Source organism: Cupressus sempervirens, chromosome 2 (assembly GCF_028749045.1).
Source record: "Cupressus sempervirens isolate cs-2001-9-10 chromosome 2, ASM2874904v1, whole genome shotgun sequence".
NCBI lineage: Eukaryota > Viridiplantae > Streptophyta > Pinopsida > Cupressales > Cupressaceae > Cupressus > Cupressus sempervirens.
Genome location: NC_143119.1, coordinates 89,681,634 through 89,753,722, shown reverse-complemented (window position 1 = coordinate 89,753,722; position 72,089 = coordinate 89,681,634). Strand labels below are relative to the sequence as shown.

The 72,089-nt window shown below is 33.4% G+C and overlaps 1 protein-coding gene and 1 long non-coding RNA gene across 3 annotated transcripts; both read left to right on the top strand.

Annotated features, from left to right (window-relative positions):
- Positions 1–14,531: 14,531 nt before the first annotated feature.
- Positions 14,532–38,046, top strand: LOC149571169 (oxysterol-binding protein-related protein 4C-like). Its single transcript, XM_089812734.1, has 7 exons — positions 14,532–15,002; positions 15,133–15,318; positions 15,407–15,652; positions 15,786–15,882; positions 16,247–16,541; positions 16,620–16,722; positions 37,439–38,046. Exons 1-7 carry the CDS (start codon positions 14,847–14,849, stop codon positions 37,679–37,681), a joined length of 1,326 nt encoding a protein of 441 aa, XP_089668860.1. The 5' UTR covers positions 14,532–14,846; the 3' UTR covers positions 37,682–38,046.
- A 2,018-nt stretch (positions 38,047–40,064) lies between these two features.
- LOC149571168 (uncharacterized) lies at positions 40,065–62,502 on the top strand. 2 transcript variants are annotated; one of them, XR_016359771.1, is made up of 2 exons: positions 40,065–40,146; positions 62,132–62,502. It is a non-coding gene; the product is annotated as an uncharacterized LOC149571168 (long non-coding RNA). The 2 variants fall into 2 exon arrangements; XR_016359772.1 differs by lacking the exon at positions 40,065–40,146 and adding an exon at positions 56,435–56,560.
- The last annotated feature ends 9,587 nt before the right edge of the window (positions 62,503–72,089 follow it).

The following is a 72,089-nucleotide window of genomic DNA, read 5'->3' as shown; positions in this document are numbered from 1 at the left end:
ACTATCTTTGATGCCCAAGTGAGCTTAGTTATCACTGATTTCTCGATAAAGGCTTGATAATTTCTCATTACATTTAATAACTTTCACTTAATCACTCCCCAATGGTCACAACCTTTGAGAATTAGTTGGATTAGTTGGGAAGGGTCTTCAAATAGCCCTTTTAGGCAGGTAGAAGATAGAGAACATGTACTTTTGCAATTTAAAATCACTAAAATCTTCCATTTTCCTTATAATTTGTTGTAACATGTGAGTGTAAAAACTGGTATGAATTGGTAGAAGCAAATAATTATTTGATTTTGAATCTCAAATGTCTTAAGAGAAGAATGTAAGTGGTTTGAAGGATTGGAGTGATTAGCATATAAAGATATTCAACATTCTTCCTTGGGTGCACCAAAATCCTCATTTCATTGACAAGTTTTTGCAAGAATTCCCTAACTTGCATTTCCGCTATGGAAATATCATGCTACTTAGGAAAATGCAAGTTAGGAGGGTGCACTATAATACCCTAAAAGCATGGGAGATGGAGAGCAAGTTATCTAATTTTGCAACCCACCCCTAGGCCAAACATCTCTATGTGTCTAGTTTAGGACAACATGTATTGAAGTGGCAGAAGAAATTAGGGGATGGGTAAAACATTTCTAATAATGGAGTGTGATCCCAAATAGATCCTCTTAGTTTCTCAGTTGGTGGCTAAGTCTGATCAACAACCCAATCTATACTTCCTTCACAAACCCAATCAATTAGGCCTAACAATGTTGATTGCTACATTTTTGGTTTGGTGGTCATATGATCAATTGGGAATCTAAAACCTTGCAATAAGAAGCATCTTCCAAAAGGGTGTCTGGATATCAACTTTTTTTTTCTAGGTCTTTTGGAGTAATTTCAAACCAAGTTCTCATTTCCTCTTTGATACAACTAATTGGGGCTCCTAGGCCTAAAAACCAATTTTGTTATTTGAGGGTATTGGACATAAGTTAGGCTATTCTAACCCAACAAGTTGAGTTTTTTGAATGTGCAGGAACCTTTCAATTCCTGTTTGAACACATAGGTTCCCATTTCAAGCATATCCCTAATATTTAGTGGTTTTGTGCTTAGTGATCTAGTTTTGCTTTTCCGAGTAACTAATTCATGTTTGTGAGTAAGGTTTATACAAAGGTGTAGAGCCCTCTTTTGACTCCATTTTGGGGTATTTGAAGTAGTCTAGGGACAAACCATGTAATGGACACCCTAGAAATGCCCAAAAAGTAAACCAAAAGTTCATAACAATTCTAATGTTTTTACATAGATTTTGAAACCATCTAACATGAACAAGAAGGAATTTATGTAAACTAAAGATTGAACCACTGCTGAAATAATATTAATTCTCAAACTATAATGCCCCACCAAGGGATAAAAAGAATTAACCTAAAGTTTTACTAAGTTTGCCAAAAAAAAAATTTAAACAAGAAGAATGACATACACATCAAACATAAAGTATGTCATCAAACATAAAGTAGTGGAAGCAATAACATACAATCATCTATAAGCATACATAATAGGTTACATTTCTTAAGGATCCCATGACATTGAATCACATTTAAATTTAATTAAAACTAAGTCTAACAATGACCACATCAACATGAAAGAATAATTAGAAGTCCAAAGTCAATTTAAATAATATACATTTGTTCTAAATGCCACTTGGCAAATGAAATTTGGAATGCTCAATCATTCACTGTACATGTCACGGGGTATAAAAGGCTAAAAGAATATACATATGTAGAAATAGAAATACATCCTCCTCCTCAGATCCATGATACACGTACAATAAAATAAATGAAACCATCCACCATATATGATATTTCCATCCATCATAAAAGATATAAACATCCATCATAAAATATAACCATCCATCACGATGATACATAGATAGCATGAAAGGAGATGTAGACAAGGAATGTTGTAGCCATGGTGACTATAGATGGATCTCAATGGTAAGAGTAAAAAGCAATACTACCTAACCACGTAGAACCTAAATGGTCCACTCCCACCGTGCTGAAGAGATAGTCTCAAGTCCCAAACAAGATATCAAACCACATATCAAAAGTACTCTCTATGTCTAGGAAATCCTAAAAGTATTCTAACTCAAAGGTTCCAAGATAAGTCAACATCTAAACCTAGAGGCACACAAAGACACATAGGAAACCTACTATGTAAGCAAGCAAGTGTCATCGCACGAATCAGGCTAGAGTTACCCTAGCAGTCTCTCAGGACCCTACCCCCCTAGTGATCCCTATGTGGCCACTAGTATCCTCTCATACTGACAAGGCATACTATGGATGTAAGGTTGTAACCAAGCGTTCTCTCTACTCTCATCCTAGTCTGTACTAGCACTCGAGGCATGGGAAAGAACATACAAAGACTCTTATTAGGTTCATTTTATTCCCATTTAGTGTAGTATTTTCACTTATTAAACAACTTACAATGGGTTACCCCATGAACCACTTAGGGCCCTGACCCCCATTGCAAGCCACTTCCTGACATTACATATAGATAACCTACCCTAGGCTCATAAAAGTACAAATCAATAATCATATAAAAATCACCTCAATCTTATACAAGTGACTAGAAAGCATCAAGTGATAATTCATAACAACACATCAATTCTCTACGAGCAACTGGAAAGCATCCTAAAAAATACTGATCAAAGACTCATAATGGTTAAGTCAAATATATCACAACATGACATCACCAAGAACAAAGCAAATAGACACCTCAGTCCTATCAAAGCGACTAGAAAGCAATTAAAATATAACTCATTGAGGACTCAAAAATGGTTAAGTCAAGTAGGTCATACATTCACCTTAGCATCACACAAGAACACTAGAAAGCAATAACAGTCAATGCATCAAAACACCTCATAGAGCATACCACCACATTACCATGGTTGGGTTAAAAAGATCGAGATCAAAATATCATCATGACATCACAAACATAGAACCCCTGAGCCTCTTGTAAAACAACCTAAAACTAGTCAAAGCTAAGTCAAACCCTGAAACCAAATCATAAAATACGCATCACATACATAACACACCATGTAGCTTTCTTAATACATTACGTTTTGTAAACACAAAGGTTTAAATTTTACTATAGGTTTCAAGTTTTTATTTTTATTTCCAAATATTACAGTTAATGTTTTCGATCTCCATTAGGGTTTCAATTTCCAATTTCTCTAGTTACCAAATTCACTAAAGTTTTCTTGAGTTCACTAGAATCCCAGATGATTCAACTAATTCATATAAAGTTATTTAAACATAGTTTCATAGTTCAATTTGTTATCAAACAAACACAAGATTCGATGTTAAAAACTAAGGTTTCAGTTTTTATTTTCCCAAAGTATTATAATCACTAAGGTTTTTAATTTACTTTAGAATTATATTTAAATAATAAAGTAATGAATCAAATTTTCAAATAATTAAATTTCAAATTTTAACAATACTTATTAAAATTATTTATAATAATAATTATCAATTATTACCATAATAATTTTAAATTAATTAAACTTTGGAAAAAAATTTCCAAAAAGGAAACCTACTAAAAATAGAAACTCGCTAAAAATAGAAACTTTCCAAAATGGAAACCTACTAAAAATAGAGACTTTCTAAAAATAGAAACCTATTAAAAATAGAGATGTTGTAAAAATAGAAACTTGCTAAAAATAGAGACTTTCTAAAAATAGAAACCTACTAAAAATAGAGACTTTTAAAAAATAGAAACCTGCTAAAAATAAAAAATTTCTAAAAATTGAAACCTGCTAAAAATAGGGACTTTCTAAAAATAGAAACCTGTTAAAAATAGAGGCTTTCTAAAAATAGAAACCTGCTAAAAATAGAGACTTTTTAAAAATAGGAACCTGCTAAAAGATAAACTTTCCCAAAATAGCCCTGATATAGAAATTGAAACCAACTAGTCAAATTCTATAAATCAAAATTTGTTTTCTTTTTAAAACCCAAAACTCGATTTTACAATTCCATATACAAAACCTCAATTTAACAATAAGGGTTTCAATTTAACTCTTTCACAGATGTATTCAAGAACAAAGAACAATAAATCTTAACATGAGGGTTTTTTAGTTTCCAATTTGTATACAGATGTTTCCTTAGAATGATGAACAACCAAATCCACACACAAGGTTTTCAATCATTAAATTGCTTATAGAAGTTCTCGAAAATGAAGAACAATAACTATGCAAAACAAGGGTCTTAACCTAGAAGAATTCTAAAAATAAAAATAGAACAAACATAGAGAAGACAAGAATTCAAAGTACAGAAAACCACTGTACAAATAAACCATGAGATCCTACCTGGATTTGATGCTAAAACAACAATCACACGAAGCACACAAAAATAATCCCCTTTCTTTGAAAACTTCCTTCTTCGAAATTCCTCCTCCAAAACTTGTGTAATTTCATAATGAGTTTTATATCTCTGATAAAGAGTTCTCCCTTAATTTGAGGCTCTGATTGTGGAATCACACAATCTTTGATAAAGAGTTCTCCCTTAATTTGGGGCTCTAATTGTACAATCATGCAAGGGAACTAGCTGAACACTTACTGTTTATTACTTGTTATCTTTTACCTCTTCATGCACAAACTTTTAGATATTAAAATATCTTTATTAAATTAATTTTCTTTATCACTTCATTTAATTTATTATCTTTTAATTTCATGCATACACTTTATGCAATTTAATTAAAATAAACTTTATTAAATAATTGCTTACTCTCTCTTTAATTAATTTATTATATTTTAATTTCATGCATAAGCTTTATGCAATTTAATTAGAATAAACTTTATTAAATAATTGCTTACTCTCTCTTTAATTAATTTATTATATTTTAATTTCATGCATAAGCTTTATGCAATTTAATTAAAATAAACTTTATTAAATTATGTTTTCTCTCTCTTATTAAATCATGAGACGCTTAAATAATATATTTATTAATTCAACTAACAATATTATTTAGAGTTTATTTTAGAACTATAAATTTATCTTTTTCATACACATTTATTGAATTATAAAATAACTTTAATTTCACTTGACTTCTCTTTTTAATTAATTTATTAAATTTTAATCCCATGCACACTTTATGGAATCTTTAAACTTTTAATAAATTAATATCTTTTCCATGCTTTAATTTATTTTCAAAATGTTAATTGATAAAATATTTATTAACTTAAATAATAATAATATTTAGCATTTATTTAAAAATGAACTCTAAATATATTATTATAAATTAAATAAATATTATCACGTTCTAAAATTAAACTAATAACTTTTATCTTTACATTTAATTCTTTTTAATTAATTAATTTCTCAATTAATTAAATATAATTAAATATTAAAAATACCATAATAATTTTTCATTAAATTAAATCATTTAATTTGACTTAATTAATAGAAAAATTACCAAAGACTTATAAAACAAAATATGCAAACCCGTCATAGAAAAACACATACAAGATCAAATTAAAGGGTTATAATCACGAATTAACGTCATATGATATTTAGACTCAAGAATTTATCTCCCCTCTCTTACCATTGAGATAATGCGATAAGGTACGCTCATCCTAACGATTCAAGGAAGTCGATACTTGGTTCCTGCGATATGCATAAAATTCACGCATGTACAAACACAATATTCTAAGCTAAACAAACAATGGCAAGAAATGGTGCATCATGTAGATCCCGACTAGCAAGTGACTATGACTCCCTTCCTTAACCATATCAGAAATGCCATACATAAAGAAAATATACACATGCAGTATGGGATAAGTATCCATAAGAAAACACATATGATAATCCATCTAATTAATCAATAACTGAAAATACTATAATAATCATCATGCATACATGAAGTATAGAGTACCAAGTAGTCTTATCATATATCAACTAAATCTTAAACAATATCTGATAATGTCAAAACAATGCTACTAATCATCAAACATAAAACTGGCCTAAAAGAGTTCGGCAATAATAGCAAAAATGTAAACTACGGGCAGGCACTACATCCACCCCTCCTAGACTTAGGCTTACTCCTGGAAGCCTACAAAAAAGGTAACACTAAAGAACTCATTGTGCGAATCCCATTGGACCCTTTCCCCCCCCCACATAGGAGGATCTAACAACACTTAGAATACTCCAACAATAATATCCAAGATAACAAGATGCTTTATTAACTATAAACATACCACTATAAAACATATATAAAGGACACATGTTTTGAAAATAGTATAAGTTAAATTTTCAGTTTTGCCTATTTTTAGGTTTATGTATAATTTTAGTTTTGAAGTTTAAGTGTTCAAGTATGAAAATATACAACTACAAGTTTAAGTTATGTTTTAGTTCAACTAGTTCAAGTTTTAGTTTGAAATAGATATACATAATAGTTTTAAATTTCAATTTTTGTTCAACTAGTTAACAACTAGTGACGTTCCAATATATCCAGAGCTTCCAATGTAGAAACTCAAACTCTGACACCTGATGTAATGCCCTGCCAAGGGATCAAAAAGAATTAACCTAGAGTTTTACTAAGTTTGCCAAAAAAAAAATTTTTAAAACAAGAAGAATGACATACACATCAAACATAAAGTAACGGAAGCAATACCATACAATCATCTATAAGCATACATAACAGGTTACATTTCTTAAGGATCTCATGATGTTGAATCACATTTAAATTTAATTAAAACAAAGTCTAACAATTACCACATCCACATGAAAGAATAATTAAAAGTCCAAAGTCCATTTAAATAATATACATTTGTTCTGAATGTCGCTTGGCAAATGAAATTCAAAATGCTCAATCATCTACTTTACATGTTACAGGGTATGAAAGGCTAAAAGAATATACATATGTAGAAATAGAAATACATCCTCCTCCTCTGATCCATGATACAAGCACAGTAAAATAAATGAAACCATCCACCCTACATGATATATCCATCCATCATAAAAGATATAAAAATCCATCATAAAATATAACCATCCATCACGATGATACATATATAGAATGAAAGGAGATGCAAACAAGGAATGCAATAGACATGGTGACTATGGACGGATCTCAATGGTAAGAGTAAAAAGTGCTACCACTCAACCGTGTGGAACCTAAATGGACCACTCCCACCACACTAAGGAGATAGTCTCAAGTCCCAAACAAGATATCAAACCACATATCAAAAGTACTCTCTATGTCTAGAAAATCCTAAAAGTATTCTAACTCAAAGGTTGCAAGATAAGTCAACATCTAAACCCAGAGGCACAAAAAGACATGTAAGAAACCTACTATGTAAGCGAGCAAGTGTCATCACACGAATCACACTAGAGTTGCCCTAATAGCCTCTCAGGACCTCGGCCCCCTAGTGATCCCTATGCAACCACTAGTATCCTCTCGTACTGACAAGGCATACTATGGATGCAAGGTCACAACCAAGTGTTCTCTCTACTCCCACCCTAGTCTGTACTAGCACTCGAGGCATGGGCGAGAACATACAAAGATTCTAATTAGGTTCATTTTATTCTCATTTAGTGTAGTGTTTTTACTTATTAAACAACTTACAATGGGTTACCCTAGGAACCACTTAGGGCCCCGACCCCCATTACAAGCCACTTCTTGACATTACATATAGATAACCTACCCTAGGCTCATAAAAGCACAAATCAATAATCATATAAAAATCACCTCACCTCAATCCTATACAAGTAACTAGAAAGCATCAAGTGATAATTCATAACAACACATTAGTTCTCTACGAGCAACTGGAAAGCATCATCAAAAATACTGATCAAAGACTCATAATGGTTAAGTCAAACATGTCACAACATGACATCATCAAGAACAAAGCAAACAAACACCTCAGTCCTATCAAAGCAATTGGAAAACAATTCAAATATAACTAATCAAGGACTCAAAAATGGTTAAGTCGAGTAGGTCATACATTCACCTCAACATCACACAAGAACACTAGAAAGCAATAACAATCAATGTATCAAAACACCTCATAGAGCATACCATCACATTAGCATGGTTGGGTTAAAAAGATCAAGATCAAAACATCATCATGACATCACAAACATAAAACCCTTGAGCCTCTGGTAAAACAACCTAAAATTGGTCAAAGCTCAGTCAAACCCTGAAACCCAAATCATAAAATACACATCACATATAGAACACACCATGTAGCTTTCTTAATACATTATGTTTTGAAAACACAAAGGTTTAAATTTTACTATAGGTTTCAAATTTTCATTTTTATTTCCAAATATTACAATTAATGTTTTTGATCTCCATTAGGGTTTCAATTTCCAATTTCTCTAGTCACTAGATTCACTAAGGTTTTCTTGAGTTCACTAGAATCCCAGACAATTCAGCTAATTTATATAAAGTTATTTAAACATAGTTTCATAGTTCAATTTGTTATCAAACAAACACAAGATTTGATGTTCAAAACTAGGGTTTCAGTTTTCATTTTCCCAAAGTATTATAATCACCAAGGTTGTCAAATGCTAAAATTTTCTTAGCATTACAAATCATTTTCATATATTTGAACCATATAAACACATCCAAGTTTATAAAAGAAAACATTAATTTTCTCAATTAATTTCTTTTATTTTTAATATATTTTATAATTATATTTAAATAAATTTTCAAATAATTAAATTTCAAATTTTAACAATACTTATTAAAATTATTTATAATAATAATTATCAATTATTAACATAATAATTTTAAATTAATTAAACTTTGGAAAAAAATTTTCAAAAATGAAACCTACTAAAAATAGAAATCCGCTAAAAATAGAAACTTTCCAAAATGGAAACCTACTAAAAACAAAGACTTTCTAAAAATAGAAACCTACTAAAAATAGAGACATTCTAAAAATAGAAACTTTCTAAAAATAGAGACATTCTAAAAATAGAAACCTACTAAAAATAGAGACTTTCTAAAAATAGAAACATGTTAAAAATAGAGACTTTCTAAAAATAGAAACCTGCTAAAAATAGAGACTTTCTAAAAATAGAAACTTGCTAAAAATAGAGAGTTTTAAAAAATAGGAACCTGCTAAAAATAGGGACTTTTAAAAAATAGGAACCTGCTAAAAATAAAGACTTTCTAAAAATAGGAACCTGCTAAAAATAAAAACTTTCCCAAAATAGTCTTGATATAGAAATCTGAACCAACCAGTCAAATTCTATAAAATGAAATTTGTTTTCTTTTCAGTTACCAAAACCTAATTTTACAATTCCATATACAAAACCTCAATTTAACAATAAGGGTTTCAATTTAACTCTTTCACAGATGTATTCAAGAACAAAGAACAATAAATCTTAACACGAGGGTTTTTTAGTTTCCAATTTGTATACAGATGTTTCCTAAGAACGATGAACAACCAAATCCACACACAAGGTTTTCAATAATTAAATTGCTTACAGAAGTTCTAAAAAATGAAGAACAATAACTATGCAAAACAAGGATCTCAACCCAGAAGAATTCTAAAAACAAAAACATAACAGACACGGAGAAGACAAGAATTCAAAGTACAAAAAACCACTGTACAAATAAACCATGAGATCCTACCTGGATCTGATGCTAAAACAACAATCATACGAATCACGCAAAAATAATCTCCTTTCTCTGAAAACTTCCTTTTTTGAAATTCCTCTTCCTAAACCTATGTAATTGCATAATGAGCTTTAGATATCTGATAAAGAGTTCTCCCTTAATTTGGGGCTCTAATTGTGCAACCATGTGAGGGAACTTGCTGATCAATTACTATTTATTACTTATTATCTTTTACCTCTTCATGCACAAACTTTTAGATATTAAAATATCTTTATTAAATTAATTAGTTTTATCACTTTATTTAATTTATTATATTTTAATTTCATGAATACACTTTATGCAATTTAATTAAAATAAACTTTATTAAATTATGTTTTCTCTCTCTTATTAAATCATGAGACACTTAAATAATATAGTTATTAATTCAACTAACAATATTATTTAGAGTTTATTTTAGAACTATAACCTTATCTTTTTCATGCACGTTTATTGAATTATAAAATAACTTTATTTAATTTCACTTGACTTCTCTTTTTAATTAATTTATTAAATTTTAATCCCATGCACACTTTATGCAATCTTTAAACTTTTAATAAATTAATATATTTTCCATGCTTTAATTTATTTTTAAAATGTTAATTGATAAAATATTTATTAACTTAAATAATAATAATAATAATAATTAGCATTTATTTAAAAATGAACTCTAAATATATTATTATTAAATTAAATTAATATTATCTTGTTCTAAAACTAAACTGATAACTTTTATCTTTACATTTAATTCTTTTTATTTAATTAATTTCTCAATTAATTAAATATAATTAAATATTAAAAATATCATAATAATTTTTCATTAAATTAAATCATTTAATTTGACTTAATTAATAGAAAAATCACCAAAGACTTATAAAACAAAATATGAAAACGCATCATAGAAAAACACATACAAGATCAAACTAAAGGGTTATAATCATGAATTAACATCATACGACACATTTAGAAGGTAATCAACTCAGATACTTGTCCTAATTTTTTCTAGGACAAATGGCTTAAAGGTTTAGGATTTGGACTTAAGAATTTATCTCCCCTCTCTTACCATTGAGATAATGCGATATGGTACACTCATTCTGGCAATTGAGGGAAGTCGATACCCGTTACTTGCAATCTGCATAAAATTCACGCATGTACAAACACAATATTTTAAGCTAAATAGACAATAGGAGGAAGTGGTGCATCGTGTAGATCTAGACTAGTAAGTGACTATTACTCCCTTCCTTAACCATATCAGAAACACCATACATAAAGAAAACATACACACACACACCATACACATGCAATATGGGGTAAGTATCCATAAGAAAACACATATGATAATCCATCCAACTAATCAATAACTAAAAATACTGTAATAATCATCATGCATACATGAAGTATAGAGTAACAAGTAATCTCATCATATATCAACTGAATCTGAAACAATATCTGATAATCTCAAAACAATGCTACTAATCATCAAGCATAAAATTGGCCTAAAAGAGTTCGACAATAATAGCAAAAATGTAAACTAGGGGCATGCACTACACAAACTAATACAATCAAATACATATCAATGAATTCCAAAGGCTAAACCCAAAGGGAATGACGTCTAAAATGTCACAAGAGAGGATAGACTTCCTCTAATGCCAAGAACAAATCTATAACTCACAGTTTCAAGTTTTTATCAAATGCAATTCACAATTATCCGATGCTAAACAATGAAGCTCCCACCTCTATTTTATACTTTTCCTTCACACTTCTAGAAGGAAATAAAATATTAATTAATTGCACTCTCTAAAAACTCCTCCCTTGCAATACAATAATTAATTGTGCTTCTGGAAAATTAAATTACTAGAGGCTTCCCCTCAATAATTAATGCACTCTCTAGAAGCTTCTCCAATAACTAATTAAATTAATTAAATATAAAGTCACCTTTTAATTTTAATTTATTTAATTAATTTATAAGAAATTAATTTAATCAATTTCTTATTTCTCCACTTAGCCTTTGGAGAATGTAAAGGCTAAGAACTCCACTGGGCTGCTAAAAAGATGGGGACATTACAGTCCGCTCTCCTTGAAATTGCTCATCCTCAAGCAATCTAGCAACACAATGAACTCCAATCTCCACCTGGATCCCAAATGAATTCGTATGTGATATTATCCCTGTAGACATTAAACCAACTGTAAACCAACATCATCAAGACTAACCACATGTCCTGCAGCGTAGCTCCCAAAACTTGTGCTAATGATGTAGAAGTTAGAATGTCACTAGAAGGCAACTCTGAAGATCTATGAAATCTCTTCTTCCTTGTATCCACTCACAAAATATATATTGGACTGGAATCTTGATTATCACCAACATACATTGAAAAAGATGTAGTTACAGGAGAACCATATGCACTCAAGCTAACTCTATCAGCAATAGATGTAGTCACATCAAAATATATGGACATAGGAGCGAAACTTATTGCTACAACAAAAAATTGAACCGAATCTGTATTTGATGAAAACTCATAATCAACATGTGTGCCATCATTAGAACACACAACAAGAAGTGAATGCATATTGCTAAACTCCTCGTTGCATGCTTCGACTGACAAAGAAGTGGCTGCTGATATGATAATATCCTTGCATTCTCCTAATCCCACTATTGCTGCATCGTTATGTGGACTCCCAACTCTGCACATATGACTCAATACCAGATTGTGAATCAATAATACTAGAGCGTAAACCCACATCTACTAACTCTGTTGAAACACCCACATCACCAACATCATAGTTGGGTGGCTCTATACGTGCCTTGGTCCCATTATTATTGCCCCTATTGTTATTGTTTCCTCCATTGTTGGCATCACCTAGATTAATATTAATGCCCATCTGTCTAGCCATAAGCCATAATATCATATCCATTCACTTGTTTTGCTCTTGTTGCATACACTGCCCCTCCTCTAATGTACCCAATAACTGTCTGAACATCACATCTTGATCTGGACCGATATACATTTTGTCAAACACTTTTCCCTCTATCCAGCTATCCCAAATTCCCTAAGACCTCCATAGGATGGTAGGACTTATAGCTCTGATACCACTGTAATGGGCTCTGATACCACTGTAATGGACACCCTAGATATGTCCAAAAACTGAACCAACTGCTAATAAAGATTCTAATGTTTTTGCATAGATTTTGAAACCATATAACATGAACAAGAAGGGATTTATGCAAACTGAAGATTGAACCACTGCTGAAATAATATTAGTTTTCAAACTAATAAAATCAAATACATAACAATGAATTCCAAAGGCCAAACCCTAAGGGCCCGTTTGGCGAGTGGAATAGGAATACATATTCCAAAAATTTTGAATTCCTTGTTTGGATGCACCAAAACAGAATTGGAATATGAAGTAAAATAGGAATACGTATTCCAATTTTGGCCCAAAAAAGGGGTTTTGCAATTCTACCCAAATAGGTGTTATTGGAATATGTATTCCTATTCCATTTTTTTAATTTTAGAAAACATAAATTTTGGGGTCCACGAATTCCCATCAAATATTGGCTGAACCAAATGGAGAACAGAAATATGTAGCCCCATTTTCTATTCCAGAATACATATTCTAGAATAGGTATTCCTATTTCGCTCGTCAAACGGGCCCTAAGGGAATGACGTCTAGAATGTCACAAGAGAGGATAGATGTCCTCTAATGCCAATAACAAATCTATAACTAACACCTCCAAGCTTTTATCAAATGCAATTCACAATCATCCAATGCTAAATAATGAAGTTCCCACCTCTATTTATACTTTTCCTTCACACTTCTAGAAGGAAATAAAATATTAATTAATTGCACTCTCTAGAAACTCCTCCCTTGCAATACAATAATTAATTGTGCTTCTAGAAAATTAAATTACTAGAGGCTTCCCCCTCAATAATTAATGCACTCTCTAGAAGCTTCTCCAATAATTAATTAAATTAATTAAATATAAAGTCACCTTTAATTTTAATTTATTTAATGACTTTATAAGAAATTGATTTAATCAATTTCTTATTTCTCTACTTAGCCTTTGGAGAACGTAAAGACTAAGAACTCCACTGGGTTGCTAAAAAGATGGGGACATTACACACCACAACCTGGTTTCTTATATAAGGGAGAGCTTTGTATCAATTGGTCTCCTATTGTTGCTCCTATTTCTCGTGCTACTTTTGCTATTGGGCATCCTCCTACAACCAGTAACAAGTTTCCTTATCTGACACTTGCCATTTCACCTCTCAGGAAGAGGAAGAAGAAAAAGAAAAAAATGATGATAGATGATCACTTCCCGACCCACCTCCCAACCCAACTGATGTATGGGGTTCTGGTGATTGTCATGATCTACCTCCCTCAGTTGGCACCGCTTTTACAGTCTGAAGGCTAATATATATATATATATATATATATATATATATATATATATATATATATATATATATATATATATATATATATGATGATGATGATGATGATGATGATGATGATTAGTTATTTATTACGAACTTTAAAGAGATAAAGATCATTTTGCATAACATCACATCAATTGATGATCAATCATCAACAAATCAAAAAACAAATTTAAGATAATGACCAAAATAATGTAGTGTGAAATTTTAGATAGTTATAAAACCTTCTCCTCTATTGACTTAAAGTTTGTTAATGAGAACTCGTAGCAAACGATACAACATCCAAAGAAATATAAATATTATTATTAATTTTTAATGATACTAATCTTGTAAACATCATTAAAATCTTTTATTTCATATATTATTATTAATTTTTAATGATACTAATCTTGTAAACATCATTAAAATATTTTATTTCAGATATTACAAACTATGTTATTTTCTCCAATCCAAAGGAGAAGGGGTTTCTTGAACCGATCGAAAACCTTGCCGTGTAAGGAAAAGACGATTGCCGGCAACAAAAGCAAGCGTCATATTAAATTCATTAAAAACAAGGCACAGCTTGGATGAAAGCCAATTACAAGTGACAGGCGTCCAATTGCTCGACTATATTCCGTGCCACCGAACAAATATATACAAGGAAGTTTGGACGTTGGGTTTCCAGGAGGTTGGTCTACGCTAGTAAATATAAAAAACCCAGAAAATGTGTCGCTTTGCATGTAGAATCAACCGATTTCATGTTGGTCGGCATGTATTAAAATATTAGGTGTGATGATGTTATTTGAGTTCAAAATCTTCCACGTGGTGGAGGGCTCATGCTCTGAAACAATTCTTCATGTATTGTTTTGCGTATTCTGCCAGCGGTATTCTCTACATTTTGGTTGGTTTTTGCCCTACGGGACACACGAATCCATTATAGTATCAATGGTATTGTTTGGCTACTTTAGAATCTGACACAGGCAAAATTATTTATACCCATATTTACTTCATTTAGATTATCAAATTTCTCGGAAGATCAAGTAAAATGAAAAACTTCTTGTATTGGCATTTTGAACAGGGGGCAACAAGAATTGATAGCTCTACAGAAGCTTCTGCTGGTGTTTATGCAGTGCTCACAAGTCCATTGTCCCTTGATGGCGGTTGGAGATATGGGTTGGAAGGGCAGAAGCAGAAAAGCATTGTAAGCAGAGTTTTTGATCTATTCAAGTGTATCCGACCCGGCTCTGATCTAACCAAGTTCCAGGTATTGTGTAATTAGCTTATTGTGTATGAATACTTGGAGCACAGCTGGTAAATGTATATTCTTTGAATGTTGAGAATGGATGTTGCAGCTGCCACCGCAGTTCAATCTGCCCAAATCACAGCTCCAACTGTTTGGGGAGAGCGTGTACTGCTATTCTGAAGACTTGCTAGGCAAGTGTGCACGAGGAGAAACTGCCGTGGAAAGGTTCAATTATGTGGTTGCATGGAGTATCTCTACCACCAGGCCTGCAATCTTTGGGAAAGCTCCATACAATCCCATTCTTGGGGAAACTCACCATGTCTCCTCTGGGAACCTTAATGTGCTTCTTGAGCAGGTATGACCGAGTAATTATCTTTCCATGAACCCTATACTTTCTTCAGTGAAATAGATTATCATTTAAGATATCTGGGTGAAATGAGTAGACATACAATAGCTGATGAAATTCACAATGGTTATTTGAAAGGCAGGTATCACATCATCCACCTGTAAGTGCTTTGCATGCAACCAATGAATCCCACAACCTGGAATTGAATTGGTGGCAGTGTCCTCGACCTCGATTCTATGGTAAACAGACTTGAACAACTAGTACTTTAATATATGTTTTTCCCTTTCTCATTTGTTCTGTCAGGTGTTTTTGTTGGAAATATGTACCTTAAAGATCAAATAAATGCAAAGGCAAGTTCAGAAGACTGTAAAACCTTGATACCAAAAGACATATTTTCTCTCTATATTTAGAAAAATTTATAACCACACGAAGCAAGTATAAAGCTAAGTTCTCTATCACTTATCTTATGAATATTTGAACAACTTAGACAAGCACATCAGTATGCATCAAACCTGTTGGAATCATCTATTAACCAACGACTGTGTAGGTTACAGTTATAATTAAGTATTCTGTAGTTATTCCAAGTTCTATTAATGGGTACAGGAAGATCAGTTGAAGCCACAATCCATGGGAAAAGAGAACTGAAGCTGCTGGAATTGGGTGAAATCTACGAGATGAATTCTCCTAATCTACGTATAAACTTATTCCCCTTTCCAACCGTTGAATGGATTGGTAATGTAGAAATACAGTGCAAGCAATCTGGATTGAAGGCGAACTTATCTTACAAAGGTAAATCCTTTTTTGGTCTCAAGGGATCCAACACTAGAATCTCTGGAAGCATCGGCCGATGCTTCCCTGCTCAAGATGTACTTTATGAGCTACATGGAGATTGGGATGGGTAAGCCTATATATACTTAAATACAATTGAATAAATTTTCTACAATGAAGCATCATATAACAATGTTATTTATTGCAGAAGTGTCACGCTGAAAGACATTGCCACTGGAAAGATGAGTGTAATATACGATGCAAAGGAAGTCATTTCAAATTTGAAAACTCCCATCATTCATAACGAGGAGGTAATGTTTTGAATCCCATCATTGGTCTTTGTGAGTTCCCCTGACCTATTTTGCAATATGAAATGAGAAATGTATGCTTTCTTCGCATCTTAGGAACTGAGGAAGCTGCACATTAACATTTATATACTTTCATTCCAGATCTCTTCATTATTATAAGTAATCTCTGGTCCCTCAAAGCATCTTCCGGTAATATTAGCTAGGGTTGCCAGTATTTGAGAATTCATATTCTGCTGTTATGAATATTAGAGAGCTCTGTTCAGAACTCTCAGTGAAAATCGATTTAATACTTAACTCATAGACAAACAGCCATGGTAAATCAGAACACTTATTTTGAATACAGAAAAGTAAAAGAGCCTTTTGGCAGCTAACACAGCTAGTGCATCGAATATGATGTATGGGACTCCCTTGGGGAAATAGATTGATTTTTATCACTATCTCTCATAGATGTTTTAGTTTTTGTGCTCCTCAAGATTTTAAATTATAACAAAGATTGAAATAAAATATGCCTTGCCAATTTGCATGAACCTGGATCCTTAGCAATCAATCCACTTGCAATGATCTAATGCTTTAAGCATGCTTGCATGACATAAAGATACCAAGGCTTCCGATGGCTTTGGAATAGATTTGTGGCAAAATAGAGCAGCCCTGAAAGTGCAAATGTAGCATTCCATGATTGTAGGATACATTGTCTGTTCAATGAATCTGATTACACAGATGGTAAACATAATATTTGGCACACTATAATCTCTATTTGTCTTTGCATCTTTTACCCACTCACTGGTATCTAGCATAAGGAAAATTCAACAATCTTCTGTAAGGTAAGAACAATGTCATACCCTCCACACTTATCCTCCACACATAAGTGTCAAAGAGACTTTTCTTATTGGCGAGTCCTTCAAAAATAAGGTTGTGCAGAAAATCAGGACAGTGATATGATCCATAGGTCCTCTTACAGTTCCTTGGAAGTCCTAGCATTTCAAGATTGAAATTAGATAAATCCAGTTGAGTTGAAGCAGAAGAAAAGATACTATTACCAATAATAAGAATAGAATGGGGTTTGAAGAAAATGAGGTCATTGCCCATGTTTGTTGTCTTGAATTGCCCATGTTTGTTGTCTTGAATTATGGACCCCTAAATGGTAGCAATTAATCCATCATCATAATTCCTACCACAATCTGCTAAAACCACAAGAATATGAAGACAATATCCTTCTACTGAGAATTTTTTATTCGAATGCAATTCCACATGTTCAAAACTCAAGAGCTCCAAGGTCAAAAGTTTATAAAAACAATCTACTTGAGAGCTATTGAAACTCCCCAAGCCTGTTATTCTTGCTAACGCTGCTCCACTTTAAACAAGACTGCCCCAACAGTGGTAAAATCATGAAAGGGTGTGTTTCCAAAATAACCAATTAAGATCAACCTTTTATCTCTGGCATGCTCACTCCTTTCATATAGCTAATCTATTCCAACCAAAGTGAGCCTGGGCCACTTCCTAATGGTTGGTATCTTCAAGATCACAAGTGTTGCTGTGGTAAAATCTGGCTTTCCTAAAGTTATCAGATGCTTTTCTTGTTTACCGTTGAATCCACCACCACAAATAAGTGGGAACTGACACATAAATGTCATCTTCTGGGAAAAATTAATATTGGAAACAAATACGTCTTTTCTCTGATCCAAGTGAAATAGTTTATTTTTTGATGCTTGAAATGTTCTTGTCTATCCTTCCTTATTCCAAGTCAACCAATGCACAAATGCCATCTTTCTCATAATAGATAATACATGAGAAAATGGGATGACCTTTGGGCAGCTATGACTGATTGTAAGCTTGTCCAATAAACAGTCGAAGACTATACTATATACATCTAGGCCGCAGCAATATGTATCTTCATGATTAAATCATTTTCAGAAATGGGACGTGTGAAGCTCATAGAATTGAGCATCATATACCATCACCATTTATTATTTAAGTTCCAACTTGATATTGAATCAAGCTATAAAATAATTCTTTATGCCTGATTTTTTTCCCACTTTTATATTATTATTTATTTAGTGTTTTTTTGTGCTATTGCTTATTTGTTCTTGTTGTTGTGATTATTTTCCTTGTGGTACCCTTTGGTGTTTCTGCTGTGGGCTAGCTTTTTGTCTTTTTCTCAGCAGTCACTTCGACCCATTGTTTGCATTGGACATTAATAATTTTATCTCATCTTATCTAGTTATATAATGAAAAATTAGAATCTAAATTATTTTGATGTCCAGTAATTACCAACGCATTTCCATAGTGACATGGTATTTTAGTTCAGGGATCAGATTAAAAGCCAACACAAGCACTAAAAAAGGAGAAACTCCTTTAGAACTATTCTAGACCATAGAGGCTGTTTATCATCTCAAAGTCATGTTCTTAAAATGGAGAAAGGGATAAACAGATTCAAACATACATGGGAATTGACCAAGCCTTGATGGCTGTTAGTCCAGATGGGAGGTATACAAGTTTCTGACTCGGTTTCTATTCTGATGACATAAGCAGTCTTTAAAGCTAGAGCTGAAAACAAAAGAAAGAGGAAACAAATCCACAAAGACTAATGGACAGTTGTTACCTTAATCTATAAACTAGAATAGATATTCTGTACATTAGATGTCAACATAAAAATGTATAAAAGAAATGAAATGTTGTAAGCTTTCAAATCATCTAAAATGTAATGCATAACTGAGAGTAAACACCATGCATAATTATGAAGGCAAAGGATTTACCCTGGGGAAACCCATGTGTGAGACAAGTTTTCAGTAAGTGTAGGCTATAACTCACTTAAAATCTGCAACTTAAACAGAAAATACAGTCCTAGGCCACTTTAGAAAATGACTAGCCAGAATTTCAGGGGGGTTCAGTCCTTAAGAGCTCTTAATACAGCTGTCTCAAAAGTGAAATAAGCGTACAATGACAAACTATATACTTAAAGTAATAACTATAAAATCTTGTGGAGTGCTACCGATTCCCTACATAAGCTCATTTAAAATCTCACAGTTAATCTATATTTTCATTTACAGTAGCATAGTTATGCCTCACAAGCCTATAGAGAAGTTCAAAATTTGTGAGAAGTTACCCTTTTTTTTGTTTGAATAGCATGGAATATTGCTCTTGACGCAGACCAAAATGGCCTTTCTCAGACACAAGGTCATTTTAATAGTACGACTTTTAATAGTTATTGACCAAACTCTGGAAGGCATAACTTTTCGGCGCCAGCTATTCTCCAGACAGAATGCACCAAAAGTCAATTTTTTTTCCTTCAGATCTCCAAAAATACAGTGATTTTTTTTCTCAAATGTTTTGCTGTTTTCGATTACAAAACATACAGATTGTGAAGAATAAATGCTGAAAATTTTAGCAAAATCTGTTGTGTTTTCGATTTTTTCAATTTTGGTTAAAGGTGCATTTTGTTTGGAGGATAGCCGTGTCCTAACTTTTCCATGTGAGCTTGAAGTGGAACATCATTTTAAATTTAAATTGCATAGTTTGTCACAAGGAATCTGAACTGCTAACACAAATGTCCTCTAGTTGTGATCAGTCTGCTATAGAACCGAAAACAAAACAATTGGATCACACCTCCCTGATATGGAGGCGTTTGATACCCAAAAACATAGAAGGAATATCTCTTTTGGAAGATGACATGGCTCCCATCTCACCTTGCACCATTCCAACCGAGTTTAGAAAATCGTTGTCTTCAATAGTATGCATGATTTTCCAATGCCAAAGAGCTTGAACATGAAGGAACTTGATCAATGTTCCTTCTTTTTCTTGAAGGGAATAATCTTGGTGCTTCTACTCAATGTACTCCTTCCATGTAGATTCAAGGTCTCAAATGGTTTTTTTCTTCCCTTTGTATGCAAACCACACAAAGCTCTTGCCACCTTTGACTAAATGAGACTTGTTGGCCCTTTAGTAATAAACAAAATTTCTTTCAAAACATGTAGAGGATGTGAAACACAGATCCACTTCCATCCAAAGGAAGATCATCTAAAACCAATATTTCAACAAATTGGAATCAACAACAAATTTCAATCTACTTTGTCTACTTGTATGCAAATTAGCCTCTTCTTTGATATGACCCTCAGCATAAAACCTGGGGTTTGATAAGTAAGTAGACCAAGTTTTTTAATCAGCTATTATTCATATGATTGGCTTGTGAACAAAAAATAAAAGATGGATCAATCTCAGCATCATTAATTTGAATTTTGATATCAATCAATTCTTATTATACCAAGAAAGTTAAAAAACAAAACTAACCTTCTTTGTGGCGTGAGAAATTCAAATAACAGAAATCCATGTCAGAAGTACAATCAATCTCTTTATCCTTACTAATTACTATTCATTATTTGTAAGGATACAATATTTCATTCCCTTCTTACTTAACTTTCATCAAGATGAATCCATATAAACATCTTTTGCTACAATGGTCACAATAAAGTTGAGATTACTCGTTGGTATTTGTGGGGTTTTCCTTTTTTATCTTGGCTTCAGATCATTCTCTTTGGAGAGGATGAAGGGTTATCTACTTAATATAGTGAGCATGGGCAAATGTCTCTACCATGCCCCCCAGTTTGGACAATAACACAGGCCTTTGAAAATGGCTATCAAGTCTTTAAATGTACTTCATCAAGACCTCCTCATCTTGCACAGCTTTCTTCATTTGGAAAGCTTTCACAAAATTTACTAGTGCACTCTTATGTGTTTTGTGTCTATGGAAAGATAATATGACAAGATGTTTGTCAATTAACTTCTAAAATTGATACCATGTGACATGTGCTAATTGAAACTTGCTTTCTCAGAACCATAGAATCCAAGAGAGTTTCAAAACAAGTTGAAACATGCTTCACTGATCTCAACTTAGCAAAGGAGATCCTTTTCTTCCAAAGTAAGGGATTGCATGCTAAAGTACATTGTCAACTGTGCTAAACATTGGTCAAGTTTCTATGCAGCTACTTCTTTGAATTATAGAATTTGAATCTTAGCCTCTGCTTTGAATAGAGGTCCAATAAATTATTTGGAAGGCTTGTATCATCATGTGAAGACTATTTGGCTCCATTCAAGAGCGATTTGTCCTTGCCCTTGGCAGCTTCTCAAGAATACTTCTTCTCCACTAGAGTCTCCATTAAGCTCTTCCAGGTCTCCATTAACTAAGATGATGAGCATGGGAAAAATTCTCTGCTATATCCACCAGTTTGGACAGCAACATGGGCCTTTAAAGATGGCTATAAAGGCTTTAAATGTACATCGTCAAGATCTCATCTTGCACTTATTTTTCATTTGGACAATCCTACAAAATTCAGTAGTGTACTCTTACACATTTATAGCTATGTAACGTATGATAAATGTTTTACAATTAACTTTGTAAATTGATACCATGTGGTATGAAATAGGGAAGCTGACTTTCTGAAAACCATAAATATAAGAGACTTTCAAACCAAGTTAATATTTATTTATTCTAGAAAATGCAATAAAGGAAGTGCATTGTTCCCTTTTCTAAAATAAGATTTGATAATAAATAATAATTAAGAAAATTAAATTTTATAAATTATAATAATAAAATAGAATTACAAGTTAGTGAGTTTAATGAAAGAGAGGCATGTAGTGAAGAGTTCCGACTCCCTCAACATAATATATATAAAAGGGACAAGATTTCATTTGAAAGGGGACATGGATAGAACAAGGAAAATTGTAAAATGAAATATGGATTAATTGTGTTAGAATTGGAGAAGATTTCAGATGTAAACCTAAATTAGAAATAAGAGTAACAATTATGATTAGTGAAGGGATAGTTGAAAAATGGAAGATACACGACTCTTTGGAAGATATATTAAGAAGATGTAGAGTGCATATGGAGGGAGCAAGACTTTATATCAGACTTACATTTGCAGGTATGCAAATGAGAAAATAGAGGGAAGAAGAAGAGACAGCATAAGAATTAATTGATTAAGGGAAGAAGGAAGGAAAGGGAAGAAAATAAGTGACTTTTTAAAAGATGAAGGGTTGTGACTCTTTCAAATTTGCAGTGAATGTGAGAGGGTGTGATCATTTAAAATGACAACCATGTTGATGAGGTGTGACTCTTACAAAAGATATAAAGGGGAAGAGGGATCAAATGGAATGGAGGAAAAGGAGTAGATTAGTTCTAGAGCAGATTTAGAGCAGAAGCATAAGGAGGGATCTGAAATATGATTTGAGAAGGAAAGAAGAAAATAAGATATGTAGATCTAGAAGAAGAGGATATGCACAGATTTGAAAAGCAGTAAAGATAAATTTGAAAAATGAGAGATATGGGAAGGAGATACGATATGGAGATCTAGAAGAAGAGGATATGCAAATCTTAAATGGGATATGCATAGATTTGAAAAGTAGTAAAGACAGTTAAGATAAATGAGAGATAGGTGGAGATTTAAAAAAAGTGAAAAGGGTAGTAGTTGTCAAAGAAAGAGATAGGTGAAGATCAAAGAAAAAGTGAAAGGGGTGGCAGTTGTCAAACAGAGGCATCTTTTCATAACCAAAGGGTTTAGTCCTTTCATAAGGGCATTAACAAATGAAACAATGTGGTTCCCAATTCTCAAAGGAGATTTTTTTTTATGGAGGGTCTAGACCTGTGAGGCAACCCAACGAGGCACGGAGTCTGCAAGCTACCAACCAGCGAAGGCCACAACAAAGACGATTTAGGAACCTGATACGGGCTCACTCGTGCCTAAAACCTCTTCGGCTTAGAGCCAAGGATTGAGGGGCATCCATGCCATCAAAATCACCTAGGGCACGATCCCACCTCATCCCTTATGATGTCGGAGCCTTGCACTCAACAAGACTTGATCCCTGGTGAGCTCTTTGTGAGCCATTCAACTTCACCAGTAGACCAAGGGCCCATTAACAAAGGAGATATTCAAAAGAACTTCATTTGAGAAAGTGTGACATCCTGTCAATATTAGTACCATATAATATAAATATATAATAAATCAATAAAATAATAAAAATATAATTATAATTTATTATAATCATACTATAATATTGCATAATATATTATTGCTAAAATATGAGAATTAAATATGATATAATATTCAGATTAATAATTTATAAATAAATATATTATGCAAAAATAATAAAATTAATATGTATATATTTTATATTAGAATAGTTTATAAAGCTGCAAGTACATTGACTTAATTGAGGTTACTGTGCCCCAAAGATGTTTTTTCCCCTTTTAGAACCACCTATTTCACTAACTGTTTAAATATTGCAAAAATGGATCTTCTTGCTACTGCAATGTGTATATTTCAAAATGGAACATATCAACACTAGGACTGATTACTGCACTCAGTAATTACTGCAGACTAATTTCAGCCATCTGGTTTACCACCTTGTTCATTGTGGAATCTTCCATACATTCAGCATCACCAGGTTCCTGTTCACCATGTCGAGCTAATGGAAAGGCCTCCTGATCATCTTGCAGTCCAGTGTTCCTGTGAAGATTGTTTTCTTGCAAAAATGTATCCAGCCTTTCTTTTTCTTTTTTGTTCAACATATCAGAGTAGGTTTCAAAATACTGCACTGAGTATACATCTTCCTTGAACAACACCATGGCTCCCTCTCGGATCAAAGTCACGAATCTGTCTGTGAGGACCTCTAGCACTGTAGAGACTTGGGACATGATGTAGAAATGGGTGAAATAAGATTAAACCCAGTAAGTACCCTCTTATTGAGTTGGAAAATATCTTCATTTCTCCTCTTCCAAATAAACCATAGGATTTCCATGGTAAGAACAAACCAAAACCTATTCAAACTCATGGTTTCAACAAATCCAACAAGAATTTCTTGCCAAGTAATTCCATAATTACAGTTCCAAAAAGGAAGTTTGCCAAGAAAAATACCCATACTTAACATGCAAGTCTACATTTCAAAAAGAGATGTTCAAAAGACTTGAGATGACCACAAAAGGAACAACTGCCAGAATCCATCCCCGAAGACCCCAATCTAGTCCCAACAACAAGCTTTTTAAGAAGCAAAATCCATCTAAAACAAACTTTCTTAGGTTAAAAGGGGTAATGCCAAAACCAATCAAGGATTATGTGCCATCTAGATTGTGACCAACCAAAGTTCCACCTATGATTGATCCAATTAATGACAACCATTGTCTTTCATAATATTATTAATATTAAAAATAATATCAATATAATTAATATGTTATATGTTATTACTAATATAATTCTATAATCAATATAATATATTTTATATAATGATTATGGAAAGACATGACTTTTAGAATGGAAAATACATACATATATATATATATATATATATATATATATATATATATATATATATATATATAGAATAAAAAACTTTGAGAAACCATCATTCAAAGAAGGAGAAATAAAAAGAATATATGTAATAATTCTTCGAAAAGAAAATTGAGAAATAATTAAATTAAAGTTTCAGCAGGGGACATTACAATTGGTATCAGAGCTGGTTCTCCTGCCAGCCTCTAAGGTTTCACGATTTTGAGGTATTTTAACTTATTTGAGAATATAATTAGTTCCTGAATATTTAAGTCCTCTCAAGAGAATTTGATATATGTCCCAAATTGGACGAAAATGACAAAGTTTTCATAATATACGCTAGAATAATATTTTGAAAGGTTATACAGATTGATGCATGTAGTTTGTAAAATCACTAAAATAAAACATATTGAAATAATATTGTCAGGCAAGTCTTCATGGAGCAATCTTTTTTTATGTTGCTGAAACTTTATTGATTTTGACCTATTCAAACTACAAACTACAGGTGAAGTATGGAATAAAGCCAGACATCCTGAGCAAGAACGATAACAAGGAAAGACAAAGGAAACAGAAGAGACCAGTAAAACTACATACAAGATAAGCAAAGTTAGCGCTGAGTTGTGGTACGGAGGAAGGAATATGCTCTGTAATTTACAATGGAATGAAATTTTCCTTTATCGCTGAGCATGAGTTGATATTCAAGAAAATATAAATGCAACAATATAATGTGCGGAGAAAATATATGTTTTGACTATTGTTTTCGCTCAAATATATGAGCAAAGAAATGTACTATAGAAATTGTTCAAATCCTTGGGAAAATATTATTACTCAAGATGTCTGTGACTCTTCACTTTCCTTTTTGGCATTTGAATTTGATATGATTATTGAGTGGTGCCCCAAAACCAAGTTGGTGATTACAAGAAAAGGACATGGTGATAAGAGGAAAATATTGAGAACCTGCTGTAAACAAAGTCTTGCAAGAATAGGATAATCGGGAGGATTTTTGGCTTTAGATGGGAATCCCAAATTACAGTTTTAGACCATCGTTTGTCCAGACCTACATTTTGGGAACGAAATGGTAACTCCTGCAAAATTGTTTGGTGTAAAAGAATATTTCCAAATATTTCTGTTAGTTTTCATACTGAGGGACAAAAGTTGGAGCTATTATTAACGATGTAGATTCAATTCCAAATCCCATTTAAGCGCCTGAAGTGGCAGTTGAATATGCACCAGGTTCATATCTGGAAGCCCTACTATTCTAAGGGGGATAGGAAGTTAGGGCCGAGTTGATTGAGGATGAGAGGCAAGAAGATATGGTGTCGCCCCTGGTCCAGAGGAGTAGGAAACCTAGGTAGAAGTCAAAGATGGTCCTGGTATATGGTTATGGCATAAGTATTGCTCCAACATTAATCTTCAAATTGGAACAAAATAAAATAATGTAGAAAATATATAATCCACGAAAGGTGCAATAAATATCAAGAAGAGCTATATGCTTTTTCCTGCAATGGTGAGACCAAATAAGGACATAAAAGAAATGAAATATGGATTGCAACATTTGATTGAGATTCACAGAAATAGATATACAAAGAAGGAAGGAAAAAAATAATGAAGAACAATTAAGAATCAAATAATAAATAAGTTTGGAATTACAAAGGGAATACGAAAATATAAATGGAACATAGAATTAGAACTATTCTAATTAGATGGAAAAATAAGATGATGTCAATAAAATCTACTTAAAATTATTCTAATCAGATGGAAAGTAAGATGACATCAATAAAATAAGAGATGCCAGAAAGGTGGAAGATGCATATAAGGAATATTGATCAAATATTAAATATAAATCAGAACATACAGTAATAAGTGGTTAACTTTATGTAATATTAAGTTGTCGATATGGAATGTATTCAAGAAGAAAAACATAATACATAAAATACACCACCAATGCAGAAGGAAAGATTTTGTTAAGACATGCATCTAGAGGTAAGCATGTCATTTTTTAATTTATGTAAATAAGCTAGAAGAAAAGAATTGCGATGAGATATGGGAAAGGCTTGTGTAAATCCAACCAATTGGTCATTTCGAGATGGGTAAGGATTGACATCCCTGTAAAATGCCTTGAGGATTAACCAAGATAGGATTAAGTTGCCTTGAGGTTACTCCAAGATGGGATTAAGGGCTTGGATCCTCATAAAACTTGAGGAAGACAATTGAGTTTGGTGTCAAAGCAACCTATTGCATCTTATCATTCTTTCTAGACGAGAGTTATAATCATAATAACATGACCTTTTTAATTCACATATAGTTTATTACTTACCTATAAAAGTAGCTTCAGAAGAGAGAACAAAGGTGTATTTAGACTAGTACAACCGATCAGTTATTCCTAGATGGGTACGGATCAGCGTCCTTGTAAGATGCCTTGAGGATTGACCAAGATGGGATCAAGTTGCCTTGAGGACCGAGGTTTTTCCAAGATGTGATTAAGGGTTTGGATCCACAAAAACCTTGAAGACCGTTGAGTTTGGTGCCTAAATGATTTGTTTACATTCTAAGTAACAACAAGAGAAAAACAAAACAAGCAACTTGCTAAGTAGGCCAACTCGTGTGAATGTGTAAACACCGCTATTGAGACCAAAGGGGCCAAAGTTCCACTCTTGGACTTAGTATGGGATCGGCTTTGGAGTTCACATTTTCTTTGAAACGTATATATTCACATGTGTACTAATAATCACTTGTGGTGGATTCTATCGAAGAAGTAAATTTTGTAAATCATTTTCTTGACTCTAGTGAACTGTATTATGTGTCTACATCGTGTTTGCTTTGTGTTTTCATGCGTTCATGTGTTTGCTTTGTGTTTTCATGTGTCTGCTTCGTGTTTTCATGCATTCATATGTCTTCTTTGTGTATGCTTTGTGTTTTGATGCATTGTGATGTATACTAAAATCCTCTTGCGTCCAATTATATGCTTTGTATGATGGTTCTATATGAAAAGTTATGTTTAAATGATCTATTTGAGGACAAACAAAATCTAAGAGGGGAGGACTGTGATATCTCCATCAATATTAATACCATACAATATAGATATATAATAAATCAATAAAAATAATCATAATATAATTATGATTTATTATAATCATACTATAATATTGCACAATATATTACTACTAAAATATGAGAATTAAATATAATATAAGATTTAGATTAATAATATATAAAGTAAATATATTATGCAAACATATTTAAAACAATATTAATATTAATAAGAAATATATTCGTTATAATTAATAAAATATAACTATTATAATCATTATGAAAAGACATGACTTTTAGAATGGAAATGTATATATATAGAACAAAAACTTTGAAAAACCATCATTCATAGAAGGAGAAATAAAAAGAATATATGAAATAATTCTGCTAAAAGACAATTAAGAAATAATAAAATTAAAGATCCAGCAGGGGACATTACAGAAAGACATTAGAAGGGGAGATCATTTGCGACAATAATGTAATATTCTCAAAAGCAGCAATGAAAAATGATGAATCAAATCTTATGAAAGGTGGCGACCCTGTCACTTGTAAATTATAAAGGGGAGATCATTTTGAGCAAACATCAATACATCATTACTCATCAATGGATCACACAACCAAACGATCTTTGAATCAGAAAAGAGCTGAATCGAACAATCTATCAACTAGCAAGGATCAGTCCAACAAATTGAACAAATAAGCAATCAAATCATCATCATTTAACTCATGTCTTTGAATCAGAATTCAATCAATCAATTCATCATCCAAATGTCAATCAGAAAACACCATGAAATCTTTTTTTGCCTCTTTAAGGAGGTCCTACAAAACCACAGTTAGGGCATAAAATAATATGCAAATGAAAGCAAGAACCCTGCATAATAACTTGTGAGGAGCTGTTAGGAAACTTGGAAATCTGAAATGAAAGCTAAATGCAAGCAAATTAAAATAAGAGACTTGGACTTTGGAAGCAAGTGAATTTGGGCGATACTTTGCAGATTGGCAAAAAGTCATATGATACACCTCACAGAAGCTAGATTACACTTCAGGTCTGGACGATAGTGGTGTTAGAGCGAACGATATTCTGCCAAAGATAAGATAAGATAATAATATTAATGTCCAACAAAAAACCAAAAAGGTTTATGGGACTGGGCATACAAACAAAAGAGTTAGCAACAACTGGATCACCAAACAATGACTGAAAAGAAACGATATTTCATAGTAAACTTAGGTGATAGTCCAGAAATTGGCAAGGATCGCCTGCCAATTATATGATTAAAAATGTCGCTCTAGTATACAACAAAATGTAGTATGATATCCTCCTAGCAAAAAATAAGAAAGATGAAGCCACGACAAGAGAATGCAAGAAAAATAAGAAATTGAGCTAAACCCTAGAGTCTAGCCCCATAGTAGATGGCAAAAATATATGTCAAAAATGTGACACACTTCTCTAAGACATTCTATCCAAGGGATCCAATAGAAATCTTGATTCTTTGTGGTGGATATCACATATGATGATATCTGACGATATGCCATAATCATAAGTGTCTCTAAATCCTTTATAGTGGATAACACATATGGTGATATTTGACGACATGCCCTAAAGGTAATCCTTTAAATTCATTATGGTGGGAGATTCTTGTAATAGTTTGACATGCCATAATGGTAGGTATCTCTAAATCCTTTATGATGGATAACACGCATGGTGATTTCTAATGACATGCCATAATCGTAGGTATCTCTAAATCCTTTATGGTGGATAAAACATATGGTGATATTTGATGACATGCCCTAAAGGTAATCCTTTAAATTCATTATGGTAGGATATTCTTGTAACAGTTCTTGACGACATGCCATAATGGTAGAAATCCTAATTCTTAATGGTGGATAACACATATGGTGATATTTGATGACATGCCATAAAGATAATTTCTAAATCCACTATGGCGGTTATTGTATATATATATATATTTCCACCTAATATAAGCCAATTAGGATTGGCAAGATGAAGGAGAGTGGTGATAGGACCCCACAATAGGTACGCGACCTCATATGTATGACTCATGCCATATGAGGCCAAGGGAAGGAGGCTTCTAAGGTGCCTCATTAAGTCATCTGACCTTATTGCTACTATGGTTGGGTCACCCTCAAGTCAAGTCCAACGATGTATTTAATTGATTTATATCCATTTTGCATGCTATTCTTAATTTAAAGAAAACTAACTATGACATTATGATTATAAATAAACCCTAACTGTGTTTTAGGATTTCAAGTTATGTAATTACATAATTAAGAAACCCTATACATGGTAAACCTTAGCTATAATTTTGTACAATTGTGATTTTAGGGAAAACTAGGAAGGACATTTCATGTTTGTTATTGTATACCTCTAATTGTACTAACCATTGGTCAAGCTTCTATGCATCCTATTGGTGTGAGTTTTTTTCCACTACAACATGCAAAATCGACTACTTAATATTCCAAGATGAAATACCAAACCTTTGACTCTCTCTTGAATAAGGATGCTCATATGCCAAGCAATGTATTTGGACTATGTGATCAAATGAGATAACCTCAAGGTTCCTTCTTATCATTGACTTTAAACTCAATTTTATGATGTGATAGGTTGGTTATCACAAAAGGACTTACGTTATTCATTCAATGTATATCAACTACTTCTACAACTCCAATCACTACCAACCAATAAACTGTAAAGAGATAAGGTTTAGAAATTCTATCTAACTCTAAGAATGTAAGATAATGTTGATGATGGGGTGAGCCTCTAACCAATCCTTTCTTCACCGTGTTAACTAGGCATAGGAGAGTGCTAGCATCTAAGGACGTGGGAATGATTTTCAGATTGTCAATATTTATCCAAATACCCCATGGAAGTGCAATCTAAGTGAACTTCAATAGAAGTTAAACACTCACAATTTAGGCCCAGACTAACCATACAATGTTATTTACAATTAGCATGTACCAAAAGGCATGGACATTAGCTTTTTCATTAATCACCATTCAATAATATCTTCCATCCATCTACTTCTATTCAACATGAAATGAAATCTAATCTTTGTGAGGAATTGAAGCTTTGTGAGGAATTGAAGAATCTATGCGATACTCCAAAGAAACACAAATAATCCACCATGAAGACCAACAATGAATCAACAATCACTTTGATAGTATTATGACATCAATTTGAACAAGTCTCCTCGTACCCTACTCTCTCTAATATTAATTGATTCTCCTCTCTCATGAATCTAACTCCAACCCTACAAATGAGAAGGCCTTGGCCTTTTTATAGTTGTTCAATTACAATGAAGGGCCAAGATCAATTCCAAGACCAAGGGCCAGTGGAGGAGAACTCAAAGCTACGAGCAGATTTGCACATCCGCACACAATAGGTGCACCAACTTCGGACGATGCTGATCCCTTCAGCATAGTTCTAGGGACACCACCTCTACTTTATCTTAATTCTTTTCTTTGATATATGAATGCAAATCATCATCCTTATTTTGTGTTTTTTGTTCCGAACATTTTGTATCTTGTTGTCCGGTGACGACTTTCTTTTGGGGGGGGGGGGGAATGATGTTATCAAGAAATTGGGAAGTTAGACAGTTTGGCATAATTGAGGGAAGTTATACAGGTGCAATGAACCCCCTTGGGTACTATATGTGTGAATCCTCTTCATTTGGAAGGATATGTTGTGCATTGGAAATGTAATCTTGTATTCAATGGTTAATGAATACATAAGTTGCTTCTGAATTATCTACAATTCCTATGTTCAATATCTTGTTCTATACTTACGCATTAGTTCTTGTTACATTGGAGGGTAAAGACTCCACTCAATCTTTTTGTGGACTTGAAGTTGCAAAATCATGTGACTGCTTTGATATCACGTGACTTCTATATAAGGATGGATATTCCATACACAAGACAAGAAAGTACAAATTTAATTGAAGAAATGTTGTACAATTGGAAATTAAGTAACATGCACTGCATTAATGTGAGCAAATACCATGCACAAATAAATATAGAAAGGAATTTGCTTGGAGGAAACCACATATTGTAGAAAACTTTAGAAAATTGTGAGCTACAGCTCACTTGGAATCCACAACTTTAATAACAAATAAAAGTCCTAGGTCTGTAAGGCATATACCCAGCCTGAATCTCAGTGATTTCAGTCATTAAAACCTCTAACACAGCTCTCGCATGACTCAAATTGTAAAATCAGGATCTCTGATAGAGACACAAAATAATATTGCAGATTGAATTGATTCAGATTTACTTACAAATCTGATTATATATATACTGTGCTGTTCTGATTGTGCAGATCTTCGAAACTGGACAGTAATGTAGAATAGATGAACATGATTTGATTAATGTCTTTGTTTGCAGGAGAGAGCAATCGTGCAGACTGAGTATGCCTTGTGAATGATATCAGACTGCACGATGTCTCCATGTTAAATATGTAAAGTGTTATGTCCCTGTAGAGACATGACTCTACGTGGACATAATGTTTGACCATAACATAACCGATCATTCAGTGTATAAACAAATACATTCAGATTGCTTCTCAACCAATAATCATTTGGTGGTATTTACAAATACATTCAGGAAGCCCGATAACATAATTCTCTCTTCTTATGATAAGAGCCCGATTAGTTAAGTAATGTCATTTATGAATATATCTATATATATATATAATTCTTATAAATAATATAAGACATAAAACAATTGTTCATGTAGAATCATGAATACATATACTCAATATATTGAGCAGTTCACTTCGACTGAAGCTATACTTCAACACAAATTACTTTTCAATGGGGAAGTGTTTACTAGTGACTATGAAATGCTACATATTCCCCCCAATTTTATTCATAAAATCCTTCGAATCCTACTCAACTTTTGTTCCTTTGCATTTACAATAGTGGACTTATGCTTATAAGCCCACATGGAAGTTCAATAGTCAAAGAAAGAAGAATTTCGATGCTAAAGGATATTTTCTTGACACAAAGTGAATTCAACTCTTCCTAGTAGTGTGCAGTTTGGACACTTCCAAAATCACTACTGATACTCCAAACTACCAACTGCTGGCAGCTTTTATCCTCCAGCTTCTTGAATTTGTAATATACTAACTCAGAATGAGATGCTGTATATTTTTAAATTGCATATTTTTCCTAATCTTGATTTGCAAGAATATCCATACTTTGGTGCCATGAAAGACCTGTTTTTGGTTGTTGGACTTGTAACAAAAAAGTGTTCTCAGAGCTATGGTCACTTCTCTATGGACTCTACAACAATAGCAGTTCCATAAATTGTAGCGGTTCCATTTATGTATCATACCTTACCCAATACATTCTGCTTGGTGAGAATATTGGAAGCAGAAACTATACCATGAGCAATCAACATGATTATGAGTCTGGAGCCCATATCAAAAGGCTCAGCTGCATTCTACATGAAATGTTTCTTTTGCTTCCACTGTTATACAAAGGTTGTTGCAGGTGACTGCCAGCACCTTCAGGCTCAGATAAGGATGCCTATTTTTCCAAAGTGGGTTCCTGAATATTTGGGATGAGAACTCAGAAGCAGAGGTTTTCATTATGCTCAGTGATTCCCAAAACGCCCGTGCTTATGTAGTAGTGGATTGCTAGTGTAGTAATGGGTTTTTGAAAGTGAATTTATAGACATTTGACAAAATATGCTACTTAATTGTACCATCCAAGTTCCCAATGACCAAAAGTCATTCAGTTGCTCTTATCAGAAATTGATAGTGAGTGTACCTTATTTTATATCATGTAGATAATATTTTAAGCTAATGTCTAGACTCTAAATATATGCTACAAAAGCAAAGTAACATACTGGTACAGTCTATACCAAGAAGATCTGTTGGAGTTTGCAACCTTGTACTTAGAGCCACTGCTCATTTAGATGAGCTTTGACTCAAATCTAGGACTTTCCATGTGCTGCTGGAGTGCTCCACCAACCGAAATACTAGCCCATTCGGTTTGGGTGTGGCTTATTTCCAATCCCCCCGCCTTTAAGCCACACTACAGGTGCTTGGAGCTTCTAGCCTGGTTGTTGTACCACTTGATAGAGCTGCTGCTCATTTGAACCAGCTAGGAGTCAACCTAGGACCTTTCATTTTCTGCTGGAGTGCTTTACCAATTGAGCTACTGGCCCCTCTTGGCCAGCCCATTCTTGGTCTGGGTGTGGCTAATTTCCAACAAGATCAAGAAAAAATGACAACTTATGCCTATAAAATTCATATAAAGAAAAGAAAAATCTTCATTTCAGTGGAAAATCAGATGAAACTAATTTACAGTTGCCCATTATTCTGCAAAGCTTTATACGAGAGTGAAATGTTTTGCAAATTACAGTTAACAATCTCGAAATTCTTTCGACAAGTCTATTTAGTGGATATTCCACATCAATTGCAGTTCTGACAAAACATTTTGTTTGAAAACAGTACTTCTGTCTACTGAATAGGCCAAAATTCGCATATCCGTATATCAGGGCAGTTGAGCCGCAACAACAGACAAAGCTTTAAATTATTATTAGAGAACTTGTCCCATTTTAAGGCTCCTAAGAAACCATACATTCAGTTTGTGCCGCCAACTAGAAGCATCCAAGGCTGGTTTTTCAAGCTCATTTTGCATCCGACCTACACTAACAAAACAATGAAATCCATCAGTTGATGAGTCCTCGAGGTAAATTTTGAAACTATTTTGTTTCTTATGAGCTTCCAGAGATATGTTGCATCTATCAGTCTATCAGAGCAGCTACAATTGAATGCTCTGACAAGAGTATACAGGAGCTTTTCTATGCATCCATATTTTGGAAAAAGTACCGAACAGGTAAATTAAACTGCACATCCTACCAAAACTTGTTTTTGCTAATCATTGGATGTGTCTATCTAACTTGTTCCAAAGCTCCCATATTGGTAACAAAGATTCCCTTGCTTTATAAAACAAGGGCATCTGCAAATATCTTCTTTTGCTAATTAATTATTATTTTAAGGGGCGCAATGGAATATCAAATAGGATGAGCTCAAGTGTCAATTATCAGGTCTTTCATGGTAGAGACACATTTTCAAATCCCAAGGAGACATGTTACATGTTTAACTGGTAAACTACCACATCCAATTTTTTGTTGTATTGTATACTCCAGTGAACTAGCCCAGTTGAATATTGATTGTGGAGATAACTGGTGGTTATGGTATCAAAGCTGATGACGAAACCATCAGCTTTGTAGATATCCAGGAGAGAATGCAGTCCATGAGATCACATCTTTCAGAGGCTTTTGTTTTTCCAATTCGTCTGCCTTTTGTGTACTGCTATATTGTCATTCATACAAATATCATGACCATATCAAATAATGCTTTGCCTTCAGTAATTTTTAAGGATCTGCAAATGCTTTTGCAAAAATCCAAGCTAGACACACATTGGAATATTTTTCAGTTTGCCTAAGTGGATGGCCATGTATTTCAGCCAAGGTTGCATGGGTACTCGTACCCACACCCCTGGTACTCGTACCCACGTACCCAAGTACCGGGTACACGTATCCCACGTACCGGGTACTCGGTGGAGAGCATCATAGCTAAGGACTTTGATTAAGATTCTGATTTTTATTTTTGGTTATTTATTTTTGTATTAGCTTGTTGTTTATCAAACTTAATTCAATACCAAATCAGTTCGAAACTTTGATACTCATTAACAATAAACTTTATCACTATTCAAGTCATAAGTTTATCATTTGCAATATGTCATTGTCATATGATTTAGGATCTTCTTGTTCATGTTTAAAGTCTGCCTTCTTTGTTATGCATCTAAGCATTTATCATGTATTATTATTTCAAACATATAGCAAATCTGAAACTGAAAACAATACATTACATTTGCAAACTTTATCAGTGTTCTTGTTTTGAAAAACCATTGTCATGACTCATAATTTCAGATTTTTTATAAATATAAAAGTATATTTTTAAAATAAGTTTGACATACCCAAGTACCTCCGTCCCCTATTATGAGAAATACTTTAAACATTAAACATTCAGCAATAGCATATATATATATGTATATTATAATTTGACTTATGGCTCATATTTTCAAATTTCTTGTTTTGAATGCTCACTCATGACATATATTTTGATTTTTATATTTTCTATAAAATATTAATTATATAGAAAAAATTAGGCATACACACGTACCCCCATTCCCTATTTTCAAAAATATGCGTACCTGTACCCATTCTCGTACCCGTTCCCGTTCCCGTACCCACGTACCCGTGCAACCTTGATTTCAGCTATCGTGGAAAACATCGTCATCATTTACTAAGTTTGAATAAGAACCACTTCTGAAAGTTGAACTACAGCTGTTTGATTCTCCTATGAGTAGCTTGATTCCAAGATTTACGTGGTTATACATATTTAACATAAGGATGTTGATTTTGGCTTGACACCAAGAGATTGCATTCCCTAACAGATACCCAGGGGTTACTCATAACTCCAAATTCGGTTCATTTGAGAAGATGATGACTGAGTAGAAGAGTTTACATGTGCCAGTATCATTTCCACGTATCCAGTATTGATTAAAGTTCATACATGACTCATTTCCTTGAATCATTTGTCGAAAACTGTATTCCATTAAAATAGACCCATCTTTTACATAATTACAATGGCAGTCACCAGAACAACTGTCTAAGCAATTACCAAATTATAAATAGTCAAGGATCTCCATACCCTTATACAAAGTATCCTTTGGCACATATGTTTTTGTGAAGCCTTTTCTTGTATATGAGTGCCGAGAAGATGCATTGCAACATGTGTTCTGTATAGTAGATATCCTTACCTGAATATTTTCTCTTATGACGGTTATCAAAAACCACTGTTTGAATTGAACTCCATTTTCTTTTCTAAAACAATAGACACAGCACACGATTAGAAGGATACTGTTTGCATTTACAAGGGAATTCAACACAACAGGAGGCCTGTAACTAACGATTAGGGTGCTGAATTACTGTCATTCACATTTGATACACCATCACAACTGTCAATTATGATCTCTCTCCCTTAAATTCATAATCACAGAGCGGGGTTTCATTCAATTTTAGGCCATTCCTTATTATTAGCTTGGTGCAGGTTTTGCTTCCTTATTCAAGTCGTTGCCTAATGAATTGTGGTGTAATAGTAAGCAATACCACATGCTCATTCTTGACAATTGTCATTTTATTTCAGCAATATTACAAATTAATATCTGAATGTTATCAGTTTCTCTTGAACAAATTTAGTATTATTTCTTAGAAATAGATATAATTGCTCCGCATCATATGCTTTGATACGTATAAATCAAGGCTAATATGTGAATGGAATATGATAGGGAATTGCCCCAACAGAATCAGCTTTGGTTTGGTCGGAGGTGAGCAAGGGAATGTTGACAGGAGATTGGAGTAGCGCTGCAGAAGCCAAAATAAGAGTGGAAGAGGAACAAAGAAACCTTAAAAGGCAAAGGGAAAGCAGTGGAAGAACGTGGAGTCCAAAGCATTTCGTTAGAAAAGAAGATGGATGGGACTATTTGCATAGTCCAAGATTTGTTCCACATGCTCCCATTATTGTACCATGAAATCTCGAATGGTGTTTTATGCACCCATTTATCGAGCATCATCATTATGTCAACAAGTGTTCGTCATGATATAAGTATACCTTCAAATATGAAAAGAAATATTGTTAAAACCTTAGACCTAGATCAAATATTGTTAAGACCTTAGACCTAGATCAAATATTGTTAGACCTTAGACCTAGAACATTATATGTATCTATTTTCTCTATATTTGTATGATGCATTTGTTGGAAGCAAATGCATCATACTAATAATGATTTAGGTGTAAGGCTATACAGATAAATAAACAAAAAAAAATTTAGAATGTATAATTAAGGTTTGAGATTGAGAAATATAAATTGAGAGGTCAAAAGGTGCTTTATTTTTTATGATGCTGAATGCTGTTAGCATTGATGAGCTGGTTGTGTAGAAGAGCTGGTTCTGTAGAAATGCTTAAAAATTGGATCTTAGAATTTTGGTCTCACATCTAGGTTGGAGAGAATATATCTGATCTTTCCGTGATATCTACTATATCTTTTGACATGACATATCTGCAATTGGTTTTGTCATGTTCTGGAATGGTTTTGCCTTGTACAACTTTGAATTATTTGCACGTGTATTGGTACCTACACTCTGTGATTGGTGGAACTTACCCTAGGGATTTTGCTACATGAATGTTTGAATGTGAATTATCCTTGATCCTAAGTAAGACACTCATTGTTTACAAACAATTTGAAGATACAAAAGACACAAAAGGAGTATGTGTATGTATAGTTGTAGTGTCAAAAATCACGCTCATAATTCTCATTCTATATGGCACAAATTCTATTGTTCATTCTCCTAGCATCTTGAAAGTGTAGTTTTAATGTCAAAAATGGCTCATAATTTTCATTCTATATTTCACACCCATTCTTCTGTTCGCTCCCTTAGTATGTTTCAAGATGCACTTAATGTCTTTTTAAGTGTTAGGTTTCTCATTGAGTAGACAACCTAGTCCATTTGCAACCTGGAAAGCCTAGGCCACTAGTTTACTTTTTATTAATTTTGTAATCTTTTATGTAGTCTTGTTGGCACTTGTTCATGCATCTAAGTCAAGTTCCCTTAGTATATTTCAAGATACACTATGTTTCTTTTAGTTCTCTCCCTCAATATGTAGACAACCTTGACCACTTATTTACATTATGTTAATTGTTGATATTCTTGGGTTTTGTTCACACTTGTCTATGTATACAAGACAATTTTTAAAATTTCTTAATCAACTACTCAATTTTGCTTAATAAAAATGTGTTTTAACTTATTTAACTTGATTGAAAATTCATTTTCATATCTTTTGTGATTCCCATGGATTAATTTTGGAGCTCCTTCTAGTGACATCTTAGCTTCCTATAATCAATGCATCCATTCTATTGAAAGATCAAGATATGTTCCTTTTTGACCTTTATGACCGCACTCCATTGCAATACATGTCTCCTCAAGAGAAAGGTGTCATTTCCACTCCTCCTCATGGTCCTATTGCGATTTAAGGTCAAAATGTTCTTCCATCTCCATTTCAAAATCACATACATACCTTCTAGGGGACGACACTTAAAGAGCAACAGTTGGAACACCTTGTTAGTGATGCTGCCACCTGCTTGTAATCAGGGAGCCCCTCTTGTTGTTGAGTAAGCCTAGTCTTTTTAACTTTCATTCTTGGTTGTTTTAACCTTAGTCCTTTAAGGTATCCCATGTTTCATATAAGAAATAGTGAAATTGGCTTGTTTAGAAGAAAAGTGTTGTCCACCTTTGGGCTCTTAGAATGAGAATTGTGTTTTTGTTAGTGAATTAGGTCAAATGTGAGGAAAAATTAAACTATAAGAGAAGTAGCCAGTGAAGTTTTGAACACTTTGACATGCTATTTTAGAAATTTTTATATTTAGCAAGTCTATAGCTATTTTTAGTAAGTCTCATTATGAATCTATATGCTTTAATTTTGCATCTAGACAAACTTCATTATTTTTAGTAAGTCTATTTTTGTATCTTCTACATTTCAAAATATGATTAGATGAAGAAAAAGAAAAAGAAAAATGCTAAGTCAAAGCATCTAGAATTGCAAAGCTCAAAAACTCTCTGGTAACATCCTTGAGAGTGCACAAAGTTGAGAAGTGCCCAAATCTTCACTTAATTTTAAATTTTTATTCATAGCCGTTAGACTGAATGAATTTTTCTTTCATAATCATGTGAAGTATGTAGTTATTTATATCTGTTGTATTAATTGTTTAATGAAGATGATTGTTATCCATTATTTGTCATGTGATGTTTAACAGTTGCTTGATTTGGAATTATGGTTAATAATTAATTTTTTAAAATGTTAATATGAAAATTACTATGAAGCTTGTTATTATCGTGGAAATATTACATGGGTGATTGCAGGGGAAGATGAAGGGGGGAAGCATTGCTAAACGAGATCAACGAAATGAGATACTAGCTTAGTCCAATCATCAGGTTGACAGGTATGACCTTAAATTGCATTGGTAAGAACCTAGCAACTTGAACTTCAAGATAAAATTGAAGGACCCACATGAGCTATTATTTTTTAAAATATAAAATAATTTAATTAAAATATAATACTTACCTCAAAGGATTTTGATTGATCTTTGCACCACATAATTATAATAAATACCTATGTATGTACAAAGATATAAGAATAAAGTGACACCATAATATTAATTTTTCTTTTATAATAGTATGATGTCACCTCATAATTATATCTCTGTGCATGTAGATAAATATAAACCAGAATTATTTTTTATTTATAACTTTTAAATTTTTTTCCATCTTTATTCATTCTTTTTGCTAGAAAATTGAATGACACTTGGCATATCTAGTTAGCATTCAAGAGCCAAGACTCTTCTTCTTATGTTACAGCTTCTTGGAAGCCAAAGAGTCATTTAACCTTCATATATCTTGAGGTTGAGAGAGACAGAGGACATACAATTCATTTTTTTCCAACTTCCTTTCTCATTTTTGACTTCCTTCTACCACTCGGTACGTTTGTAAATACCATCTGAAACCTTTGCATCTATAACATTGCCAATCTCTTTTTTGCCTTGTATTAATCTTCTTTGTTGAAGACCTGATTATAATTCACACTGTGAATGCGCCTGGAGATCATTTAGAGGAAGAGCTGAATCATTAGCATTTGGTAGGACTCCAAACATTTCCAAAATTATACCAAGTTATGTGGTTCATCAAATTCTAAGTAATGTTACGAATTTCATTACAAGTTGCTATTTTATTTTGATTTCCATAGCAGTAAGCTATAATTATATTTTCATCATGCTTAAGTATCATTAATTAGACCCTCTTAAGAAGGAGTTGTTTATCATAAATAATAGTAAAGTATCCATGACATGGAATCGTAATTTATTTATTCCATTGATAGTTAGAATCAAATGATAATTTCTACAAGTCTTAAAGAACACATTCTTCAAATCACAAATTGTGATACGCTGTAACATATAATATTCATGAATCAGTTGAGAATCAATAGACATAGCTGATTGCTCTATGATCCAAGCACCTAGGACTCATTGATTGTATAGCCATGGAAAAGGTGAAGAGGTGAGATGGAATTTGCAATGACATGGAAATAAACTTAGATATGATACAATAAATCTAAATAATTTTATTTAATGGCTCATGCTCATCCATATTATTGTTCCCCTGTTGTCAAGTCGGGTGGTGGTGATCAGGTCATTGAACCCATCAGAAAATCTTGGCCACACATTCTTCAAATCACAAATTGTGATACGCTGGAACATATAATATTCATGAATCAATTGAGAATAGACAGAGCTGATTGCTCTAAGATCCAAGCACCTAGGATTCACCGGCTGTATCACCATGGAAAAGGTGAAGAGGTGAGATGGAATCTGCAATGACATGGAAATAAAGTCAGACATGATACAATAAATTTAAATAATTTTATTTAATGGCTCATGCTTGTCCATATTATTGTTCCTCTGTTGTCAAGTCAGGTGGTGGTGATCGGGTCATTGAACCCATCAGAAAACCTTGGCAAAGGTCATTTAAAGGCATCTTTTCCATCTATGATCACTTGATGTTATTGGAGCCAGTTATTCAAACATGCATGTCCATAACTGTGCAAACATTCTAAACACCAGAATGCTCAGGTGGCTAGACTAAAAGTATCCCAAGCCTGATCTTAGGGTAGGGAGGGTTTTTCTAATTCAATAGATTGTGTGGGGATAAGTATAGTCCGAGGTTGGGAGGTTAAGCCAAAGTCGATGCTTCTCATCTTACCGAAAGTCGAGGCTTGCACAACCAACTAAAGACTCACCGGATATCACTTGTATGTTCTTTTTCTTTTCATGTTAAGCATTTACTTTACTTGTATGTAGGGCAAGATAGTAAATCATTATTCCAGTTATTATAATTGATCATTGATACAGTTATTTTAGTTAATCATTATTATAGTTGATCATTGATACAATTATTTCAGTTAATCGTTCATATAGCTATTTTAGTTGATCATTGTTACAGTTATTTTTAGTTAATCGTTATTATAGTTATTATAGTTGATAGTGTTTCAGTTGATCATTGACATAGTTATCTTAGTTGAGCTTGGTTATTTCAGTTAATCATTGGTAGTTAAAAGCAGTTAATGTCCCATGAAATGGAATTTAGTTATTTGTTCAATAATTTGTTGGGGAAAACTCTTTATCGATTGTCTTTATTTTTGTTTTGAAAAATTGTTTGTTACATATGGTATCAGAGCACTGGGCTCAACGCTGAACCTAGGGCACACTACTTTCCATATAAACTTAAAAATTCTTAGAATAATTGTATAGGATGCAAGTATGTAAAACACCTCGCAAGAAGGCACAACATCCCATCTTCTTGTATTTAATTAAAAAATATGCCAAACTTCGACTACACTTGTTGCTCCATGCCCCAAGACAATGAAACTTTGAATTAGGCTTTGCAACGAATGAAGAAGGAAAGAGTCAGGTGGACTCCTACTAGTAGAATAACATATAGAAATAAACTAATCCAAAACGGGAATGCTTGTCAGGGCAACTCTCTTCTGCACTTCCACAGATCTTGGATGGTGCAGGATATGTACCAATCTGAACTAAATGCTGCGAAGCAAAATTTAGATTCCATAATGTAAACATCATCAGTAGAGAAATTTTTTGTAAATAAGGCTGCCATGAATTCAGCAACAAAATTATTAAAGTTAATTAAATTAATTGGTTTATTCATTTGTTATATTCACTCACAAACTCTTTTAATTTGTTGTAGGCACACTTAAAAATATGTATACAATAAATTGACACAAAATTTTGTAAATTTCTAGGTTAAAACAGTAAACAAACAAAATGAGAAACGATGAGAATGTTGCAGGTCATGACATGGTCCATGAAAACATACAATCATCCATTAATTTATTACTTCAAATTTTGCAAGAAATGCAACTGAAGTTGGATAATATGAAAAAAAGAATGATTGAAATGGCATCCTAGATGAGGTAGAACCAAGAGGAAATGCAATCCTCACATCCTCTCAGAATAGAGATAGAAGTCTCTGAACACAACAAGAGAACCTCACAAGCTTCACCTACTCAAATTAAAAAACAAAAGAAACAAGAAATCATGAGTGATATGTCTGCAAATATTAAGAAGAAACCACCCAAATTTGTTGGATCTGAATAATTTGGAGAGGATGCAAAGGCTTGGTTAACCAAAATGAAATAATACTTTGAAATTAGGAACTATTCAGAAACCTCAAAAGTAGTTTGGGGAATATACCACTTTACTGGAGAAGCTACTACATGGTGGGGAAACACCAAGGTTGAGCAAAACATTAAAACCACTGAGATTACCTAAAAAAAATTTGTAACCATTTTTAGGAACCGTTTGTTACCCCAAACCTTTTATGACCAAAAGTTGATGGATTTCCAAAACTTGAAGCAAGGAGATTTGATTGTACACAAGTATTGGGAGAAATTTACCCGATTACTAAAGTATGTACTACCATATCAACAAGATAGAAATTTGAAATTGAGAAAATTCATCATGGGTTTAAATAATAGAATAGGAGGAGCAATTGATGTTCTCACTCGTTGAACCATGGAAGAAGCTTTAGAGAAGGTTGTCCGATAGGAATATAAAATCAAGAGAGATGACTCCATTCAAAAGAATAAAAGAAAAACAAATTGAAATACAGAAGGTACAAATACTAGATCTCAGAAGAAACAATTTAAGGATTATAAATTTAGCAAACCAGAATTGAAAGGAAATGGAGTCAAGGATTTTAAAAGTAATTTGAGTACAAGTAAGAATAATAAGAGCAATGAAAAGAAAGGCCCACCTTCAGGATGTTACAATTGTGGAGGAGATCATTATGCTGATAAATGCCCTGTCAAGACTAGCACCAATCATCTACACCAACCACCCCTTCCACAACAGCAACATGTTTATCAGCAAAGGATTCATGCAACCCTTGGCAATAGCCAAGCATAACAACAAACATGCCCGATCAAAACTCCGGGTAAGATTTATGGGAACCCTGTCTCTATTTTAATTGATATTGGAGCTTCTAAATGTTTTATATCACCTAAACTATTAAGTAGATTTCCAAAGAGATCTAGTTTTACGGAAATACCACGGACAATCAAGTATGCAAACCAGTCAAGGGCTAAGGTAGAGCAGTGTCTGTTTGAGGCTTGAGTTGATTTTCCAAATTTCTCCACTAAATTGAATCAGTATGTAACACCTCATGGGTCTTACGATATTATTATAGGCAATAATTGGCTCAATGAGCATAAGGCCAAGGTGGATTGTCTTGCTAAAACTGTAGATTGTTTGGATGACCAAGGTAAACCTGTAAGCATTATAGGGATTAAACATGAAATTTAATCAAAACAGATATCTGCCATGCAACTTAAGAAATGTGGAAGAAAAGGCTATGAGATTTTGGCAGTAAGAGTTGGAAGATATGAGAAATCCTATAAACACAACATATAGAGATGACTACATTTTTGAAGATGGGAAATCAGAGAAAAATTAAAGGAATCTTTCGAAGAAAAATATCCCTACCTAAAAAATTTTCAAGATGTGTTTTCTGAAGAACTCCCCAATCTACCTCCATCTTGAGTCTTTGATTTTACCATAGATTTGTTACTAGGAGTAGAACCCATTTCTTGGGCACCTTATCGAATGACCACCATAGAATTAATGGAGTTGTAGATACAATTACATGATATATTAACAAGGAATTGATTCAGCCTAGTGTATCACCACAGGGAGCCTCAATATTGTTTGTTAGGAAGAAGGACAAAACTATGAAATTATGTATAGATTACAAAGTGCTCAATAAGGTTACTATCAAGAACCAACACCCACTCCCTAGAATTGACAACCTCTTTGATCAAATGAAAGATGCTACAATATTTTTAAAGATTGATTTGAGGTCAGGATATCACCAGCTTCATATTAAGGATGAAGATATTCACAAAATTGCATTCAGAACCAGGTATGGGCATTATGAATTCATAGTGTTACCTTTTAGGTTAACCAATGCTCCAATAGGTTTTATAAACTTAATGAATAACAGATTCCAAGATTGCTTAGGTAAGTTTGTACTGGTCTTTATAGATGATATCCTAATCTATTCAAAGAATGAGGAAGATCATCAAGAACATTTGGAAAAAGTTTTATAAAGGTTGAGAGAACATAAATTATATGGAGAATTGTCCAAGTGTGCTTTCTATCAAAAGGAAATTCAATATTTAGGACACATTATATCAGCTCAGGGAATAGCTGTAGATCCATCAAAAATTAAAATAATTAAGGAATGACCTATACCTAGAAACGTGACATAAGTCAGAAGTTTTATGGGATTGGTAGGATTCTATAGGAAGTTCGTTAGAAATTTCTCCAAGATAGCCTACCTAATTACATCACTTCTGAGAAAGGGAAGGAAGTTTTTATGAATTGAAAAATGTCAATCAGCTTTTGAATGCTTGAAGGAAAATATAACTACAACACCCATACTAAGAGTACTTGACCCACAAGTGAAATTCGTTGTTATAACCAATGCATTAGGAGAAGGATTAGGAGATGTGCTAATGTAGGATGAATAGGTAATTGCATACGAGTCTAGGAATTGAAGAATTACGAGAAAAAATACTCCCCTCATGATCTAGAACTAACAACTATTGTTCATGCTCTTCAAATGTGGAGGCATTACTTGATTTGAAAACCTTTTGATCTATGATCCAACCACCACGGCCTAAAATATAGTTTTATTCAACCAAATCTTAATGATAGACAAAGGAGATGGCTAATTTTTCTAGAAAATTATAAATTTGACATAAATTACACCAAGGGCAAGAAAAACAAAGTAGCAGATGCCTTAAGTAAGAGGAGACACATTTTTGCAATGGCTACTATAAATTTCAAATTAAAGGATTAGATTTTACATCATCTAGAGCATGATGAATTTTATGTGGAGATCAACATAGCTCTCATCAGAGACCCACAAGATCCCAAGTATTCAGAATTTAGGATAGAAGAGGATGGATTGTTAAGATATCATGACAAGATTTATATACCTAACAAAATTGAACTTCGGAGAATGATTTTGGAAGAATCTCATTTAGCTCCATATTCAGGACACCCTAGAGTAACTAAAATGTTGTTAGATATAAAACTCCTATATTTTTGGAAAAGAATGAAAAGGGAGATAACTGAATTTGTGGCAAGATGCCTGGAATGCCAAAGAGTAAAAGCAGAACATTGTTATCTAGCCAATCTTTTGCACCCAAATGAGATACCAGAATGGAAATGACAGATAATTTCTATGGATTTTGTACAAGGGTTACCTATGACACGAAATAGACAGAATACCATTCTTGTAGTAGTAGATAGATTGACAAAAATTGTTCACTTTATACTAGAAAATCTAACCAATGGAGCACCAGAAATCACTCATAAATTCATAAAGGAGATTTTCAGATTACATGGAGTTTTAGAGAAAATTATCTCAGATAGGGATGCTAGGATAACTTTCAGATTTTGGCAAACATTATTTTCAGCATTAGGGACTAAATTAAACATCGGATCAACTTATCATCTTGAGACAGATGGTCAAATAGAAAGAGAAACCAAGTATTAGAAGATCTTTTAAGAGTTTACTCTATGGATCAACAATACCGGTGGGAAATGTATTTACCCTTAGTAGAATTTTCTTATAACAATTCCTACCAATCCACCATTAAAATGCCTCCCTTTGAGGCTCTATATGGTTGCAAATGTAAAACTCTTGTGAGCTGAAATCAATTGGAAGATAGAATTATTGTTGGGCTTGAAATGCTTAAGGAAATGGAAGATCAGGTAATCCAAATTTATCAAAGGTTGAAGGAAGCCAATGACAGAAAAAAAAAGTTATGTAGATGCAAAAAGAACACCTAGGGAATTCTTAGTGGGAGTAAAGGTGCTATTAAGAGTAAGACCTCAAAAGAATACTATCAAGTTTGGTAAGAATGCCAAGTTAGCCGCAAGGTATGTGAAACCCTTTGAAATATTGGAAGTTACGAACCCAATAGCCTACAGAATTTCCTTATCACCAGCTCTTGCAAGGATGCATGACATCTTTTATGTGTCATACCTTAAGAAATACATTACTCGTCATGATCATATAATTGATTGGAACCTATTATAGGTGCGAGAACTAGGGGTGGTGGAAATAGAACCACTTAGAATACTCGAGGTGCGTAAGTTACGTTTACAAAATCGGGAAGTGACTCAATGAAAGGTCTAGTGGGATCAATATGTAGAAGATAATGCTACCTGGGAAGATTATCACAAAATCTTTCAAAAATACCCTCATCTTTTCTCTAGGTTTAGTGCCCGAACCTTTGCTTTCTTGAAATGATCTGAATAGACATTGTTTAAGTTTTGTTGTGATATTCATCGGGGATGATGACAAATTTAAGGGGGAGGGTATGTTACATCCCAAATTTTGACCTAATTTTAAATTTATTCATAACTGTTCTAGACTGAAGGGATTTTTCTTTCATAATCATGTGAAGTAGGTAGTTTTTATATCCGTTGTATTAATTGTTTAATGAAGATGATCGTTATCCATTATTTGTCATGTGATGTTTAGTAGTTGCTTGACTTTGGAATTATGGTTAATAATTAAATTCTTTTAAATGTTAATATGAAAATTGTTATTATCGTGGAAATATTGCATGGATGATTGCAAGAGAAGATGAAGGGGGGAAGCATTGCTAAACGAGATCAACATAATGGAATACTAGCTTAGTCCAATCATCAGATTGATGTGTATGACATTAAATTGCCTTGGTAAGGACCTAATGACTTGAACTTCAGGATACAATTGAAGGACCCACATGAGCTATTAAGTAAACATTTTTAAAAATATAAAATAATTTAATTAAAATATGATACGCACCTCAAAGAATTTTGATTGATCTTTCCACCACATAATTATAATAAATACCTATGTACGTACACATAGATATAAGAATAAAGTGACACCATAATATTATTATTTCTTTTATAATAGTATGATGTCACCTCATAATTATATCTACGTGCATGTGGATAGATATAAACTATAATTATTTTCAATTTATAACCTTTAAATCTTTTTCCATCTTTATTCATTCTTCTTGTTGGAAAACCGAATGACACTTGGCATATTTAGTTGGCATCCAAGAGCCAAGACTCTTCTTCTTATGTTATAGCTTCTTGGAAGCCAAAGAGTCATTTAACCTTTATATATCTTGAGGTTGAGAGAGATGGAGGACATACAATTCATTTTTTTTCAACTTCCTTTCTCATTTTTTAATTTCCTTCTACCACCCGATACGTTTGCAAATATCGTCCAAAACCTCTGCATCTATAACATTGCCAATCTCTTTTCTGCCTTGTATTAATCTTCTTTGCTGAAGATGTGATTATAATTCACACTATGAATGCCCTTGGAGATCATTTAGAGGAAGAGCTGAATCATTAGCATTTGGCAAGACTCCAAACATTTCTAGAATTATACCTGGTTATGTGGTCCATCAAATTCCAAGTAATGTTACAAATTTCATTATCAGTTGCTACTGTATTCTGATTTCCATAGCAGTAAGCTACAATTATTTTTCATCATGCTTAAGTATCATCAATTGAACCCTCTTAAGGAGTTGTTTATCATAAATAATAGTAAAGTATCCATGACATGGAATCATAATTTATTTATGCCATTGATAGCCAGAACCAAATGATAATTTTTGCAAGTCTTAAAGAACTCATTCTTCAAATCACAGATTGTGATAAGCTGGAACATATACTATTGATGAATTAGTTGAGAATCAACAGATAGAGCCAATTGCTCTGAGATTTGAGCATCTAGGACTCATTGGTTGTATAGCCATGGAAAAGGTTAAGAGGTGAGATGGAATCTGCAATGACATGGAAATAAAGTAAGATATGGTACAATAAATCTAAATAATTTTATTTAATAGCTCATGCTCGCCCATATTATTGTTCTCCTATTGTCAAGTCGAGTGGTGGTGATCGGATCATTGAATCTTGATGTAGGAGCATCTTGCATCCAAAATAAAGGGGAGACATGTTGAATGTAAAATTTATTATTAAAAAAAAAAAAAAAAATTGTGGAGGAGAGAGAAAGTGACGAAAATTAGAGGGAAAATAATAAAAAATAAAAAAGAGAAAAGAAAGGAAAAGAGGATTTTTATTTTTGAGGTGCATAGGTGGCATAAATAGAAAAATAAGAAAAATAGTTGTCATTACATTAATTGAGGTGTGTAAGTGGCATCTTAGAAGCTTGTGGAAAGTTTCTTAAATCTTGCATTTAATATTTTTTGTGATCCATAAAGGAAATGTAATTTTCTAATTGGGCCACATGGTGGTGCTTCATTGTAATTCTAGAAGGTTATGGAAGTTTTAGAAGATTGTGGATATTGTGTAGGTGGAATTCTAGAAGGTTGTGGATAAGTCATGCATTGGATGGTAAGTGCCTATTTAAACAAGGCATATGAGCATTTCTAATCAAGTTTGAGAAGTAGAAGCTAGAAGGTGTGAAGACTCTTATTTAGGATTTCTCTTATGTTGAAGAAGTCATATCATCTTGTGGGTGTTGTAAGGATTTTTCAAGTATAATAAAATTATTTGTGAAGCATTTTTTTTTTTGTCTCTATATTGTTGCCTTCTTGGCTGTGAGTTGTTAGAGTGGTGTGGCCCTCTATCAAGTGGTATTAGAGCAGGAGTTCCTGAGTGTGTGGACAGATCGCCGAACGTGAGGTAGTTTACACCAGGATTTGAAAAGAAGGTTGATCTTGTGGCTGATTGATCTTTTAGAGTGGTGGATTTGTTTAGGGTTTGCTAAATTTTTGGAAGATGCCTCCAAGAAGATTGGACCCCAAGGAAAATGATGACCTTAGTGAAGTGATGGAAGAAAGAATCTTAGAGAAGATAAGAGCAGAGGTCAAATCAGAGATTGCATTGATGAAGAGTGACATGATTGCTGAAATTGTGAGTGCTTTGGGTGGTGTACCTAGGCATGTGGGTACTGAAGACAGATATGACGAAGTTGCCGAAGACTTTGAAGCTGCTAGTGAGGATAGAAGTGATCATGAGGAGAGACCTATTGGAATTAGGGCTAGTCAGTTTGCTCAACTCGGATCTCAGTTGAAGCTGAAGCATAAGATGGAGGTTTCTAATTTTTCAGGTACTTTGAATCCTGAAGCCCTGATTGATTGGATTGGTGAATTAGAGGACTACTTTGAGCTTGAGGGTATTGAAGATCCACTGAGAGTAAGGTTGGCACAAACTAAGTTGAAGGGACATGCTGCTCTTTGGTGGAAGGAACTGCAAAGAGATAGAGAAGAGGAAGGTGAAATGAAGATCACTAGATGGAAATTGATGGTGACTAAGTTAAAGGAAAAGTTCATTCCTGCGGATTATGAACTTGAATTGTTTAAGAGGTTGCAGAATCTGAAACAGAAGGATATGACTGTGAAGGATTACACTGAGGAGTTCTACAAGTTGTCTATTCGGTTTGGGCATAGAGAATTGTCAAAGGAGAAGGTAGCACGGTATATTAATGGTTTGAGATTCAATATTCGGGACGAGGTTGGTATGTTGAATATTTCCACAGTGGAGGATGCTTATCAGTATGCTTTGAGAGCAGAGGAGAAGCTAAAGAGGAAGAATCAAGGTAGTTCTTGAGGGAAGGAGAAGCAGGATAGTTCGGTACAAGCTAAACCAAAAGCAGAAGGTGAACCAAAACCTATGGAACAAAGAAGAAGGACAGGTGGAGGTGTATTCAGAGGTAATTGTTTCAAGTGTGGTCAAGAAGGGCATAGATCTTTTGAATGTTCTATTGGTAGGACAACTACTATTGTGAATGAGGTTGAAGTCTAGGAAAATCAGCCTGAGGAAGGAGAAAGTTTGTTGGCTCGGCGAGTACTAATGGGTAAGAAGACATTGGATTCTTGTCAAAGGACTAGTTTGTTCAAAACTTGTTGTAAGTCTGGTGGGAAAGTTTGCAAGGTAATTATAGATAGTGGTAGTACTGATAACCTTGTTGCTGAGGAGATGGTTAAAAAACTTGGTTTGGAGAGATTGAGACATCCTTGTCCTTATAGGATTGGCTAGTTGCAAGGTGAGCATGCTTTGGAAGTGAGAGAGCAATGTCTTGTTGATTTTCAGATTGGGCAGTATAAGGATCAAGTATTGTGTGATATTGTGGATATGAACAGTTGTCATATGTTACTTGGTAGACCTTGGCAGTATGATTGTAGGGCTATGCATGATTGTGTTAGGAATGTGTTTACTATTGAGAAAGGTGGTAGGAAGTTTTCCTTGATTCCTTTGCAGAATGAAGCGCTCGGTAGGAGAAACCTGAGTGTTGGCAATCGAGTTGAGTTGGCAGATTTTGAGAAGATTGAAAATCAGCATGGGAAGCAGACCTATAGAACACCTGTGGTGGATGTAAAGGAGAAGAAGAAAAACAAGGGAAAGAGTGTGCAAGTTGAAGATTTGAAGGACATATATGTGAAGAACAAATTTGGGATTTATGTACTGAATCCCGAAAGATGTTCTTCTAGCTATTAGAACATCTTTTCGGACCTGGGGAGTCTGATGCAGGAGCATCTTGCATCCAAAATAAAGGGGAGACATGTTGAATGTAAAATTTTTAAAAAAAAAAATTGTGGAGGAGAGAGAAGGTGACGAAAATTAGAGGGGAAATAATAAAAAATAAAAAAGAGAAAAGAAAGGAAAAGAGGATTTTTATTTTCGAGGTGCATAGGTGGCATAAATAGAAAAATAAGAAAAATAGTTGTCATTACATTAATCGAGGTGTGTAAGTGGCATCTTAGAAGCTTGTGGAAAGTTTCTTAAATCTTGCATTTAATATTTGTTGTGATCCATAAAGGAAATGTAATTTTCTAATTGGGCCACATGGTGGTGCTTAGTTGTAATTCTAGAAGGTTATGGAAGTTTTAGAAGATTGTGGATATTGTGTAGGTGGAATTCTAGAAGGTTGTGGATAAGTCATGCATTGGGTGGTAAGTGCCTATTTAAGCAAGGCATATGAGCATTTCTAATCAAGTTTGAGAAGTAGAAGCTAGAAGGTGTGAAGACTCTTATTTAGGATTTCTCTTATGTTAAAAAAGTCATATCATCTTGTGGGTGTTGTAAGGATTTTTCAAGTATAATAAAATTATTTGTGAAGCATTTTTTTTTTTTGGTCTCTATATTGTTGCATTCTTGGCTGTGAGTTGTTAGAGTGGTGTGGCCCTCTATCAAATCCATCAGAAACCTTGGCCAAGGTCATTTAAAGGCATGTTTGTCATCTATAATCACTTGATGTCAATGGAGCCAATTATTTAGACATGTCTGTCCATAACTTTGCAGACATTCGAAACACTGGAATGCTCAGATGGCTGAAATAAAAGTATCCCAAGCCTGATCCTGGGGTAGGGAGGGTCTTTTTAAGTCAATAGATTGTGTGGGGATAAGTATGGTCCGAGGTTGGGAGGTTAAGCCTAAGTCAATGCTTTTCCTCTTATCGAAAGCTGAGGTTTGCACAACCAACTAAAGACTCACTGGATATTACTTGTATGTTCTTCTTCTTTTCATGTTAAGAATTTACTTTACTTGTATGTAGGGAAAGATAGTAAATCATTATTCCAGTTATTATAGTTGATCATTGATACAGTTATTCCAGTTAATCATTATTATAGTTATTATAGTTGATCATTGATATAGTTATTTCAGTTAATCGTTAATATAGCTATTTCAATTGATCATTATTACAATTATTTTTCAGTTAATCATTATTATAGTTATTACAATTGAACATTGTTTCAGTTGATCATTGATATAGTTATCTCAGTTGAGCCTAGTTATTTCAATTAATTGTTGGTAGTTAAAAGTAGTTAATGTCCCATGAAATAGAATTCAATTATTTGTTCAATAATTTGGTGGGGAAAACTCTTTATCGATCGTCTTTATTTGTGTTATGAAAAACTCTTTGTTAAGTTTGCTATATAAAAACAGAGATGCTAATATCTATGTATATTGAGATATTTTCATTAAATAAAAATTATATTACAAGAAACATTTAATTGTTTGGGCATTAAATATACGTATGTCTAAAGTATACTCATAGAGGAAGAAGTTAAATGAAAATATCAAAAGATTAATTAAATGTGGAAATTTTATCAATTGGTGTCCGAAGTTGAGGTCAGATAATGTTGATAAGGTTGGTTAAGTGTTGAAAATTGGCGATTGTTTTTATAAGGATTAATTTTGATTTGGTAAAGTGTGAGAAGTTTCACAACAGTTGTGACATCAAATGAATCAAGTACAACAATAGATAGTCACTTACTGCATTTTGTACTCTTGATCAAGGCTGTCATTGATTGAACTTTGTATACCTCTTGATAGTTTATTCATTATTGTCACATGGATACATGTTTGTCGTTGGTTTTGTTTTGCACTTATGATCTTAGAGATGAAGTTTCTATGCTCATGTTGAAGTTGAAAAAAAGTCTGTTGCAGACAATAATAGTGTGAAATATATCAGTGAAAATACAGTCTCATTCGAAGAAATAATAGTATAGGTTTCATAAAGAAATGTTTCTTATCATAGAGGAGATACCGATTCATAAAGGTATGAATGCATAAACAACAAAGATCAAGGTGCTTCATGAGCAAAAAGATCAAGGTTCTTTCATGAGCAAAAAGATCAAGGTTCTTTCATGAGCAAAAATAAGAGCAATGGTAATGTTGTAAAAAGAAGGCAAAGAAAAGAAAATAACATTCACTAATTCAAATACTATGTCACCAAGTGATTTGTGATTCTAATGCTTTAAGATCAAACAAGTGAAGTGTGTTGCAATGATCGTTCATTACTAAACATGATAGTAAGTGGCATTTGCAACCTTTAAACAAGACGTCAAGAGTGTATGAGACTCTACTCACAATTATAGAATCATAAATAGCAGAAGACTAGAATTGATATGAACAGAGGGACAAATGTGAGGATATCATAAATACTGAAGTTGCATATATAGTAAATTTAGCTGTATTGTTATAAGAGAAAGATGTCAGTAGTTGTTCTTGATGGAACAAACCATTAACTATTTCAAAAGAAGTCATTATTAAGAGAAATGGTACTAGTAATAATGAGCACGAGACAGGGTGGAAGTGTTAAAACAAGTTTTCTTTGAAGCCCATGGCTGAGATTAAGAAGTTATGCAAAGTAGCAGGAAGCAGTGATGAATGTCATTGACAACAACATGAGCAATGATTATTATTGAAGTATAGGATAACCAAGATGACAAAGAACTTATATTGACAAAATGCTGACTCAAAGGTTGTAGCTGCATTCATGAAGAAGTTTCTAAATAAGTGTGATGTTTAAATAGGGAGAGTTTGACATGAGTGCAAAGTGTACAAGAATTATCTTGACCATGGTCAAGTTTTCTAGTAGGAGAGTGTCATGATGGGTAATTGTGTTGAAATAGTTAATGTTTGCATAGTGATTGTTAATTGTGCACATGGTGTTCAATAGTATGATAGATGTTACCAAGCTTCTATAGGTTAAAACATAGGGGGAGTTAGTTTAGGGATAGTTAGTTGGAATATTGTCATCCCTTTTTCATGTTGTCAAATGGTGGAAAAAGGAAAAAGTTTTGGCATCAATGCTACAAGAGAAGTTTGTTGTCTTTGGTATGTTTTTCATTGATGTCAAAAAAGTGTTTGTTTCAAAACGATGATAACGTGACGAGTATGAAAGAAAGAGATAGATACTAGAGTTAATTTCTGAAGTGAATTTATGATAAAGTGTAGGAGAGTGTATCATATATTAGTTGGTTGATGATGCTAATAGAGTTGCTGATATGTTAAAGTTTGACATGTTGCAAGAGATGTTAACAAATATGATGGGCAAGTGAGTTGAAGTTTGCTTGTATTTTTGTTCAGAGTAGTTAGAGTTGGTTGACATGATTAATGGCATGTAATTAGAAATTATATAATGTGGCCATAAGAACATACATGATATATTCTTGGTATGAATTGAATTATGTCTTACAAAGTCTCATATACATGATCTTGAAAAAGAGACATGAAATGTTTATCTGCATTGTAAGTTGAGATGGTGAATGTCAACATGCATTGTGATCATATTTGAGTAGTTCAAGTTTGCATTGTTATCATAGTGAAAAACTTGACCATTAGCGATAGGAATAGATTTCTCTAGTGACAAGAGCTAGTTAACATAGCGGTAGAGTGATTGATAGTTTGCAATAGGAGAAGGATCCTCTAGTGAAAAGAATTAGTTAAACAATGACATGAGTATCTAGGAACACTAGCACAATGTAATGCCCGTTCCACAATACCTTTTTATAAATCTTAATAACATGAATATGGTTAGATCTAGGAGGAATAAAGGAGATAAGATGTTATGCTCTATCTCTTGTGAATGTTAGACTATTACCGCACACCTTATGATAGAACGATGGTAAGAAGGTCTCAAAATCTAAGTATGCCTTGAATAATAATGAACCTAAAATCTTATGGATATCGATGTATATTTTTGTGCTAAGTATTATGTCCAAATTACATTAGGTTGATAAGCTAAGACCCTATGGAATAAAGATTTGAGGTGCCATAACTTGGAAAACTATATCAATGGGTTCCTATTATTTGATGGCCTGTTAAGATAATTAAATTAGATGGCTAGTAAGGAAAGATTATTATGAACCAATAAAATAGAATCAATTTATTCTATGATTGGCTCTTGAAACCATGTGACATGACTATGCAAACATCCAGTCGACTTGACATAATCGATACACTTTATAATTATCTCATAATGATAATGGGATATTGACAACGACCAAATGATATTTAACTAAACTAAAGGATATTAGAGATGTTTTCATTTTGATGGTTTGACCTAAAATATGTATTTGGAACTAATTTCCATGTTGATTGATCTAATAATGTAGATTCAACATTCCATCACTATGATAGGAAATGAATATTGATTAGATATTAATGTTGATATGCATATTTTGGATATTTTAACATTTTGAATGAGTTACTTGAAATGATTAGGAAAGGAAATTTAATCAAATTATGTTAATATGGATTTACATAACATTTGAAATTATATGCATTTTATTTGACCTCCTTGGACTACTGATGCTCGAGTTTAATTTGCAGGAAGAGGAACAATGGAAATTTTGGGGGGAAACAAGTTCCAAACCTATGTGAACACAATTTAACCAAGGCGAATCTTTGGAAGATCCAAAAGCCTCGTTGTGATGTATTTTATTTTGTAAATGTAAGTTTTCTTGTATGTGAAAATGTTTAATTATAAAGATGCATTAGGGACATGTCATGTGATGTGGAATGTGTTTTATGTGTCACTTGACACTTGTGGATTTTGTGTGCAATGACATGTCATCTAGGGTTTTTTTCATGGTGGCATTTTACTCTAAAACTAATTACCTCACTAATGAGTAAGTAAACCCACTTGACAAGGGGTGAGATGGGTCACAATCAAAGGGAATTCGAATTTGGACTTGACTAGGGTTTTGAGGGATCATTAGGTGGTCCCAAAGTGTCTTGTATGTGAAAATGAGCTACCCATGTGACAATATAACATGTTAGAGACCTAATTTTAACCATGATAGTGACTAGATAGCCTATGGGGTCCCTTTACCCATGCATTCTTCCACTAATTCGATATTTGAGTTGTCACATGTGTTCTCTTCCATGTTCCCACTAAGTCAAATATAGAAAATTTAGAGGGAGACAAGTTTGTAAGAGGGAGTGGCTTAGTGTCTTTGCTAAAATAGATAGTGGGAAGGCCTTATTAGAGAGTCTTGGACAAACTAGTGGGGTGTTCACCCACTCTCTAAGTTTAGAGACAATTAGGATTTGGAGGGAGATTAAGGGAGCTCTACAACAACTATCATTGCCTTTAGCTTGGACCAAGGTTGGTGATTCAAACCATGTTCATTTTCTTTCCTTTAGTATTGCACAATTATTTTGTAAGCATGGAGTATGTGTCATGGAATCATGCATTGTGTGATGAATCTTTGTATTGTAGATTTTGGTATGGAGTTGTGACAATGTGAATGTGTAGTGTGTTCATGTAAATTTCTTGGCTTTCTTTCTTGATTTTCTTGTTTTCAATTTGAATGTTGAATGTGATCATGGGTGTGAAGGCTTCACTCGCCCTTGGAAGGGAAGAGAAGCCTTGGGTGAAGGGCTTAGTTGGGCTCAACATTGTAGTTGAGAAAATTTGCCTCATGACGAGGAGTTGTTCTTTCTTTCATGGAGTATGGGCTCCATTGAAGCCATATACCTTTGTTGCTTTGGGAGATGCAAGAGGTTTGAGTGTATGAAGGAGGAGATTTCTATGATGGCCTAGAGAGGCAAATTGCAATTGCATTATGATGTTTATGTTTGGTTATGGCATCTCCTATTTGAAGAGTCCACCTTCATCCAATGTGCTAATGATTCCAATGGTGAATCAACGTGTAAACCCTAGGAGGGAGTGCTATGTGTGTTCTTGTATGTTCTCATGCTTTATCAAATGTGGTGTGTGTGTATATCTCATTTGGATCTTGTTTCCCCTGCTTGGTTGGTGGCTTCATAGAAGCCTTGTAGTGCCTGCCCTTGTTCACATTTTTCTAGATACATTGTTGCTATCATGGTCGAACTTTATTAGACTAGCATTATTTTGAGACTATTAGATATTGTGCTATGGATTCAATTGATATGTGATGAGATTACTTAGACTCTACATTTCATGTATGCATGATGATTATTACATTACTTTCAGTTATTGATAATGATTAGTTAGATGGTTATTATCACATGTTTTCTTAGGGATACTTACCCCATACTTGCATGTGTATGGTGTGCGTGTTTGCTTTCTTATATGTATGGCGTTTCTGATGTGGTTAAGGAAGGGAGTCGTAGTCACCTGTTAGTTGGGATCTACACGATGCACCACTTCTTGCCATTGCCTGTTTAGCTTAACACACACACACACACACACACACACACACACACATTGTATGTACATGCATGGATTTTATGCAGGTTGCAGGTACCGAGTATCGACTTCCTTGAATTGCTAGGATGAGCGTACCCTATCACACTATCTCGATGGTAAGAGAGGGGAGATAAATTCTTAAGTCCAAATCCTAAGCCCTTAAACCATTTGTCCTAGAAAGGTAGGACAAGTATCCGAGATATTTTACCTTCCGAATGTGTCGGATGACATAATTCGTGATTTTAACCTTTTAGATTGATTTTGTATGGATTGTTCTATGATGGGCTTTTCATATTTTATTTTGGAGGTCTATGGTGAATTTTTTATTAATTAAGTCTAAAATTTAAATATTTAATTAATAATTTAATTATTTTGGAAAAATTAATATAATGTTATGATATTTTGATATTTTGATATTAATTAATTAAATGGGAAATTAATTGAGTAAAAGAATTAAATAAAAGAAATTAAAATTAATAATAATAAAATAATAAATAAATAATAATAATAGAAATAATAAAAGAATTAAAATAAAAGTTATAAGTCTACCTAGGAGTAAGCACACCTTTGTTACGCACGTATGTCTACAACACAAGAGTTAGCACACGAATTAAGCACATGGTGTCTACAACCTTGTGACTCATCTAGAAGCTTGGAGAAAGCTCGTGCTTAGTTGTCAACACTTATCTCATCTTCTGGTTGTTTCTAGAGACATTCTAGGTGCTTCATTAGAGTTCTTTCTATTCAGGGACTCCTAGAAGCTCGGGGTGTGTATTTGGAGGACCCGAGAACGTTGGAGAAGGAAGGAGCTTGCTCTGCAGATTCTGAGGAGAAGTGATTTAGCATCAGTATCTAGGTAGACACTCGTGATTTTTGCATATGATATTTTGCTTCTTGCACTTCCTGTCTTCTTCGTGTTTTCTGAATGCTTTCTAAGAATTTTATGTGTTGAATATTTTAAGAGGAAACTGCACCATGCGTAGATCCGAGTAATTTAATGGGTTAGATTTCAATTGATAAATAGAATGAGGAAAGTACTCTATGTTCTTTCATCCAAATAACCCGTGCACATCCTTTAGAATTATACTTGAAATAAATAAATAAATAAATAAATATCTATATATATATGTATGTATATATACATAAATATATGTATACATACATATACATGTATATATACATAAATATATGTATACATACATATACATGTATATATATATTTATATACATGTATATATACATAAATATATATATACATATACATGTATATACATAAATATATATACATACATATACGTATACATATACGTATACGTACACACACACACACACACACACACACACACACACACACACACACACACACACACACACACACACACACATGTATTTAGCTCTGAAAATTCTATTAAACCATCGATATTAAATCCTTTATGTTGGAAACATTTTATGTATTTTGAAAACGTTATTGAAAAAAATGTATATATAAAAAAAAATTTAAATTTTTTTTAATGAGGGGCGGGATGGACCCATCCCCCACCCCTGGCACCGACGTGTTGCCTGAATGATCGTAGTGTACCTATGATCCACAGGTCGCACACACGCCGATGGTGGCGATTATAATATTGCTGTTGGTTTATTAATAAAGTTTAATTTTATAAAACACTCATTTTTAGTAATATATATATATATATATATATATATATATATATATAAATATATACATATATAAGTTAATATTAATATTTGTTATTTAATATATAAATGTTAATAATTATTATATTAACAATGTTGAATATGAACTTGTCAATTTAATAATAATTTGTCAATTAATATTAAATTGAATAGAGATATTAAAATTCAATAAAATAATGGAGAATTTTTTATTTTATTTAATATAACTTGTTATTAGTTATTAACAAGTTATTATTAAATTATTAATTCAAATGCTAATGGAGTTGCTAATATAGTTATGTAATGGTTATTTTATTTAATTAATTATAAAATTAATCAAATTTATTTAAGCAATGGGTTTAATTGAATGATTATTGATAATACCAGTGTTAGGGAAATTGTAAATTAATTAATTGGAAATTGGTAAGTTTTATTCTAATAATTTGAATAATGGAAGTTGCTCTTGGAATTAAGGGAGTTTCATTTAATTATTAGCAACATTGGTTATTGTAAACTAATGCGGGTGATTTTATTGAAAGTCAAAGGAAATGAGATCAATGATTTAAATAAGTAAATAATTATCTTCCAATTATTTTAGAAATCCATTTTAATTAATGGAGGGATAATTCCATGTTTAATTTGAAGAGATAAATGGGTTTACTCGGAGATTAAACGAAGAATTTTACACACCTGGAATATACTTGAAACAACATCGAAACCTCATACTTAGCTCATCTATGATATTTTAGCAAACCCAAACATGTGCTTACATCTTGTGTTTTCTCTATGCTTCTTGTTTTGGGTTTGGGTTGACTAGTTGGTTGACCAATTATAGGACGTCTACCAGAGGCTCGAGGGTTATGATAGTGATGTCATGATGATGTCTTTATATTTCGATCTTTATAAACCCAACCATGGTTATGAGATGGTATGTTGATTGATATTGTTTTCAGTCTTCTTGTGTAAGCTGACATATGTAACCATTTATGAGTAATCGATCAATTGTATTTGGATTACTTTCCAGTCGCTTTGATAGGACTAAATTGTTTATCTGATCTTGATGATGTCATGTTGTGACATGTTTTGACTCGACCATTTTGGAGTCTCTGATCAGTATTACTTTGAGATACTTTTTGGTTGCTTGTCGAGAACCAATGCATATTGTGATTATCAGTGATACCTTCAGTTGCCAATAGACAACTATTGTGGTCATGATTATCTATTGATGCTTTTCAGTTGCTCATGGAGATTTGATGCTCTTATTGTGGATTATCTTTTGGTATTTTTCCAGTCGCTTGTATAGGACTGTGGTGATTTTGTGATTTATGATTCCATGAGCTTAGGGTAGGTTATCTACTTGTAGTGTCGGGAAGTGGCTTGCAATGGTGGTCGGGGCCCTAAGTGGCTGCCAGGGTAACTCATTGTAAGTTGTTTAATAATTGAAAACATTAGACCTAATACTGACTTAAATGAACCTAATAAGATAATTGTTTGTTCTGGCTCATGCCTCAAGTGCTAGTACAAACTAGGATGGGAGTAGAGAGAACGCTTGATTGCGACCTTGCATTTCATAGTATGCCTCGTCAGTATGAGAGGATACTAGTGGCCGCATAGGGATCACTAGGGGGCTGGGGTCTATTGAGAGACTACCAAGGTAACTCTAGCGTGATCCGTGCAATGACACTTTCTCACTTGCATAGTGGGTTTCCTACATGTCTCTGTGTGCCTCTGGGATTAGATGTCAGTTTGTGATTGGAACCCTTTCAGTTAGTATACTTTTAGGATTCCTGAACTTAGAGCTCGTATTTGTGCTATGTGATTTGATAGCCTGTTTGGGACTTGAGATTATCTCCTCAGTGTGATGGGAGTGGGCCATTTAGGTTCCATGCGATCAGGTGGTAGTGCTTTTTCACTCTTACCATTTGAGATCCGTCTGAGACACCATGGCTGATGCATTCTTTGTTGGCACTTATCTTCATTCTGTTCATGGATTATGATAGTGGACATGTTTCCTTATATTGATGATTAGCATATGTTAGATGCTGCTATTTACTTGTCTTATGCTTTATTTTGCATGATTAGATTTCTCATGTATATGTAGTAGCATGTTAGATTTCTTTCTGCATATGATGTAGTATGTTTAGGAGTGACATTCCTACTATGATAATACAGATGATCTCTTTGGCGATTTGGAATGTTATGCACGGAGGGATGGCTAGGGCCCACGATGGTCTAATGATGCTATTTATGGTTGGGAGGAACCGTGCACCTAGTTAATAATGTATTGCAATTTTTGCTTATCTGTTATGATGTATGTTTGTAGCTTCTATGATGATGTACTTTATTTTCACATATGTATATTCTTTCATGTCTTTCATACCCTATAGCCTGTACAGTGGATGATTGAGCTTTCTGATATGTAATTTACTAAGGGACATTTGGAACGTAGTATATTGTTTTAAGAACATTGGACTTATCATTATTATTTCATGTGGATGTGGTATTAGATGGAATTAATATCAGATGATATAATTGTGATTCAACATTAAGGGATCCTTGAAGAATGTAACCTATCATCTATACTTTCAGTTGAATGTTGTTATTGCTTCCGTTACTATGTGTATATTGTGAATGGTTTAACTTTCGTGTTTCAAAAAAATAAATAAAAAATACTACAAAACTTAGTGAAACTTTAGGTTAGTTCTTTGGATCCCTTGGCGGGGTGTTACAAGCCTAGGTTGGGAGGTGACCCTCCATGGTTCCAAGTTTGTGTTGTTTTGCAGGTTTTGTGAGTATGGATCTTTGAAGAGATTAGTGTTTCACCCTTGGCAATGTGGAAGAACCAAGGGTTGTAAAGATACCAATTTTTCCCATGCCATCATGTGATTATGTTGTGTTGTCAAACTTCCATTGTGCTTCCTTGAGATGTGAGAGAGATTACTTCTTATTGTACATTGTGGTAAGTGTGTCAAGAGAAAGTTGAGTTTATGCATATAGCTGTCTCTACAAAAGAGATAGTTCCATGTAAGAGGATACCTATTATTGTGAGAACCAAACTAAAGTTATTTAAAATAGCACTTGTCTTTACATAGATTCTGGTACACAAACAATGGTTAAACCTTATGGAATATTGAAATGATTGTTCAATGTCGATTTGAATAATTTCACTTCAAGGATCTCAGTTATGTATCTTGGTGAAATAAAATATGAAGTTTCTTAATAGATATTATGTATGCATAGGAATTGAATTCAATATGTTCTTGAAACTAAATAATCTCATTTTGAAGTATATTCATCTTGGAAACTACTTAGATTTAGATGTATGGACACTATGTAAATGTCAAGTCTCTAGCACCAATAAAATTTCTACACTAAAGAGATGTATAAAGTCACATAAATTTATCATCACATAAACTAATCTTAACACCATGGTTGACAAAGAAGAATATAACTCCACTTATCACAAGGTTTTGAATCCATAAAGGGATAGGAAGAATGAGCCATATGACAAAATGAATCTTGCTATAGATACACATTTCCTCTCTGGAAATTGTATGGAAAGTGGAGAATTAATTCCTCCCTATTATAGTCCTATAAAATATTCAAAGGAATATTCTTGGAATCTCTCAAAGAAAACTATAGATAAAGAAAAAATGGATAAGACACAAGTCACATCTAAGAAAAATATACAAATGATTATGATAAGTATAATAAAATAATATAAATATTAAATAAAAATAAAATAAAATAAAACATCTTGCCTTGAAGTTTGTCACATGAGAATTTAGTATCACCTTCCTATAACATTGAACAAATCAAACAAAAAAAAAACAAATATAAAATTCAAGTGCTAGATCCCTAGGTGTCCTCATCTTTTTGCATATGTATTGATGCATGTTAAAAAGTTTTTGGGGAAAATGTTTGTTCTGACATAAGTCAAAATCCTCTCCTACAACTTAATCCCCTCCTCCAACTTTCCTAGGTGACCTCTCCTTAAAGAATGAGCAAATTAAAATTTCCTTTAATTTGATTGGAGTATAGTGGTCCCATCCCACCAATCACCATCTTACCTAGGGAGTAGGACCCCACTGTCATGTCAGAAAGCACTTTATTTAAAAACTCAACATCTCCATACTTGGGAAAAGAATTAATCATCATGTTTACTACTTAGGCGCCTAGGAGAGAGAAAGATGGGACTAATGTTAGGAAACAAGGGGGGCACGTGGGCTTAGGCCTTGGAAATTTGCATTGGAGGAGGAAAGTTTGAAGGTAGTCAAGTGGATAGTTAGTAGGTTGGGTGGGGTAGTAGGTAGGATAAATTATCTTGGGGAATGTAATATTTTGAATATAAGAGTAGTATTAATGTAGTTATGTGCTACTAGGGAATATTAGTTGGATAGAGTATAGGTTAAAGTAGTTAGTTAGGACTAAGGTATAAGAATAAAGGTGTAGGGAATTTAGCTAGTTTCCTTATTTTAGTATGTCCTTTTGTTAAATAGAAATATATGAAGGGTGAAGTAAAATTTTAGTTAAGGAAGATAGTTTTCTTTTCAAGTTGTTAAATGAAATAATTTTGTTATCATTTTTAAACTACTTTTGTGTAGGGAGGGGGGTGGATTTGGAAGTGTGATGGCTAAATTTGCAGTCAAGAGTAAGATGGTAGTTAAAATTGTTAATTGCATTAGTAAAGTATAATGATGTTGTTAAATTGAGTAAGAAGTTGATTTTATGGGAAAGGTGTAGACTAGTTAGTAGATAGGTCGATCATGACTCTTAATCAATATATGAACTATTTAGATTTTAGCTGTGTATTGGAAATAATCCTATCAATGCTATATAGTTGATAATTAATAATAAGGTTCTAGAGAAATTAAAATTTAATAGAATACAAACATATGTATATCTTCAATAGTTGAAATGATGGTACAGGATTTGTTAGACATATAATAAAATGACAATGCACAAGAGCTTGTTGAAATTGGCATACCTAAATTATAGAAAATAAAAATAATAGAATTAAATAATAAAATAATAAACTAGAATGGAATTGGACATAGAATGTAATGACTCATAAGATTATGAACACACACACATGCACATATAAGATGACCCAAAAATTGGAGTGTCTCAGACAATTATAAAACATCTTCATATTCACAACTAATGAATCATTACAACTACTTTGGCATAGGAATTGCACTTTGCATTTCTATACGTAATGACTTGACTTTAAAAATAAGATGTGAAATTCAAGAAAATAAACCAACTAGCTCCTAAGTTATAACTCAATGTTCAATGTATGTTAGAATAGAAATGGTCCTTCCTTGGAAATTTGAAGTGTAGAATTTCATATGAAAGTTAAACTCTTCCACATCACATAAAGTTAACTAGCCCCAACTCAATGATCAATAAAAAATAAAAATTGTTGGTTGTGTTTTGCCTTGGAATTCTGGGCATGACACACAAAAAATTCCAAGATTTAAGTAGAAGCCCAAGATGGAAGAAACCACAAAGAAGCTAATTCTTGTGAAATGTAAACCTATTAGGGTGATACTAGTTAAGGTAATCTTTCCAAGAGGCTTACTATTGGTTTTTCTCACTGCAACCTGGGTAATTATTGGTAGCTTGATTGCTAGCGTGGTCAACTACCTAGGAACAATGAAGGCTCACTACCAAAAGAATTAGGATTATATCTAATAAATAATAAATTAAAATTAAATCTACAACTAAATACAATCACCAATACTCTACAATATAGTTTGATACTACTTGCCTCAATGTACAACCACTATCTCAACAAATTCACACTTGCATCACATATTATCTGCATAAAATAATGATGCATACCATTAACTATAATCTTCACTCCTCTTAAATTGCATATTGCCCTCAAACTTGTTGATCAAAATATATTTGAAAAAGAGGTCACATCATGACATGCCCATGGTGTTGAAGGGATGAAACGTTGACCATTGATGAGGAGCAACTAGATAAGCTAGTACTGCTACCCCTTTAAGAGTCCTAAAACCACCCTAACTAAGGAAATTAGTCAAATTATTCCTTGCGATTCCTAGAGCCCTTTGATAGACTCCAAGGATCCTAGTTATCCAACCCAATAGATAAATCCAACTATTTGTTACCCTTTTATCAAATTTTGCAAAAAGGCCTGGTAGTAGGTATAGTTGTGATTAGCCCTCCTAAACTAGTTTTTCCTCCTTCCTATGAATTCCTTCCAAAAAAATGACTTGACAAATTGTAGATTAGGATATAATTTTGGGAGTACTAAAGGACTTCTAAGAGTCAGATGTGGTTTTCATGTTTGGCCACTTATTGAAGTAACTCTGCCTTTCTTGGGATTTTTTGTCAAAGTAATGTTAGATCCAGTGTTGCCACACTATGCTAACTCCTAACCAGTGCTTAGACCAAGTCTACAAATCCAATTTTCACTTATGAGATCACTTATGTGTTAATGTCTTGCTCATAATTATTAGGGTACTCGGCTACGGCTTGTTGGTTCTCTTAAATTCCTTGGGATTTTGATGCCAAAACTTTTTTGAGATAGATTTTTCCTATCTACTATTGTGAGAAATCTTGTTGAACCTAGGGTTTCAGACCTAGTTGCACAAAAATCCAATATCTTTAGATTCTACTACAATTGAGACCAAACCACCACTATGAGTTGGCTTAAACATATATGTATCCATTTTAATTGGGTTTTTAAGTCCAAAAGTCTGTGCAGATAATGAAGGGGCTGAAGAACATCAAATTTGTAGAAAAAGCACTAAAATTGCAAATTGCTCAATTATACAAACTTCATAGCATGGCACAAAATTAAACACACGAGTCTTAAATAACCTTAGACAACCTTCTCGAAGAATATTTTGAGCTTTTATGGCTATTGGTCTAAATAAGTATTTACTTATTACACTACTTAAGTTTACTTAGGTTAATGCATTATTTAATTATTTTGCATTATTTTATTGTTGAGACACTTAGGAGTTTGTGCACTCTTGTGAGTTGTCTTGAAGACATCACAGAGGTCCGCACCTCTTTTAAGCACATGTTGTCTACAACACAAGAATCTTCTACACACATATGACACTTTGTCATTCTTATCTATTCATCTAGAATGTTGGATAAGGTGCTTAGTTGTCTTATCTCCTAGTTGTTTCTAGAGACATTCTAGGTGCTTCCTAAGAGGCCTTTATATACAGGCACTCCTAGTGTGTTGAATATCACATTCTTAACAGAGCAATGTATTTGGACATACTTTGATTAATTGATCATATCCATTTTTGGTCTACTGTGTGCTTGTGTTTGAGTTCTTAGTTCCTGGGTGAATTTTGCCCTTAGGCAAATTCTTACATAGTATCAGAGCAACTTGGAGATTTTCTCATCACATAGCCATTCGAGACCATCATCTTGCTTCATCATCGCAGCCTGACTCTAGAGTATCGCAGAAATTAGGAGTGTCCAGCATCAGATCTGACCTCACCATAGCATCCAAAATGCTGATTCGGTGAAAATCGGCTACAAAGTTGCCTACCTTAGGCCAAAGTCGATTGTGAGGCAATTTTTTTTTGCAAACCGGAACTCGAAGGACCGATTTGCAAAATTGGTATGATCATTTTAGATGTATATTTAATTTTCAGATCTACATTTTTTTCATCTGCATCTTTGCTATTTTTTCGGATCTACATTATTTTTCAAAAAAATTTTAGCCATAGGGCCATAGGAGAGATTTTTTGTAGGTGAAGATTAAAGCTTGTTGGTGCAAATTTGATATTTGCATCACATTCAGAAGGTCCAAAAACCCCTAAATCAAATTTTGTTTCATCCAAATCGAATATCTGAGGCAAAATCTAGAGCCATTTGTTTTTTGGAGGCACAACGACGATTCAGAAAAAATAACAGCAGCAACGATTTTCAAACATTGATATCTTCCTCATACGGACTCCTTTTCGCGAGCAATTTTTTTTTGTTTTGGGGTAGGATTTCATGATCTACACATTGGTGTAGGTGTTTTGAGATCTCTATTTTTGAATTTTTCTGCAACTCAAAATCTCGAATTTTGCCACTTAAAATGCTTGGTATGGGCTCATTTGGACTCCAAATCAGGTTTCGTTTTTTTTAAAAGTGCATATTTTTTTGTCTTCTTTCCAGATTTGCAATCACATTATAGGTTTTGTAGACAAAAATACTACTTTCAGAAATAGGTCCTAAATTGGCAAGTGGCTTTCAAGTGCCAACAACATCTTTTTCAAGGGGGGTTCTTTGATTTTTTTTGGAGGTTTCTTTGATTGGTCCATCATGGAAGAGGAAGATTTGATTGAATTGACCCCACACAACTATCATGAATGGAGTCAACTTGCTATCAGATATCTCCATCAGCATAATGTACTGCCCTATGCACCAGATCTTGAGTTTACTTTTGATCAGCGTGACATCATTTGGCGTACTCTCTATTTACATATGGAATATAAAGTTTTGAAAAAGTTGATCAAAATTAAGTCATCTGATCCATATGTTTTTTGGATGTATCTTTGGGAGCATTATGGAGATCCAACTATTCCTCCATTCCCAGAAGATCTTCTTCCTCCAGTTGTAGCTGAATCCTCTTCAGATGAGATCACACCTCTAGCTCCTGTTGCTCCTACTGATCCTATTTCAGCCATAGATGCTTCAAAATCAGTGCAACAAGATACTTTATGTCTTCCTACTCCACCTTCATGCGAAGAATTCCTTTCAAACATTGCATAGTTGTTCATGGAGTCTCACATTGAAGATGTGGAAGATATTATTGATGACATTCATCTTCTTTTTGAGGTGGATATTCCATCCTTTGCCATAGTGATAGATTCATGTACTTCAGCACTGCAGGGTACTCATGGTCTTCCAGGTGATGATTTCTTGCCATACATTTCAGTTCTATTCTTGGAGTCACACACAGTAGATATGGGAGACTTTCATGATGATTTATTACTTCTCTTTGCTGAGGATGATTCTTCTACAGTTATTGTACATTCTCAACATGATCAATCCTTCTAGATTGGTGTGATTGTGGATTCTTCTTTACAGCATCTGCAAGAGGTCTCTTCATCAGTTGAGAAGACTGTTGGTTTCTTGAGACAGGTTCTACCTCTTTCCTTGCTCGATTTTCTCTTCTCTTCATCAGTTTTGGAGGAAGCCATCAACAGTATCGACATAGGGACTTTTGGATAGGCTTTAGAGACACCGATCATAATAGAGATTCCTTCTCAATATAGGGGACACATCTCACAGGTACCCTTGCCTTTGTTTCTTCCGCAGGGGAGGAACATCATATAGAGGTCATGGATCAACTTCTACATCGGAGCATTTCTCACTAATCGACACACTACTTTTAAGGGGGGAGGACTACCTTGTCTCCTTCTTCTCTTTTTTGGGGGGGACTTTTTCCTCATAGGAGGTTTTTTCCTTCTCCATTCTTTCTTGTATATACATGGATGTATGTCGTAATGGGGGGGTCTTGATTAGTCCATCCATCCATGCATCCCTTTTATCTCTCTTTTTGGGAGAGGGTTTTTTCCATGAGGTTTTCCCTCTTTCCCCACTTTATGAAAGACTGCATTTTCATTATGTACATGGGTACCTAATATGACCTAGTAACCGGGACCCATTATGCATTTTCATCCTAGTTCATAAGCTTAAGGGCATTCCCCTAAGTTGCACTTAAGGGGGGGTGTTGGTGTAAATAAGTACTTACATATTACACTTACTTAAGTTTACTTAGGTTAATGCATTATTTAATTATTTTGCATTATTTTATTGTTGAGACACTTAGGAGTTTGTACACTCTTGTGAGTTGTCTTGATGACATCATAGGGGTTCACACCTCTTTTAAGCACATGTTGTCTACAACACAGGAATCTTTTGCACACATATGATACTTTGTCATTCTTATCCATTCATCTAGAATGTTGGATAAGGTGCTTAGTTGTCTTATCTCCTGGTTGTTTCTAGAGACATTCTAGGTGCTTCCTAAGAGGTCTTTATATACAGGCACTTCTAGTGCGTTGAATATCACATTCTAAACAGAGAAATGTATTTGGACATACTCTAATTAATTGATCATATCCATTTTTGGTCTACTGTGTGCTTGTGTTTGAGTTCTTAGTCCCTCGGTGAATTTTGCCCTTAGGCAAATTCTTACAATGGCCTTCAGGTGAAGTTGACTCTTCATCTTCTCAAAATTGTTGAAGTTGCAATGAAATCTTTTTAAAGAAATTGCAACTTTTAACATCTTGTGTCCTAAACCCCATGACTCAGCCAAAATTAGTCATATATGACTCAAAAACACCTAAGACACCTTACCTATCTATTTAAATGACCTTTTGGACTTGTTGACAAAATTTGACCATTGTGGCTTATGCATGCCTACCATGTCAAATGGCCTTACAACACATGCCTTTATTAATATCTACTTGGTCCTTTGGACCTTATTTCCTCATAAAAATATCTATTAAATATTTTACTACTCATGGTATTCCATGAGCCTTTGATCACTCAGTTGGCCTTTAAAGGGTGCTCCTACACCATACTCCTGTGAACAAGAAAAATCTCTAGTCCCCTTAGAGATCAACTCCTATAGACCTCATCATTATTTCTTGATGTCCTCTTCAAACATCCTTGTTTCCTTAGATTCAAGTAGTCCTTGACACTTGACTAAGTGCTCATATTATGTTTTCCTCCTAGTTTTCTTAGCTTGTCTCGTATCTAGGACACTTTCTATTTTTGGGGCTTCAACAATAGGTAGTTGATTGCACCATTTGTCTTCCTCTTTGTCTACTATCTATTCATTATTAGTGACACCATAAGTGCCTCAATAGGAGTAAGTTATGCTATGTTGAAAATTGGAGAAATGACAATATTAGGTAAAATTTCCAATTTGTATGCATTTGCTCCTTACTTTCTTAATATTTTTCTTGGGTTGACTTTCTTCATCATCAACTTACCATGACTATCCCTCGATAACTTGTCCTTACTAAGATGGACCATTACCATATCACCAACTCAAAATTGTAAATCTCTCTTTCTAGATCCACTCTCTCTCTATGTTTCTTTGTGCATTTTGTTGCAAGTTGTTATTGGAAAGTTGGCTAAAGTATGTAGTTAGATGTTGTCATTAATGGAAACACTAGCATTAGTCAAGGTCCCTTATAGTAAAGATATAGTTTGAGGATTTTTAATATGAATAAATTGACCAAGTATATTCTAGATACTAGTCAACAGTGGTACAATTTGCATCAAGAAGCTTCACTAGAAGAAAATGAAAGGTTAAAATTTTGGGATATGAAAGAATAATGAATGTGAATGATATATTTATGTTTGCTTAAGTTAGTATGATAGTTGGCATGAGTTATGATTAAATAATTAGGAAGCGATTTGTTACTGTAGAGACAATACACATGAAAGATGAGATAATTTGGCTAAGACATTGAATTGAATTCTTAATTCAATGAATTAGGAATATAGGGATGACATACTAGATGTTAACCCTTACTTAGCAGATTGTGATAACAAGTTTTGGTAACATGTAACCTTGGTGTTCAGGCTAACTGAACATAGAGTTAAGGAAATGGTTTTAAGGAAGAATATGTTGATAGGGAAAGATATTCATGATTGTACTATGCTATGATTATGCTATGGAAGCCTTATTTATGTTGGAATAGTTATGTTTGATAATCAGAGAAAAGAAGAGGTTGTATATAGGCATGATCAGATGCGAGGAACATAGGGACTAATAAGATATCGAAGATATCAATATAGTTAGTTTTGATACTTTCTATATACTACTTGTGATAGTATATTTTGGTAAGAGCAATAAGCTCATTTTGTAATACAACTTATAATAGGGTGGAGACCTCTAAAAAGGTCAAGTCTTCTAACAAGGAAATATACACTATATGGATGTAATAGACTCTTAATAGTGTCAAAAATATTTTACAAGGTACTTTTCATTAGCAGATAATTTTGGTTCCATCCCCATCAGGGTTTCTCTTGGTTAAATTTTCCCTAGTTAACAAAATATGGTCTTATGAGTTTCTTAATGGGATGTTCATTATTGCTATTCAATTTTGTTATTTATGCA

Coding starts and splice junctions, on each gene's coding strand:
- LOC149571169 (XM_089812734.1), top strand. CDS start 14,847: ATGATGTTATTTGAGTTCAAAATCTTCCACGTGGTGGAGGGCTCATGC. Junction 15,883..16,246: donor TCCTCGACCTCGATTCTATG/GTAAACAGACTT, acceptor TAATGGGTACAG/GAAGATCAGTTGAAGCCACA. Junction 16,542..16,619: donor CTACATGGAGATTGGGATGG/GTAAGCCTATAT, acceptor TATTTATTGCAG/AAGTGTCACGCTGAAAGACA.